Below are 72,089 nucleotides of genomic sequence, written 5' to 3'. Positions count from 1 at the left end.
TCCAGATGACAATTATTTTTGTATTTAATACCATCTACGTTGACTTTAATAATCACAATCAGAAAAAAAAACAGATAGATAGATAGATAGATAGATAGATAGATAGATAGATAGATAGATAGATAGATAGATAGATAGATAGATTTGAAAAGTTGTACTGACATCTAGTGGTGATGACTAGTGAATTTTTTTTGATGATTCTAATGAATGTTCATGTTGAATTTCGCTACAATATCACTGGGAGGAGAAAAAAACATACATGATAAATCTTGCATGCATAAAATATATTAATCGGGAATAGACATTTCGAGATAATGTGTTGTGTTCTTATTTTACGTAAAGATATTTGTAGCTAGCTATTCCCAACCGCTGATTTAACAATGATCAAGCTGACATTAAAAGCCGAAACAATGTAATCGAAATATTACTGAGTGCTCATGTACAGTTCAGCAGTGCAGTGAAAACAGCAGCCAGTGTTTTCTTCCTCAGAGCCATCACCTGTGAGTCTGTGGTGTGTTTAGTGCAGTGATTACAGAGTAATCATGCGTGACACAGAGCATTACTGAAGGCCAGAGAGGTGGCATACAGCACACACTTCGTGCACTATGTGTCAGGGACGGAGAGAGCCAGAGGCACTGGACCGAGACCTCCAGCATTCCACAGCGCTAGGGACAACAGCGCCATCGCCCCTCCCCCATCGCGCAGCTCATTCCTTTTACCCTGAGCTGCAGACCAGTCCTGCTGTTCCGCGGCTAACATGCACCAGGCTGACCAGCTTCTATCACACTCACCAGGCAGTACTGCATTGTCACACATCTTTTATGCATAAGTCCTGCTGTTTAATGGCCTAAATGAAATGCAGGGATTCCTATGCTGTCTGAGAAAACTCAATCTTTATAAGCTTGGGACTTTTTTTTAACTGCTGTTGCTCTGAAATAACATTACAAGCCAGACACACTAAAATAGGTTGTTTCTAAAGATCAACGTGACAAAAGAGCTTGATGGGCCGAATGGCTTCCTCTCGTTTGAAAATTTCTTATGTTCTTATATAGCCAACATTTATTTGAAATATTCTCATCTCTGAATACCATCGTTCTAATATTTAGGTATGCTTTGCTGGACAATCGCTGCATTTTCCTATCAGTAATGAACAATAATGCCCTGTTTTTATGCCTAGTACACTGATAGCATGATGTAAATTATGAATCATAAAATGAATCATGCTATAGTCTCTTTGCAAAAATGTTTATTTATTTGCTTTGTTTGTTTTCCTCAGCGTCTTTTAAGTTGCCTGAACATAAACAATAAGCATTCATTACACTCATTAGCCAATAGAGGGGGCTCACGACTCAACTTTTAGAGACTGAACCCAGAAGCCCTGTCTCTGATACTACCAAAACACAATTGTTCCTTCCATTTATTTGTCCCCTCGCTGTTTACAGTTTTATCTTACATTTTGCAAACCCAAAACAAAAGAGCATCTCAAGTGGATCTGCCTAAGCAGACTTCCTGGAAGTCACCGTCCTTCCATCCATTTTTCACCAGTGCCCGGGAAACGGGAAGCCAATAATCCCACGGTACATGTGTGGGACGTAGGCCGAGGCAGGCACATTAATAATAGAAAAAAGAGAAATGCCACAGCAGATGCTGTGCTCTGATATAGGGCGGTCTTTCCTTCGGTTCGAGGTTTTTCAGCCTACAAGGAGCCATTGTTGTAGCAGAACAAAGAAGGATGTGGCTGCCTGACTGCAGCCTGCCTCCCGCTGTGAGGGGAGATCTCCTGGGCCTCTCTGCATGAGGCAAACAGCATTCTGGAGCCCTGAAGAGAGACAACCAGACCAGAATAATCAAACCAGAACATATAACAGGCGGGGATTTTTAGAAAAAGAAACATATTTATAAGAACTGCTCACTCATCCCTGAATGCTGGGAACCCGTGATTTGGCTCTTACATTTGGCTCAAGAGACATTTGGCTCTTACGATATTGATCATCTTTTTCATTTTAAGAATTTATTTTTATTAAAGTAGGAAAAATGAAAATGAAAAATGAAAGATATATCTCTATCTTAACCAAACAGAATTCACCATTCATCTGTAAACCGCATCTCCAGGGTCTAGCCAATTCTAGTAAACTTAAAATAATGAAAGCTGTTCCATCAATTTAACTTAACACATTTTAATCTGGTGTTCAGTTTTGTATTTTCATCCTGGCATATATTCTTACATCCTTTACCAATATGCTATATTTGTAAATAACCTATAAAACATTTAAATTCCAAAAGGAAATTACGTTTTAAAATTCTAGTACCAAGTACCAAATTTAATAAATGAAGATGCTACAAACCATGTAATATCAGTTACTACAATTATTGTCCAAATACCTTTACCTAACCTGGGAGAGCAGTCAGGTAATTATGTACGATTAGAATCCATAATTTGCTTTATCGTACCTATTACTAATTAAATAGTCCCTAAATAGTTGTGCTGCTATTTTGTGTAGGAGCCAATTGATTTGGACTGAGATCATAACAAAAGACACCGGGCATCCACCATAGCCTGGAGTTCCCACCCCTGAGTGCCTTGTGTTGGCTAACCAATGGGAAAATAAATGAATGAGTGAATGACTCCCGCCTGATATGGTGAATGTAGACACAGCATCCCACCAGCTCACTGGATGCAGCACTGAAATGTGTCTGCATCAAAGGGCATAAATGACTGAGAGGCAGAGTCAGTAGGTCAGAACATGTCCTATATAATCTAAATGCCTTAACTGTGTGATTGAGAATTTGTGATCCTTTATAAAGTAGCACAATTTCAACAGGAAAGCAAAGCTATTAAATAGAACGAGGTGTCCAGTTTGTATGAACTACTCCAGTGATATAGGAAGAGTACTTAAACTCTGAACAAGAACATATATTTTTATATATTTAAATGTATATTTCAGATTACAGTGTTTCAGGCCCTCAGCTCAGAATTCAATGCAATTGATTTAAATAAATTTCATGTCTTAGGTTTCAAATTTCAGGTTGTATTGTCACACGTATTCCGAGAATCGTCACAGATACAGTGAGTGACGGTGCAGGCAGAGACAAAACAAACAACAGTGCTGTACATCTGGTGCTATACAACTGGTATATGACCTGGTAGACAATATACAGGCAATCCACCTCAATTTGAGTTCAGAAATCCTCACAAGTTGTATGAGTATAAAACGAATATACGCATTCAACAATACAAATATTCATCTTCAAAAATGGGTATTAGGTCATGTTTTGGGTGCTGACATTCCGACTATACACAGAATTTTTTTCTAATTGCCGATGAACCCATTTATTTGGCTCAGGCTTTACTAACCACTACTTTAACTGCAATGTATGGAAGAGCCGTCTTCTCTGAGAGTGACAATCTGCCTCTGCTATGGCAACAGGAAGTCCACAGGAAGAGAAGTCATTACCAGTCCCTTGCTACAGCCAGCAGATGTGGTCTGCCAGCCACTTCAAACCACATCTGAAGGATGTAGGCTTTGTACTGCCCGGCCTAACAACACTGCCGTAATTATACTCTACCCTCCCCCAGGATCTGTTTCCCCTTTCCGTAGCCATTGGTGAGCTTTGCACCTCCTGCTGACAAGGTTGCCGTAATGGGGTAGGTCTAAAATACTATGTCTCTTTACTGTTAAAAATGTACCTTTGAATACTGAGGCGATGTCATCTCAACATTCTTCTTTCTGTAAAGTATGCATGACGACATGCATGACATGAAAAGGCTGCGTGGCTCTCAGTATGTACCTCATATTCATATTATTTATTGACAGACACTTTCAAGCCGGTGTAAGATCAGAGCCGTTTTATGGCAGAGTGGATGACATCTGGTTTAGGGAGCTGACATCGAGTGCTAACTTGATTTTTACAGTTGGTCTGCAGTTTTCTTTCAACAGTATTTTCTGGCTGCGATGCTGCCTGTCATGCATTATTCTTCCCCAGGCAAGAAATATATAGACAGTAATAGAAAGAGCTATACAGTGTTACTAATGCTTAGTGTGCTTATCCAGTTTCACTGGGTTCCTGACAGCACTGTAAGAGGCCAAAATTTGGCATATACCCTTTTCAGGTATAAAACGGTTGAATGCTCCTGGGGTTTCTTGCATTATGTGATGTGATATATCATGTGTATATCACAGACTAGGCCTGGGCAATTATTTTTTGTGGAGAAGCAAATCGCTGGTTAACCATATCAGTAGGGGGCATTTTTTAATGATTATCTTCAGATCCCATGAAAGCTACATAACAGACTTGTTAGATTTTACTTTTCCTGCAGAAATCAATAGCACCAGTGAATTTTTTCTATGTTTACTTGTTGATGTAAAGTTCAACAAGGAATTACCATGTTTTATAACATGATCTTTCATTTAGTATTTCCATAAAACTTTTTAAGAAAGAAAAAAAACTAACGCCCTTTAACCTTAGTTTAACAAAGTACTTTTGGGGACATGTGTGCATCCACAAAATCTAAAATGCTGAACTTCATGACAAACACCACAGAATAGCTAAGACTATAGATTGCGATAATTCATCCAATTAACGTCATGGCATTATCTTTGTATTGCTAGGAATTCGTGGGACATACAACTTGCAAAAAAGGGCACAGAGACTCACATAGATTTGTTTCCTTGTTATAACAAGTTTTAAGAGACCAGCACTGTTACCACAGACCTCCAGGACTGGGGGTTTGAACCCCAGCTGTGTGTGTATGTGGAGTTTCCATGATCTCCTTATTCTGAGTGGGTTTCCTCCTACAGCCCATATATATAGAGTAAGACAAATTGATCTCTCTCAAATGTCAAGTAATATGACTGTGAATATGTACCCTTCAATGGAGTAGCATCCTATCCGGGTTACCCTAGTCTTGTGCAGTATTCTCCCTGGGATATGCTCCAGGCAGTTAGAAGATGGATGGTACTGGGTGAAGAGAAAATTGATTTAAGGTCAGTTTTAACTGTTGCTGGACCTATTACTGAAGTAATACGCCTGTGATAGATCAAAAACATCTTCCTTTCCATGAACAATGTTTGTACAATTCATTAAGGCATTTGTAAAAGCTATGTATAGTAATGGAATAAAGGGAATGAGCTATATTAGTTAAATATTTCCCTTAAAGGGAGTGATAAATTGAGAACACAATGAGGAATGTTTGATGGCTCTGTGAAGGGTTAGTGAACCTAATGTCCCTTAAAAGGAGATGGGAGGACATTAAAAAACATAGATATCATTGGTTTTCCTTGGCAAAAGCAAATCCTTACTTCCGTGACATTTACAGTTGTGACCCCTTTGTTCTTCTCTGAAACATTGGCCTAGTTTTATTTCCCTCTCATTAACTCTGAACTTTAACATTCTTCCCTAAGTTATTTCTCTCAATTTTTCATACAAGGCACAACTGATTGCCAAATAGCCAAGGCTTTCAGGAGGAGACCTTGGCTGTCTGTTCTGCAACACTTTTGTTGGACTTATCTTAGACTGTATTCCTTCCATAAATTGCTACCTTTAAAAATGCGGCGGCTGATATAGATGACAACAATGTTTATATAGGGCTGAGAAGTCATAAAAAAATGAAGCGAACTGTTGTAATATGCAGGTATGTCTGAGAAAATGAAAAACAATACAAATGTATTTTATAATCAAACATCTGTTATCAGACAGTTGCTAATTAAAGATGCTTTGTGAACAGCAGTCTCTCAGCAACTTCAAACCAGATCATTTCTTGGCAGCTGGACAGAAAGGAAAATCAAACCTGCTGAGCGGAAATATGTTGAACACAGAAAGTCAAATCTGTGAGTGTTATCCAGGGAGAAGCTGCCTGTGTGTTTACGGGGCTGTATCGTAATGTCTTCCCTAAAGTATCTGATTTGGCTGGAGACCTAATAAATTCAATGTCAACAGAAATTTGTTTGTTTTTCATTGTTTTGGGTGGTAAGGACCTCACCACTTTTTATGTTGGGGGGGCGGGTGGGGGAGGGTCAGTCCACTAACAAGACTATAAGGAGTGTCTCCCTTACATCGTTAGATCTTGTTTCAGACACCATTCTGAGTGACATTTGATGTTGCAGCCAAGAAAAAAGGTTGTGTGGCAAATGTGCCTTGTGGAGTATTTGAATTAAAGTGTGCTCACTGGAAACAAACACTCTTATATGTATATATAAGTATATGACTGTTCTTTTTTATCCAGAGCAGATGGACTGGGAGGCAGCATCTTATGGTGACCCAGGGGGAAAGGAAGGGCAGCAACATGTGTTTCAGCAGAGAACAAAGGCAAAACTGTATCACAGGTGAGCTTCACCCCATGACTATGATCGCCTATTTATTAAACACACCAGGTTATTTTTGGATGCAATCGAATAAATAAACCAGCTGAGTCTAAGACTAATCGCAGCACCAAGCTACACGTGAGAGTATATTGTTTGGAATATTCATAAAGAGATTTAAATTATTATATCATAATCTTAGCTCTAATGCATAACTACAGGTCATGTTGTTTGCCTCCAGGTCCAGGTGGGAGGCATCAATGAAACGTTTCCTCACTGCAGATGGAAAAAAAGGACTTCTGCAAGTTCAACAACAGTGACCTTCATGGCACCTCTACAGTGTGAGAGAGATGTGAAACAGACAATTCCATTTTATTTCCGCCAGGTGTGATATTTATGGAATGAGGAGTCCACATTCATCTACATTTTAAGCATTGTCTCTCTGATGAAATATTGGGACTATGGAAGCATTTGCACAAATCATTTGTCAACAGGGCCAATGTAAAATAAATCTAAATTAAAGCGTATGCACTATGTGGATGGAAACAATATCTAAAAATATAACCATACTGTACATTTGGGCAAAGAGAAAGTCTTTAAGTGGTACAAATGTACCAGATGTGCAAACATGCATAATTAAGGCTTTAGCTAAAGATGGGAATGACTCACCTGCTGATTAATCATATGCTGCCTGAACCGTGTAGCCAGATTTGTAAATGTGTTCACTTGCTGGTGGGTCAGAATGCAACTCTGGAAACATGCGAGGAAGAAAGGCTAAATTAAAGCGCTGATGTTGAAGTGGCCTGTTGTGTTACCTTCACATAGGAAATACTTGACTGACAGAAGGTGCTCTCTGTGCCTAACTAGTAACATGACTATTTCCAGATGGTCTGCAGGCCTGATGTATCTAGTGCCAGAGAACCACAGGCAAAAAACTTACAGCTTGTTAAAATTAATTTGCACAATGAGATAATTAATTTGTTTAGAATGTGCCAATATGGATGTAGAGGCTGTGATTGTATGATTCAAAGGAACCATATATGGAACACAGCTTTTCATTTATGTGCCATTAAACTCACAAATAAATACTGTTCTGCTGATTTTTCCCTTGATTTTGACCCTAATTTTCAGCTTATTGTTTTGCACACTCTCCAGAGCCCCTGAAGGGTAATGTGAAACATGCATTTTTAATGAGATTTTTAATGAGACCTAGGGAAACAATGCACAATTACAAGGTCATCCTTAGTAGGTCACCAATGTATAAAGTAGGTCAACTTTAAACAAAGGGAAACATAAAGAATAAAATGGGGAATCGTATTCTCAATGTTATTGGCATAAGAGCATTATTGATAATCGTATTGCTTTTCAAAAAAAAAAGTTAAATAAATTGCATGCTATAGAATATCAGGTTAAACCTACAAGTACAATGTTCGTGTCTTGTCCAGAATTCACAAATCCCACAAACAAGCATAACATAAATAAATAGATAGACAAATTGAAGTTTACGTTTGTTACAAATTCTTTATTTATTGTTTTACAATGTTCCTTTTGTCATGCTAGAAATTTGAAGATGTGAACCAGTCTGGAATGAATGACTATATGAGAGAAAAAGCTTTCAGAGTGGTATGTCTTGCTTCACTAAAAAACATTGGGTTTTCATGCTTATAGTGCTTTTGACCCATTTCTGCTTTGGCATCATGCATAGCTATTAGCTTTCATTTTTATTGGTCTTTTGCATTAGTAGGGGAATCACTGATAGCCCCCTAAAGCCTCTTATGTAATTATAATATGTGGTAGAACATTTGGTGCTTTAAAACTGCACATGATTAATTACCAAGAGAATAGAGTGGAAGACTGTAATTAGTGAATTGAATCCTCAATAGAAAAGTACAATCACAGAAAGGTCTGTATGGTTTTGTCTTTGCAGGTAGGTGCGTTTTTTAATTATTTCAGTTATGTCTTTCAGTGACGTGTGGCTGGCTATATGGAAACATTTGGATAGCCTTTGTCTCATTATTCTGCTACACAAAAAATATATCGTGTTTATAATATTATTCAAACCACTAAGAGTATCTTAATGTAGTTCTTTCAATATGTTTTTGATTGAGCCACTGGGCAGGGCAGAGAAATTGTATCTTGCTTTGAAGAGAATTAGTTGTCAATTTCCATTCAGTCTCCATTCATTAACATATAAATCAGAATCATGTTTCCAGTCAATAATAAATATTAACAAAAATATTACACAAATAAATGAGTTAAGAGACATTCAGTCTTATATAGCGGTTTTTGACAATCTAGTAAATACTGTGATCATATAGTAAATACTGTGTCCTCATCTAGTAAATACTGTGATTTCACTTTCACTATCATGTTTATTGTATAAGTTGATAGCCAAGACTGGCACATCTAGTTTGGACAGAGTGGTTCCGGTCGCGTTCTCCAAAAGTAAACAGTCCGTGGAGGGTAATAGGATAATCCCAGTGCTGTGTGAAGCACACCTTGCCATCTGGAGAGGCAGTGAAATGGAACGCCCCCCGCATTTCCACATTCCTATCTCTGCAGGAAACATTCACTGCTTTTTTGTTTTGTTTTCAAGCAATGACAGGGAACAAACAGCGGTATCCCATATAAAGACCTGAGTCTAAAACGATTGCAGTGATCTAAAAACAGAAATGGCCAAACAAATAAATATTCATTCATCCATCTTCTATACCCACTTGTCCTGTGCAGCGTCACAAAGAGCTCCGGAACCTATCCAGGAAGCTATGGGCACAAGGTAGGGAATAACTCCGGACAGGGCACCAACCCATCACAAATAAATAAATATATTTTCATTCATTTCATTTCATTGTCTATCTAGAATTTTTTTATTGTCTACTTAACCTACAAAACATACTTAGTAAATATGTATTCGTTGTAAAAATAAACACTTTAACTGAATTTTATAATTTACACATCGCATTAGACAACACATACATGTCCATAGTATTATAAACCTGCAACCTAATTCAATTGTACTGCAAACCCATGATATTGGTGGAACTAATTGGCATCATGCATAGCTGTTGGCTTTTATTTTTACTGGTGTTTTGCATTAGTAGGGGAATCACTGACAGCCCCTAAAGTCTGGCATCCAGGAACTGGAGTCTAGACCCCACCCCAGGAAACACTGGAACACCCAGGACAGCATGCTGAGAAAGCACTCACACTGCAACACAGAGACACTAATCAGCCTAACTGAATGATTCTCAACTGCAGGAAGAATGAGGGGCACCTAGAGGAGACTCACGGAAACACAAAGAAAACATGCAGAGTCCACACAGAGTAAGGGTGGGATTTCAGCCCCCACCCCTGCCAGTGGGAGGTCTAATCATGCTGCATAATACAAACAAATTTTCTCCATTCATTTAAGACCCAAAAGAAAATGAAACATGTCAACAAGTCATTTGAGAAAGTATAATGTCTGTTACCATACTCTTCATATACATGAGTGTATATTAACAGATGCATTTGCCAGGAATCTGGTAAGATGGATAGATGGATGGATGGATGGATGGATGGATGGATGATTTAACAGCTTTCGCCTACTAGTGGCTGAAACACTTCTCAGCATGTTAAAAGTACATTATGTGTACCCTCTATTGTTCCATAAGACAATGCAAGGTGCAATTAACTTAAGAAAGCACAAATGTAAAAGTTCACAGCAGAGCAATGACTTTTTATGATACTGGCCGTAACATTTAAAAAAGTAACAAAATACTTTGCCACCTGCAAACAAATGGACTATTTCTTGAAAAGGTCTTGTTTGAAATCATAATGCTGGGATTCAATAGTGATGATCACATTTATCAAACTTAGATTTTGAATCTACTTTCAGCATCGATATTAGATAATTATATGCATAACATCATGATTATTTAATGTATTTATTCCAATCTTGAAGTCTGCAAGATAAAAAAAAAATGTATATATATTTAGCACCTATTTTTGCATAAACTCCTGACAATCAAACCCAGAAACATCAGCTTGCTCTGTACTGTAAATTCACAGATATCTAAATTCATGCTGAAGTAATTGTGTCAGTCACGAACTAATTATTATTGTATCAGACATAGCAAATGTAGTTTTTCTCTGAGACTGCAGATGTGATCAGGCTTTCACGTATCAATTGACAGATTTGGCGAAAAGGAAAAACTGCACATTAAAAAAAGCACAATACAAAAAAAAAATCACATTTTCCTTCAGATTTGAATGCTTTTAAATAATTTATTTCTGTATTGCAATGCACTCCTCAAAAGAATTAGATTTTTGGTGCGAAAAAAAATCTAACAATTGCAAACTTTCTGTTAGTGATACATAACTGATGAAAAACACAGTACTTCATGCTGCAAATGTTGTGCCTCATGTTTCATACCCGATATTGTATTTAATTCAGTTGAAACCTTATAACAGGAGTGCTTGTCATGGATATACCTGCAGTATAATGCACACTAACAAAGAATGTGTTCTTAGAGCTGCACAATTAGCAATACAGAACAAAGGAAAAGAGCAAAAAAATCCACTTACAGCACCTTTTCAGACATAATTGCAATGAATTCATTTATATTATGTATTTAATTGCAATAATGCAAAGACTGGCATATGTTTGATATTACATGGTTTAAAATATCATATGGTCTATAAAGATGAGGATGTCATTCTCATATTTAAATGGTATGACAATAACATAAGAGCCCCACATGTGTGTAAACTATATAGATCAGCATGCGCTGATCAAAATAAAACACTGGAAAATTTATCCAGACTCATAACTACTTATCACAGTTATCATTTGACTTTTGAGAGTGTATTCTAACAAAAACTGTGATGCCTCACTTTATTCTGTAGGTCAAAACTGTACCTTTGGTCTCATGTTCTGTTGGAAGAATTAAATATTAAATAGAAGAAAAATGTCATAAAAGAGTGACAGACCACTGAGGTCTTCGCAAAACCATGTGAGGAAACCTCAAGCCTAAAGAACTCCATACTCAACTTTCGCATTCACCAATTTCACTCAAAGACCGCTGAGGACAAAGTCTATCCAACATCACATGAGAGGTTCATCGTCCTGCGTCGGTTAATCTAAAGTTAAAGATAAATTAATGCACATTATACTCAAATACAGTATAGGACATCCTGAATCATCATGCACGGATTAAATTGTGTCTTAACAGCAAAAAAAGGCCTGTTGGTAACATGGCATCTCTTTAAATTGCTATGAAAACTCTCAAATAGACTCTTAGAATCAACCAGGAGTGGGTATCTAGGTTGGCGATTCCTAGATGGTAAACATCAAAAGGACATTTACAGCAGATGCTAGACTCAGAAAACATCCTAGAGAATGTCTTTTTGAGGGTTAGACACCAAATTGAGAGATCAACAGACCAATGCATTGGTAAATGAAATACACTTAAACAAAAAGTTCTTTTAATTGTCATCTTTAAAGGGTTACCAATTTCAGGCATGGTTAATTCACATTGAGTAAATAAAATTGTGACAAGGGCTGCAGTTTCTAACTCAGCATATCACGATGTATAGCATTATTCTATCTTACTTCATGCTAAAAAGAGTACTGAATTTTTCTCAAAAAAATCTTTTTATAATGAGTACTAGTCAAACGCATTATGTTAATTAATGGAGGCTCAGATATAAAACGTTCTACACTGAGGAGCTATCAAACATCAGGAACAAAATTTAGCTAGAACAAATGTATTAAAATTAATGAATAACTTCACAAATATCTAAAAAGCAATGAAAAACAAAAAGCAACTCTAATCTACCAATTAGCTAATCGATATGCTGAACAGGTTAAGGCACAAGGACCAATGCATTTTTAGCTGAATGTGATCTGCACCCAGCAGGAAGGGCAAAAATCTGCCTTCCCCCAAAATCAGACGGTGACCTCAGGTCCTGACCTTTCAGATAGTGATTCTTATGAATACTTTTCTCCACCTCTCCCCATTCCAAATGGTAAACACAATGTGAAATTTAAAAATAAATTGATAGCTGGAACATTTTTACAGGCTTTGATGAATACAAAACAAAACTGTTAAAAAACCCTATTTGAAAATCTATTTACTTGAAAAATACATACAGAAAATATATATAACTGCAGCATGAGAATCTGTGTACGATTTAACAGGTGAGAACCTTTTGCACTTGAGAATTAATTTGTGGGGCAATCCCTCAAGGTTGGCATGCAGGAGCCATGATAATGAGGCTCTCTAATACAGTGCACACAATCAAGGTGTTTGCTTAGGGCATTCAACACTTCCCATCGTCTCCATTTGAGATAATTCAATTTGCTCTCAGCGTGCTCACACTTTGACTCTGGTTTCCCATCTATAGATGGCAGCAGTGCATTGGTTCAAGTATCTTTTGAAATAACTACAGCATGTCCATCAGCTGAGGATTTTTTTTTCAGTCTTGTAATAACTCCAGGACATGAAAAACACTCATCTGTGCCAGTCGCTTTCTTTTTAAGCTGTAAGCACCAAAATGTGCATAGATAAAGTCGGCTCTGAAGTTTTAAATGCTTCATGTTACAGAATAGAAATTATAAAATTACTCAAAATAAGAAGAACTGCCCGGCAAAGCATTTATTCTACAAAATCAGAATGGACAATAGCCTTTGACCAATGTAGGTGCTGAAAATTTTTCATCAGTAACTTATTTATAAATGCACTTTCATTTGTTCATCATATAAAAAGTACCAACAAACAGTTTGATGCGACAAAAAGGCATTCAGCTGAAATCTATTGGAGAGATACAAAGTAGTTACCATTGTTTTACTGTAGTCACGTGCAACATATCACTACCACTAATACTACAACTAGATTACTACGCCTACTGATGCAAGAAATGAATTACGATAATGTACCTGTACTGTGAACCTTTGGATTCAAAACCTAAGGTAGATATGATTTTAAGACTGCTGGCGCAAAAAAAAACAACAATGAAACGAAATAAAACAGGCTTATTTATGGAACTCAGAGAAGCATCCTCCCCTGCACAGGTGCACATTGCAGATCTTGCAACCGAAGACGCTCTCATGTCGCAGTCCCTTATTGGTGCAGTTCCGGCACCTGCGAGAGCGCTCAGACATGCGCTCGAGCCGATGGCCATACTCTATGGGCGAATCCGAGTGGCGTTTGCGGGCGGCCCGCTCCATGCCCCGTGCCCCCTGATAGTCCCCGATCAGCTGCTGCGCTAGGCGGATGCGGAAGTGACGCTGTGTGAACTGCTTCCCACTGAAGCCTGCGGGTGGGATGCCGCCCCTGCTCTCCCGCATGATGATGTAGGCATTGACGATGCACAGGTTGATGTAGAACCACAGAAAGTAGCGCCACCACTTTTTGCAGGGGCGTCCCACTTGGTAGCACTCACGAAGCTGGTCGCAGAGGTCCACACCCCGCATGTTCTCCTGGTACAGGAGCAGCGGGAGCGGCCGTGGTATGCCGAACACAGTGCCGTCACACTGCTTGCTCTGACAGATACCAACGATGCCCGGCGCCGAGTTAGATGACAGGCAGCTGATGACCTTGGTGTCGCGCATGACGGTGGCTACGATGTTGCCATGCTGGCACTGGTAGAACTGGCCCTGCGCCAGCTTGCCCACGTTCCGCAGCTTGAGCATGTCGGGGAACCCGCAACGGTTCTGCTGCGTGGTCCCACAAGCGTACAGCCCGTCCTGCAACAGCCTCTGCATCAGGGGCACTGAGGTGAAGAAGCTGTCCATGAAAATGTGGTGATACTTCCCCTCGAGCCCCTGCACCAGTGAGGTGACCACCCTGTACCCGACCGTTCCTGTGTCCTCTTCTGGCTTACCCACGTAGATGTTGGCACGGTGGCAGTATCCAGACTTGGAGTCACACAACATCCACACCTTCAACCCCTTTTTTATAGGTTTGGAAGGCATGTACTGCGTGGTGGAGAAACGGCCCTTCACCGCGACTGCCCCCTCGTCGACCGTCAAGCACCTATTTGGAGCATATGCTTCCCACATAGTGTTTTGCACCACGTTCAACAGAGGCCTGATCTTGTACAGCCCATCATAATCAGGCTGACCCCTGACTGGCTCCAGTTCGCGGTCACACAAGTGGATGTTTTGGTTCAGCTTTTCAAACCGCCTGGCAGTCATTGTCTTTTTGAAGCCAGCATTTCCTATGAAAATATCAGTAGCCCAATACATTCCATAATCCGGAAGCTGGTTAATGCCCATGAGAATATTCAGTCCGATATAAGCTTGCATCTCCCTCAGGTTAGTAGGATGCCAGTGGGAATCGAGTTTCCCGCTTCTCCTTTGCCTATAGAGGGCGTAGTTGTTTGTTTGTTCTACCATGTATTCAAAAAGCGAGTCAGGGAAGAGCAACCGGAAATAGTCACGGGTGTCAGCTTCATCCCCCAATGTGTGCTGGGGGCCAGTGATAGCGGTAAACGGCTCGATTGAAATTACCTGATCAGGTTCGCCCCAGAAGTCAGGAGAGGTGCAGTCCTCGTCCAGTTCATCAAAAGGACTGTTAAAATAGCTCTGCTCCTCCTCTTCCAAGTCAGAGAAATCAATGTCTGAGTCGTTTGACATGGATTCAGAAAAGCTGTTAGTGGTGGCATAATAAGAGTCCTCCGCGTCCTCCTCGTGTTTTATTCCATTGTCCGTGACTAAAATAATATTGCAGCTGCCTCCCGTGATGTAGCTGGCCGTGTCCGCAGTTTCTGCTGCCGCTGTGCTTTTGAATTCATCCTCTTCATCATCCTCTAACAGTTCTTCCTCATCGTCCGAGTCGGGCTTTCTGAAAGGAATCTCAAACCACTTCACGTCCGTACAAAGATTAAGTGGAGATTCCTTACTATCGGAAACCGAGTCCCTTTCTGTGTCAGCGCTTGTTTCTAAAATAGTAAAAAGCTCTCGCCTTTTTCTTGCCGCCATGTCAGGGTTTTGAACTGTTCTTGCATGAGTCTTATTTTTAGGGGAAATATTTTCAAATAACTAAGTTAAATTTCCAAAAAAATGATTACAATGTATCCCATGTGCAAATGATCGGAAAACCCGGCAGTTTAAAGCTATGCGGTTTTTAAAGCTTGAATTGTTTCCGCTCTTGGCTTTTTTGTGTGCTTTGAAGCGCAGTGTGGCCAGAGACGTCAGAAGCTGCATGCATGTCCTGCTTTGTAAGGGCGTTTTGCGACTGCAGCTGGTGGGGTAGCTACTTCGTAAGGCTGGCAGATGGCCGCTGCTGTTGTAATGTCTGTTGGCACAGGGCACCATGAATAGCCATCTATCCGTCTCCGATAGCGTCGAGAACGTGTTAAAATTGATAAAGAATGCGATAATGTATTTTACGACCACTGTAAGTTGTGTTTATCCGCCCCCCCCAACCGAGATGGTAAACACGACAAATACGAAGCTTATACTGCTAACGTTCATGGGAAGGCGATGGAAGCTCACCTTTGACATGAACGCAGACGTTTTTATGGTAACAAAGTGGCTTAATACACAGTTGCTGTTCAGCTACGACTTGTAGTTTTAAAACACTCGCTTGCGCTCTGGTAGCCAGATAGAGAAATTTAAAGTGTTGGTGTTTTTGTTTTTTTTGTAACTAAAAAAAAAAAAAAAACTCATATTTGGCTGACTTATTTGGGAACCCGGTATGGTTGTCGTTTTGCGTTGTTTGTGTGACAGTGATTCATGGTGGACGACGTGTTTTCAACGGGATTCGTGGAATTCGAGCTTTAAAAACAAAATATTCTAGGGGGTTACTTCGTAAATAGCGTTACCTCCCGTGGCAATGTAGATGAGTCTGCACTATATATAAATATATATATTTCATATTTTTGATTGAATTAAATCAGTGCTATTTGAAAATAATTAATCCCTTGCGTTTGTTTTGTGCCCCCCCGCCCCGTTGACTAGCTGGTGGTCAGTGCACTAGTGGTCAGAGCAGCCATGCCCAGCATGCTTATTTTATAAGCTGGTTTACTGGTCTGTTGTAGATAGGACTTGTTTTTGTTGTAAGGCAGGTTGTTCCCTTTCCCACCTGTTGATTCCCAGAGCTACTCTCCTTTTTCTATTTCTACATTTATCATTGCCACTGTCTGGAAGGTTTATCATTGTTATGGTGGAGTAAAGAAGAAGAATGTGTGTTAGGTAATTGCAGAAGAAAAACTCATTCATAACTTTTGTTACCATTAAACAATTTTCAGTGTTTAAGCAAAACATTGGTACAGTGTGGCAGCTGTGAAGTTTTCCCAGTGCTCTGAATTGTTTTTTTCCCTTCCCTTCAAATGAATAAATGTTTGAGGGAATGATCCTAGATTCTTTTTTTAGGGGATTTCTGGGTTCTTTTCTCTTGTGCTGTTTAAAGCTTTTCCCAAATATAGCTGGGAATCAAGAATTTCTTTTGATGTCATAGTTATACATTCATACTATCCATATTCTATTTATAGCGGTCTCAGAAAACTTAGGATTTCCATGAAAATTGGCAAAGCCTTTGTGCGTTTAGGAAACTTAGAATTAATCAGTTTATGATAACACTAGCATATCAAAACAACTAGAGACTGCTGTGATGTTTTCCTGGGATTGTGATTTTCTGAAAAAGCAACAAGATCACAACTTGTTTGTAGGCTCTCGCAGCAGCGCCCTCTAGTGGTCTGTCCAGGTTTCCTTGTTTTTTGGTGACTGGACATTGACCAATAAGAGCTGAGGTATTATGTGTCTGGAAATGTGTGAATATGTTCTAACTGCTCTTGACAGTTGTGTTGACAGGTTACCTTACCAATCCATTTAATCATTGATGTGCTCTGATGTCTTTTTTTGGCCCATACTGCTCAAACTGCTGTGATTTTAGTAAAAATGTAGCTTCTGCCCACCTCTCCAAATAGAACAAAGAGTTTCCTGAACAATATAGGATTACCCAATATTTTTTCTTCTATTATATAGTATGTCACTGAACCTAATGCAATATTGTTTGAAAGATGTTCTCTTTTTTGAGTAATTAGACCCTCCTGTAGACATTAAGTGGTGTTTCTCTTTTTTTTTACATGTATTTAACAAGTAATTTAACAAGTAAATCTCAGGAGCTTGACTGAAGATGGAGTTTAAAACCCCAGTATAGTCTATGGTATTCTGTATGCATTGGACTTTATTCCAGATGTATTGGGTTTATTCAAGGCTATAATTCCACTATGAGTCATAATTATGTGGGTCATAAAGCTGTCAGGAGAGTAAGGCATTTGTGTGAAATGATGGGTATATTAGTTATTGTCTGCCGACACCGACACCGAGCTTAATCGTCTGTTTGTTTCTGTTGTTTTTATTCAGGTATTGTCTGTGCAGCAGCACCCCAGAGTAGAGGTTAACGGAATTTTCAATATAACATTGTAGTTGCAAATTCTGCTATGTGAATTATTCTTGAGGTGATTTGCATAAAAAAAGTTAGCATGTAGAAGGAATTGTAGTTAATGTTCATCTATGTCAAATTCCTTTTTGGTGCCCAAACTTCAGATGCTGGATTACCTAGCAGTTTAAAGTTCTAGATTTATGCATTTACAGTTACATTATTTCTTTCTATGGAATAGAATGTATTTTCTCAATATTAGGGAAAAAAGTCATACTAATAGTTATTTTCACTTTGCGATACTGTTAGTAGTAATTAAGTAAAACATTCATTGAAAAGTGACGAATCATTACCAAACCTGTCCATTTATTGCTGTGTGACATCTCTTCCATATTCACAGATTTTCTTTTTCTACAATGAATGTCACAGAATGTCTGAGAAGTCAGAGTAATTGTACATTCATTAAGAATACACCTAAACTATATTACTAAACACCAAATTGCATCATAAACCATGAAATCTATTAATGGTCATAAAATGCAGAACATCAATTCTATCCTTTCTATCCAATCCAGGAATGAAAACAGAGATTATGTTTTAGTTTTGATTGATACTTCATGTATCTTTAATGAAATAGTTCATGTGGTTACAGCATTAAGTTCTTCTTTTTAAGTTTCCCAACACACCTAGAAAAGCAGTATTCTGCTTTTTGCTGAGATTACATGATGGGTTTCAATACTAATATAAATGTGACCCATAGGCTGAGTGCATTTGCACATACAGAGATGCACGCACATACATTCTAGAACTTACAACACCCTCTTACAAAGACGAAAATTATTCTCATATGCATATCTTTAATAGATATTTACCCCTTGTATATTGGAATAGTTATATAGACTGATACTGAAAGCCGATTTAAATTGTTTGTTGTCAGGACATCGGCGTTTTGGTAATTCGGTCATTTCAGGATGGGTGGTCCATATGCAAGTCATTCTAAGCATTTCAAATATCTTGCTTCCTTAGCTGAACTCATTGAGTTTTTTTTTTTTTACAATTGTTTGTTTCCAGAGAGTGTAGAAAATTTGCATGCTTTGTTTTTTACTAGGACCCACGGAATAATATCTTTTAATCTGGTCTGGCCCTATATATATATTTTCCTGAACAGATAAAGCAACTATTGTCTATGACTGATAAAGTGGCTAATCATTACTGAATATTATATTTCATAAGTTTTATTTTCCATTTTAGAGCATGCAATGACTAACTTGATATAGGGATACATATGAGGGTGTTTATGTTGTGCCTGTCTGAGATATGTTTGTAAATCCTTAATTATCTTAATTTTAATTGAAGACCACTTCAGTAATCATTCATTGTAAAGCTCACAACATAAGCATCAAGAGGCAGCAACTATTTGCATTTTAACCATAAGAAAAATATTGCAGTAGTATGAAAGAAAGGAGAGCACAAGGCTGTAGTAATTGGGATCAATCAATAAAAATGCACTCTTACCAAGTGTGTGGTAGTTCTTCATTGATTGGATGTTTCTCTTTTGCTTGTGACTCCATAGATGTGATGCTGTAGATATTTGACTAGGCTTGTAGCTCGGCTTAACAGTTAGCTCTGCTGCATTTCTGTTCTGTAATGGCGCCTCATCCTAATTTACCTGTAATTTGCTTTATGTTTTTTTTTCACTTTTAAATCTATTATTTTAATACTGTTTTTTGTTTTCTACTCTCTTGTAACTTTTTAATTTAAATTTGAATCTGTATTTTTCGTACGTGTAAAGCACTTTGAATCACTGCCGTGTACGAAAGGTGCTAAATAAGAAAAGTTTCCTAGCCTTGCCTATAAATGTGATATTGTGTCATTGAAGGTATTAAACCACTGATGAGAAGAACTAGATATTTAGATATGCCAGTTAGCCTAACTGCATGTTCCCAAAGGGAACCTGTGTGACAGGGAGAACTTGCAAACTCTTCACAGACACACACATACACTCACGCACACAGACAGATTGACATGCAAACATGCGTATAGTAGGGGTGGGATGCCAACCCCAGGCTCTGGATGTGCATGACAACAGTGCTGTCTTCTGAGCTACCCCAATAAGACCATGCAGTACCATAAATAAATGTTTTATTTGTGATAGAAGCAGAATGCAAACATAAAATGATTTCACATGCTATGACCCAGACACTATGCAGCAAACTGGCCAAAAACCAAGACCTAAAACGTGAAAAGTCAGTATGGAACAGAATGGAGTGAAATCATAACATTCTGTATGTAAGTTTCATTCAGAGAAAGGAAAGGGAAAAAAAAACATTTGAAATGGATTTTTAGAAGTCAGTTTATGTTTTTGTACATTTTATGTTGTTGAACATAAAATGTTATTTTGAGAATAATCCTTTGTATTTTTTATGTCTGGGTAGTAATCAGTTCACATACACAACCCGCACAAACAATGTAGAAAATATGTATACTCTACTCACACTGACCAGTGGACAGATTTAAACGTGCATCACCAGAAATGTGAGGTGGCAAGGCTAAACCTGTAATCCACTTGTGTCAAGATCACTATCACAGGTGTCTCTGAGGTCAAGCTGCCCAGCAACTGACTTCTGCTTTATCTACTACAACCCAAATTCCGGAAAAGTTGGGATGTTCTTTAAATTGTAGCATCTCCTGTTATTTTCAAAAGAGTTTGAAGACATCTGGGCATTGAGGTTATGAGTTTCTGGAGTTTTGGTGTTGGAATTTAGTCCCATTCTTGACTGATATAGGTTTCCGGCTGCTGAAGAGTTCATGGTCGTATTTGACGTATTTTTCCATTTAATGATGCAATAAATGTTCTCTATAGATGAAAGATCTGGACAGCAGACAGGCCAATTCAGCACCCGGACTCTTCTCCGACGAAACCATGCTGTTGTAATAGCTGCAGTATGTGGTTTTGTGTTGCCATGCTGAAGCATGTCATCTCTAGGGGAGCATTTGTTGCTCTAAAACGTTTATATACCTTTCAGCATTCATACTTCCTTCCAAAACAAGCAAGCTGCCCATACTGTATGCACTTATGTACCCCCATACCATCAAACATGATGGCTTTTGAACTGAACGCTGAAAACAAGCTAGAAGGTTTCCCTCCTCTCTAGCCCGGAGGACATGGCGTCCGTGATTACCAACAAGAATAGCAAATTTAGACAGGCCGTAGAACACTTTCCCACTTTGAAACAGTCCGTTTCAAATGAGTCTTGGCCCACAGGACACAGCAGCGCTTCTGGACCGTGTTCAAATATGGCTTCCCTTTTGTATGATAGAGCTTTAGTTGGCATCTGCAGATGGCACGGGGGGTTGTGTTTACTGACAATGGTTTCTGGAAGTATTCAAGGGCTCATTTAGTAATGTCATTGACACAATCATACCAATGAGTGATGCAGTGTCGTCTGAGGGCCCGAAGACCACGGGCATCAAATAAAGGTCTTCGGCCTTGTTCCTTACGTACAGAGATATCTCCAGTTTCTGTATATTCTGATGATATGCACTATAGATGATGAGATTTGCAAAGCCTTTGCAATTTGAGGAACATTGTTTTTAAAGTATTCCACAATTTTTTTACACACTCTTTCACAGATTGGGGAGCCTCTGCCTCTCTAAGACATTGCTTTTATAGCTAATCATGTTACAGACCTGATATCAATTAACTTAATTAGTTGCTAGATGTTCTCCCAGCTGGATCTTTTTAAACCTTCTTGCTTTTTCAGCCATTTGTTGCCCCCATCCAGACGTTTTTTGGGACCTATAGCAGGCATCAAATTTGAAATGAACTCATTTAGTGGATAAAGGTGTATAATATCCCAGTTTGAACATTTGTTATGTTATCTATGTTCTGTTGTGAATAAAATATTGGCTCATGTGATTTGAAAGTATTTCGGGTTGTAAATATAATTGACCCCATCCAATACAAGTGCGGGAAGGATTCAGGTGTACTTAATGTAGCCCATGGTTAATTTAGTGTTTTTCCCCAGTTTCTGTTCTTCCACACTCCCTTCATTCTCACAAGAGTGAATCTATAGGGAAAAAACAGACCAATAAGCGAGAAAAAAATGAGCTAATTATTTGTACATTTTTGACACTTCTGGTTTTTTTCGGCATACTCATTTGAGCGAGAGCATAAAGTATGTACTTTGGCGGAATGGGGGTTTACCAGTGCATTGCCTGTTAGCCTGTTCTCATGGGCCGGCATCCAGGGGCTTCCCCAGAGAATGTTAGGCAGGGCTCGTTCTGCGGATGAATCAGTGGGAGTGGCCCTCTGCCTCAGACAGAGCCTTCATACAAGCCTGCAGATATTTAGTCACCACACTTCATCTGTTTCCAGAGCGCAGAAGTGGATTTCAGCCCATGTTCATACATTTAAGTTAAATGCAGTCCAGGTGCTCTGTGTCTGCTGAATGGTGAACATCAGTTGCAATGTTGTGTTAGTTCAGCTGTCTTAATTGGAGCCTCAGTGGATTTGCAGTATTTCTCTGTCATGGATAAACAACCTTCCTAAAGAAAGAAAAAAATGAATGTCTGCCTGCCTGTTATTTACCTCTTTGATTTCTTGAGAACGTCACGGATCCAAAATGTTTCTGATATTAATAGGGTGGCACAGTGAATAGTGTGTAAAAGGTATATTATACTTAATTTATACCGTAAGCAGGAGCCCAGCAGAACACAACTGCACCAACTCGGTGATTCACTGGTGCCACTTGATCCATTCGCTCAAAGCGAGCTGTGCAGATTGAATTACCAAATACCCAGCCTTCCATGTTTTAATAGCCACTCACCCAGTTAGTACTGCAGTGATCCAGGGCCTATCAAGCAAACCACATGGTATGAGTCTGTGCAAGGAGAGGACCACTGAATAACTGCATTGGGTATACCATGGGCTTTTGTGTTTTGTACAGTCATTGGCTTTGATTAATACTGAAGCCTTCAGTGACAGAGGTTTGGCATATAGTCATGCTTTATGTTAAAAATAAGTGAATGAGTGAATAAATAAAGAAAAATGCCTAATCATTCCACTTGGACAGTCAGACACAATGCATCACTGATGGACTAATAATTTACTTAAACCAGTTAGTGATGGCTTGTTGATGTCTGTCTGTTAACACTTAAAGCAATCTATAAATACAATCTCTATGTCCATCAGCAAAATGTTATTTAACACCACTAATACATACTGAAGTTGTGTTATTATTCCAGATCTGTTCTCTGAGCGGTGAGGAACGTATAAAATTAAATGAGCATTAATTTTGTCGAATGTGAGAATTTTTGGTCTTTAAAACTGTGAAATCACTCTACTCATTGCTGTCAATTGCTGTCCGAACGTAATGCTTTATGCTGACTGCACATACGGGGCGTTTAAACACCGTACCAGTAGATGGCGCCCAAAGATAAATAAGATGATTTAGTTAGCGCACAAGTATAGCTTTGTGGAGTCAAAATCGTGTTTATAATCCCCTATTAAATGGCAGTATAATGTGTAACCTTGTGTATTTGTTTCTGTAGGTTTACGGAAGAGGTATGGAACATTCATTTAATTGCAGAAAAGTTAAAAACAGCGCTGGCCCTTTCAGCCACAGCTCGGTGAAAATTGATTGTGACAGATTTGCATGTTTGACTGGGAGGGAAAAGGGGATGTGTTCCCATCACTACAAGGGTTAAGAATAAATCTCTGTGGACAGGCAAACATGTATATGGTCCTCTTTTTCTTCAGTGCTCATTGTCCAGTCATGTGTTTCTGTTTAAGATTAGTGCTGTGGGCCAAGGTTGATGAGGGCTGACAAGGTTGGTCTGTAATGCTGTTCAGGTCCAGTCTGGAATCTGGCCTTGTACCAAAATGACTATGAGCCAGAGCTGTAAGTGAGCCCACCAGGGATTAAGCGTAATTGCTGGCGTAGTAAAATACAGTGTTTTATGTCTTTTATTCCAAAGTTTCTTATTCTTCTTTTTCCATCGGTTATAGTCAATGGACAGTGAGAACATTTTGGTGTGGATTTCAATGGATGTTATATGTGTGCTGACAGATACTGCAAAGGTCTTTAAAAAGAAAGCTAAATCATTGTTCAGAATGCATTGTTCTTCCATAAAAAGCATTTGAAGAATATTTGGTAACGCTTTACATTAACTGCACCTTCATGATGCTTTTTAAATGCATTTGTAGAGCATTCAGTGACCCTACATAATGCATTCATAAAGCATTCAAAGAACATTCTTTAGCAGCATGTAAGTACATCATAACATTCTAACATACTTAACAGTTGTAATATACATTAATAACAAACATTATAAGATAACAACCAGAAATGGGTAGTTCAGGTCCAGAGAGAAAAAGTTCAGAACAAAATTTTGTTTCAACCAACCAGTTCACTACTCTGTGACTGTGACTCTTTATACTGGTTGTTTGAATCAAAATCTTGGTTTGGATTTTTACATTCTGGGCCTGAATTACCCACCTCTGATAATAACAAACATTATAATAATGTAATGTTTGTTATTATTGTATAGTAAAACTGTTAAGGCTTGTTAGGATGATAAGGTATACGGTACTTACATGCTGGTTTTGAATTTTCTATGAATGCATTATGAAAATACAGTTACTGTAAAACATTACCGAATATTTCTTGTCCCTATGTTGTATTTCAGAATATTTCTGAAGGATCATTGGCATTTGAAATCCTGTGAAGTTTAAGAAGCCCCACTAAGCACCAGCAATTTCGTCATAGGCCACATAAAGATGGATTTAAGATGGTTTACAGTTTGTTCTAGTAAAAAAAATGCAATGAATAGAAAAAAAGATCATAGGCAATTAAACACAATCCATAATTTTAAATTTGTCTATCCAGATGTCATCTCGAATGTGGCCTCATATTTCGTAATGGACTCTATGTTCTTATTCAACTTTGGCATGAAAAAGGATAATAAAAATATACTGAGAAAAAAAAAAAATTAACAGAATTATTATGTACTTTCCTGCATTATAGATTCATGCTTATGTGTGTCTCTGGGTGCTACCTCAAAAACGATTGAAAGCTTTTGATGATAGGATTAGGATGATAATAATAGAGGGTGAGTATCGTATTTATTGCTTGACATTGAGCTGATTGTTTTCCTTGTAATACGGTAAGGCTATAAAGAAGGTTGCAGGTGATTTACATTTTTGGTTTACTTACGCAAACTTCATGCAAACAGGATTATATTAACTGGGGGAGGGGGGGGATGGTAAAATTTGTAGCAATCCCTTAGCTAATTTTGTCACTGGGGACTTCCTCCACAGTTTGTATTATTCAGGACAAGTTCCAAGAACCTGTACTGTTTTCACTGTTGTATAGCTTGTTAAGAAACTATGGGAACAATACTGCTGGCTGTTTAACAGAAACATTGTGAACAACATTTCCCCCCATTTCATTAGAATTCTATCTTTTCCAAAACAAAGAACACTGAAACCAACTATCAAATTAATTAGGCTGCTACTAAGCCATCACTAGGCCTCTTTTCACTGGTGATGTTTTTAAGCTGAACAGCCCAGAGAAACCTGTTCACGCTGTTCTGTATAAAAACACATATAATAATTATTTAGTCTTTTTAGGTATATCAAGGAAAACATGTCAGATAAGAAATTGGCAAACTGCAAATGACCAAACAGTGCTGAACCATAGTAAACAGAAGATTGTGTTACATACTAGCCGGCTCAGTAGGATACTGATGATTTTACTACCCCTTTACTACTACCTGAAATTGTGTTTAATGAGTATGATGAATGAGACTGATCTTTGGGCTAACTGCATTAAATTTATTTATTAATTATAAATTTGTCTTCCTGTATTATGGTTGCTTATGATCCTTTTAATATGCTCTGTCTGAGCCAAGACAACATTTAAATAACCTCTAGATAATAATGAAGAATTATATGTATTTTTGATAACACTGCCTTATGTAGGCTTTGTTTCTTGTCCACAAATAAAGGAAAGTTGTATTGTAGCTAATTGAAATTTCCCTGATCATAACCACATATTTAGTAAACATGTTTATATATTTATTGTCATTCATTTTGTTATACGATTGGGTGTAATTCTGGTATTTTGACAAATACTGAATAACAGTGGAAAAGATTGCACCATGAACCATGATTGCGTAGTTAAAAACTGCACCAAAAGCCACAGCTATCTTTCCATAGTATCTTTGTTTTGTATCAGAATGTAAGCTCTTAGGCTCACCCATTTAGGGGAACTGCAGATGTTTGAGTAGACATATTCATTACAATGCTGATAGTACATTTAACTGCACATTGTGAGGGAAAGTTGAAGGAACAATGTATCGGTTATTATTGATGTGAACTGTCTTACGAATTTACACGAATAGTAAATGCATTTTAGTAACTCTTTGATTAGGGAAAAAATATTCCCAGAAAAACCAGTTTGAAAAATCATGCAAAACATAGGGACAATTATAGAGCATATAAGAAATGAAAGTTAAGACATATTTATGGCACTGAACACGTTACATTGTAAAAAGTTAATTGTGATTCATTGTTCCATCCAATTCAAACTGTATAATGTTCCTGAAGTGAGTAATATTTTACAAAGACATTTCAATTATACTTTGTATAAGTATTATGATTTTTCCCTTAAATATTATGAACAAAGTTAGACTGTATGTAAAATTAATTTAAAATAATGATATTAAGAATAAAGCAATCTTTTTCAAATGGACAGTTACAGTATCCTCAAAATTTTTTACTATTATTTTGTAACAGAATTCTTAAAGAGTTTTGTAATGGAAGATAAGGGTTATAAAGGATGGTGCCATTTTTAATATTAATGCATTACTTTTTGTAGTTTGTACTGTCCTCAGTCTTTGCAGTCAAAGATTTGCCATACAAATTGATACTCTTTGTGTTTAGTGTTTTAATGGCAACCTGCATATGCTGTTATATCTCGATCTGAAATGTTACTACTTTTGCTTGCCAGGAACTCATGCATTTATTCCAACCACAATGTACTGTATTTGATTTATATATTTTAAGAATGAGCAGATGTACTGCCTTTGTTTTACTGGCAAAAAAAAAACATAATGTTTCGTAGGGTCAAGGGTAATCATTCTTCACGCTTCTAGATTATGTCTGTCGTGCTGCCTGCCTACATATATTGCACCATGTTACTCTTTATTATCTGCCCCTGAACAAGTTCATTAGACCCTCAGCGCTCCATCTCACGCTCATTTAATGGGCGGTGTACAATTACTCCAGAGATTTTATTCCAGTTTTCCCAGTGTTTCGTAACACTGATTTACTGCCAGCTGTTGAATCCTTCACGTCAAACTGAGGTTGCTTATTGAGCTGTTTTTTGATTTGTTCGAATGTAAGTTGTTATATTGTGGAAGCAGATCTTGCCATACAAGTATTGTAAAGGATATGCAGTGATGCAGTTCCTGGGGAAAAAGGTAGGTACCAAGTCAGATTTTTGTACCTCTCAGCAGGAGAAGTGCCCAACCATTCTCAAATGTCCAACAGTGAGGAACATTAGTAGAGAAACCATCTGCAAAAGGATTCCCCAAGTAGTTAGAACCTGTAGAAATGGCCAAAGGTTTTCCAGACCACAAAGTGTCATTTGTTATGCTTGTCCTGTATACTGTCTTCTTTTACTGGCATTTGTCTTCTGACAACAACTGAATTTTTACATCAAGGACTTTATGGACATTACTGTATAAAAACTGATGAAAGCGTGCAACAGACTCATGTGACAAGCTACACAGACTCATGCCTTGTCTAATTTATTTGTCGTATTCTTGACCATTTCGGCATCCAAGGAGCCACATATCAGGATAATGAGTTTCCAAAAATGAATAGGGCACGTGAGAAAATATACAGTATATATATATATATTAAAATAATTATTATTATTGTATTATTATGTATTATTATAGTGGTGTGTTTAAATATGTAACATATTTAAATTTCCCATGAACAGAAAAATTGTTGAGTATACTTTGGTTTTTTGAGATTTAACACACTTAAGATTAGAGCGAAATTGATTCTCTTTTGAAAAACCATTTTCAGCCTGTTTTTCTAAAAGATCTTAGACCATACCTGTTTTTAAGATCAGTGTGGTTCTTACAAATGACAGATTCTCAACGAATGCATGCAAGCTGCCAAAGGATTGCGTTTTTAACACAAGAATTGTGACAAATGTCAAATCATCATTATTTGTAGTTTATCATTGTGGCTATTGATGATAATTTATCCCAGCATATGTGATTTTGGTTTTTTAAATATTTGTAAGTAATTATAGTAATTATCGTAAATGACACATTATTGGGACATTTTCACAGCTCCCTTGGAACATGATCTTCATTTGTGGGGAAGTCCTACATTTTTTATATATAAACTTTTCTAGTGAGTAAGCACTCTGGCTGACTGGCTTCAGGAAAGCTGTGCCTAAATGTCCATTCAGTGATAATGAAACTTGATTTTGCCATTTGTACAGGTGCATCGGAAGTCTTTAGTTTCACATCCCATCTTAGCCTCCTATGGGACACACATATCACAGCATTGGAACTGCCGTTTATCCAGCACCCCTAGAGCAGTTTTTGGGTTAAAGGCTTTGACTATGGTCCCAGCGTATTGTAGTGCCGATGGGACAATTTTATCCTAGCATGCTCACGGGTCTTGTATATAGTCCTTGTATGTGTCCTGTTGTGAGTAGCTGTATGTAATTGTGGCGTAAACATTTGTGCTCCCGAGTATCGCATATTTCCTTATTTGAGCCTATTGTGTGACAGTGGTCTATAATGGGAACATTTTCATTCACCCTACCACCACTTATACAGTTCAGGATTGCAGCAGGCCTGTAGCTGATCTAAGGCAGCACAGTGCACAAGGTAGGGAACACCCTGCATTAAATGCCACAGGTAAAGTCAAAAGTTAGGACACGCTAAGCCATCTGCAAAAGGAGAGTGACAGTGTCACATTACATCACCTGGCCTCCAAATGTTTTTATGGGAGTTTGACCAGCGAGTGAAGGAAAAGCGAACAATGAGTGCTCAGCATATGTGGGACCTCCTTCAGGACAGCTGGACAAGCATCCCAGGAGGCCACCTCATGAAACTGGCGTAGAGGATACAGTAAGGTCAGCCAGTCCTGGAGCAATTGGGGTTAAGGGTCATGCTCATGCAGGGCCCAATGGTGGGATCACTCTGATGACTATGGGATTTGAACCAGCAACCTTCTGAATCCCAATCAACAGAGCTGCCCCCCAGTCAAACATGTTCCAAGTCTGTCTTTACGTTGAATTTGTAGGTAAGTTGGAAAAATAACAATACTGAAAGAAATAGCAATAACATTGTACAGTAAAAATAAAAGTTTTTAAAACTACATGTAGTACTGTACTGTATGTCGAGTCAATGAACCACTGATACCATTTTTTTCCATGAGTGTCAAAAAGTATTGTACATGATTCTTATTACAAACCATCGTATTTAAGCTGAATTTCTAATGTAATAGGCTTTATGGCAGGCTGTTCCTAAGTACTGTATAAGCAATTGGAAGATTTAAATCCCTGACAGCATCATGCCAGGCATGAAACCGAGAGTGACTCCTGCCACTGCGACTTCAGAACAGAAGTACTGGGCAGAGGAATGGCGTCTATTACTGATGCAGCTTATACATTGATTATGGCAGGACTTTGCAAACTCCTGTCATTTCATAAAATTAGGCATGTTATGTATGTATGGATGGATGCATGAATTTAGAACCTCAGTTTATCTGTTTGTTTGTACTCACATTCTCACCAAAAAAGCCAGTATACTCCTGTCCTACTAGATCAGTCATAAAAGGTCATTACAGAGACTTAAAATTAATCGTCTTTCATTATAATTATATGGGCATCGACCAGTTCTCTCATCTGGATACCTTATAGTGGAGTTCTCTTGCCAGTGTAGATTTAACAAACATTTCTGGAAGAAACATAGTGCAAACAGATGATGATAATAATGTGGAACTGGGTGGGGTTGGACAGATTTAGGGAAAAGGCCTGTGTGTTGTAGAGGACAGGCTGGGTTTGTGACAAATATGGTTTGGCAAAAGGATAAAAAGAAATATTTAACCACATTTGTATTAGACCATTGAAGATGCAATAGTTTGTTTGTTCCTGTATGCAAGTGATGACGTGAGCATTACTGTAAATTATGACTATCAAGTAACCCCCAAAGTGTCCCTAATGATTAATCATTCTGTATTCACAGAGTATGCTTTTCATTAACTAAGACCATGGAGTGATTTTTTGTAGCTACAGTGAAGAGCCTTGCTAGATACTTTAGAGTTAAAATAAATAAAAGAATAAAGTCACACAAGCACTCAAAAAACAGCTTTTATAAATATTATATACTGTTATAAGTATATATACAGTCTCCATAATTGCAGAATGGTGACTCAGTCGATTGCACTGTAGTGTCTTGTCTCTTGGGATGTGCGTTTGATTCCTACCATTGGATCAGTTCAAAAATTCTCACATGGGTTTCTGTCTGTTGTCCAAAAACTTCTTTCATGGTCTCAGTACAATGTTAGGGACATCCAGTACATGGGGCCAGTCCCTTGAGAGACACGTAATTACACCCTTGTGGCAATTAAGAAATAGCTGTGCGTTTTGCGGTATGAAGCACAGGGAGAGCATGCAAAGTTAGCAAAAACAACACTGGCGTTCCTGAATCCCCAATAAGGTAGGTGTGAGACAGCAATGCCACCCTTACATATGTTATGGATAATCACGTTTCACTTAATATAAGAATTCCGACCCATTTGCCTGTATGGGGCATATTTAGTGCGCAGTTATCTGCTAGCTGTGGCAAGCTATTGTAGATTTAGAGGAAAACGGATGCTGGAGTCATGAAGGCTTGCAGTTCTTTAAATATTTGTTTAAGCATTAAATTGTTGCTTAAGAAGGATAGTGGTACTACTCCTCTGAATTTCCACTACTGACTACAATTAAAGGCATGTTTGGAAATTCCTGACTTGATGTAACGGGTCTAAATAATGTTATTATTGTTGTAGCATCATTTTATAAGACTAGCCAGGTAACATTCTCCTAGGTCATCGAATGGCAGGTGACTTTGCATTGTTTCATTTCATATCAAGTACTAACATAATCATAATCTACCACAATTATATCATAATCATGAACAATGCAAGGAATCATCCTGCAGAGCACTGATAGCGTCTTAGCTCTGAAATAGATGCAATCCAGGGGTATACAGTTCGCTAGAGGAATTAAAAGAAATGTTTAGTTAAGTAAATTGAAATTATTTACTATTTATTTAACTTATTCTACTAAGAAATACTACAACATAAACACTATAACAGCATCCAATGCATAATGATTTAGCACAGATTATTTTAACTAAACATAAACTACTGGGACACATGACAGAAAATAACCATTAACATAAATACAGGGAAATTAACATCCTAGACCTGATTTCTCATGCAATGACATAACAAATGTTCTTGTGTTGGGGAAAACACATTTTTGAACATATTTCAACGTATTTCATAAAGACTTCAAATTTGGACGTTGTATATTAACACAACAAAACAACAACAAAGTTCATAAGGTAAAACATTACATTTGTTGTCTTTTTGATGTTTTCCATTTAATGATCACTGCTTTGAGTTTTTAATTTCATTTTTCGTACTGTCCCAATGTTTTTGGAAGTGAGGTTTGTACTTCACAGTAGGTCCTTGTAATAGCTCATAAAACCACAGTCATATTACATGATGAAAGGCTTTTATGATGCTATAATCAAATATTTGTAACATCATGTCTGGCATTGATTTCTGTTTTATACTGTCTCAGTAATCATACTCTGTGTCTGAGTACACACACACTCTCTCTCTCTCCTACTCTCTCTCTCTCATACAGAAACGTGAGAAAAATTAAAGCCATTCTCCCACCCTAATCCAGTTTGAACTATCTTCTGAGATTAATTACAGACTGGGGAACCAGTAACAAATGCACTGCATTACTTCTGGGAAAACAGATACAGTGACATTGATAGGATTTGGAGAACAGTTTCTGAACCAACACTACACAATATATTCTGCATGTTTGTTGGGTACTTCTGCTGCTATCCCCTGACTTCAAAGACTTCAAAATATTATATGTTCAAAATATTACATGTTCAAATTTTATTGGTGGATATTGAATCCATCCACCCATCCATTTTCCAAACCACTTCTCCTACCGGGTCACCCAGAGCCTATCCCGGAAGCAATGGGCACGAGGCAGGGAACAACCCAGGATGGGGGGCCAGCCCATCACAGGGCACACTCACACACCATTCACTCACACAGGCACACCTATGGGCAATTTAGTAACTCCAATTAGCCTCAGCATGTTTTTGTACTGTGGGGGGAAACCGGAGTACCCGGAGGAAACCCCACGACGACATGGGGAGAACATGCAAACTCCACACACATGTGACCCAGGCGGAGACTCAAACCCAGGTCCCAGAGGTGGGAGGCAACAGTGCTAACCACTGCACTACCATGCCGCCCCGGATATTGAATCAGTAACATCTATTAGATTGATGCAGATTCATGTTCTTCCACAACAAAAGTGAACATCCATCAACTATGGCAAATGATTCTTTCACCTTCCTTTTCATTTTAGTATGAAACTAGACAGTTTCCTTAACAATGAAACTATGTAATATTTGTGTTTAAAAATGTGATTTTAACTTGTCCTCTAAATTATACACAGAATACACTATGAAAAATATTTCATTTTGCTTTTATATCTTAGGCTTAAGATTCTATATTTGTGCTTTCAGGTGTGGATAATGGATTGGTACATATACAGATTCATGTAGTTATGCAAATGCAAGTGGTTTGTTGTGTTTACAAAGTGTTTGGAAAATCCTGTTTTGAATTACATTTTGGTTGCACTTTTGATGTTAATAGTTATGGAAAGTTTATTTTTTGTATTTTTGGTATTGCAGTATTATAGTAGCTCTGAAGCACATACATATGAACAAACACACAATATACAGTGTAGCCTGTTAATCTAAATTCACATTCATTACATGCTCACAATGTTCCAAGACTATCTTGATGCAACACCCTGGTTTGAGGCAACTCTCAATAAAAGGCCTTGATTTTAGTGATGTGCACTGTCAATTAATCCAATACAGTACAGAAGTGTTAAGCGTTTCGTTCCAGCTCAGTCTTGAAGGTCTGTTGCATGCCTCACCCGTTTTCAATGTAGTCATGGTTGGGGAGCTGACAAAATCAATATTGGATGAATGAGTCTCAGATCAAGGCATGGATGTCATGATACTCATGGATGGGGATGGGCATGATGACACTCTGTTTACATGGGTACATCACTTGGTAAAATGTATTCATTCATTACACTGTCTGCACTGAGTAATAACTTTGAAAACAGGAAAGGCTCTCTGTGTCCTAGCATATTAGCCTAAACAACGTCCCCTAAATCCTTCAGAGAGGGGCTCGGTTTTCTGTCTTAGGGGAAAACACTGCATTTGATTAGTGGATAAACTTTTTAAAAAGGTTAACTGACTGCCAACTGAAAGCAAAATGTATCTATACAATAATATGCATTTATTTCAGTATATATAAACACCTGAAACAACATTTTTGATTATAGAAATTAAAAGTGTTTGTCATGCAAATAGTTGGATGTGAAATTGTGCTACAGTTAGAACTGCTATTGTAACTCAGTAATGCAGTTCTATATGCATAATTTAAGTGTTTAAAAAGTCCCTTCAGCAAACTTAAGATGTCAAGACACCAGCGAGAGAGGCAAACGTCAGCTCCAGGATGGGAAGTTTCCTTGCAAAGGTTGAGTAATGTCTGAACCAAAAAAAAATAAATAGCACTGTGTTGCATTTATGCTGTCATAATGTTCTCATGGAAAAAAAATAATAAAGAAAGAGAACGCATAAACAGGTACATCAGTGAATATGACACTGAATGCGTAAAAGGTTGTAACGTCCAGACTCCTCAAATGCCTTTTTGACACAAGATAAGTTAATGAATAAGTAAATATGGTTTCAAAACTATGTCCTGTTCAGAATATATTGTTTTCTAGTTCAAGACATTAAAAAATATTGATGTAAAAATATGTCAGTCTAAATAGAAGCAACACATGGGTAAATTTGAGGAATCAATTCGATTTCAAGTTTAAACAGCAAATTCTACAAAAAAATTACCCATGGCAGATAAAATTGATGATTTTGTTTATTGAGTTGTACATTTTGAACTAGAACATCCATGACGCTGAGGAAGAACCCAGTGCTGAAACTAAAATCCCATTTCACATTAGCATGGCCAGTTTCCAGGAGGTATAACAAGTAACTACAGGAATCAAAGGACATTGTTACTTTCCCATGTTTTCATTGCATGACTGCATACTGTATGGTATTTGTTTCAAAACATTTTCATTTTAACACTAACAATAAAAATAATCATCATCATGTTGAGGATATATACACACAGATCATACTTTCCTGTAATGGTTTAAATCAAACATTCAGTAATTGCATCACATGATATATTATATATATAAAAGAAATTAAAAATGTTTGCATTTAATTATATTCAAAGTGAGGATATGGGTTCAAAGCTGCTCTTTTTACATGCCAAATGGAAGCCTGGTTGAATATGGCAATGTGAAATACTTCACACTTTGGTCTGTCCTGTGTTAAATATTGGTCATGTTTTTAGCCAAATGCAGACTCATCATTAGCCACAACAAATATCAGCCCAACACATTTTGGATTGACTGAAGGAGGTCCATAAACATGTTTGGGTGTGTTCAGAAACTCGTGTAAGGGAAATGTGACATGAAGGATGATGTTGATTTGAGTTACTGTTAATGCAGATGTTATGAAATAAAGTCCACATCTCCCAGCTACCGTTTTATTTTCTCTTCATAGGGGCCTTCAGTGCATGTAGAAAGTCAACCAGAACACAAATTGCTGTGTGAAAAAATATTTTTGAAATACTAACTTATTAACTTAACTTATGAAATAAGTTAGTTTATACTTGGAACTTCTATGAACTTCTATTATGCAGTACTTAATTTAAACAATGAAATATAATAAATCATCATTCTTTGCGTTCTATACAATTTATTTTAGGCAAATGTATCTACAATCATTGCATTGTCATTGAAAATAATTCTTGCATGATACAATACATTATGATGGCACCTATGATGTGGAATATACACTCACCGGCCACTTTATTAGGTACACCTTGTTAGTACCGGGTTGGACCCCCTTTTGACTTCAAAACTGCCTTAATCTTTCGTGGAATAGATTCAACAAGGTGCTGGAAACATTCCTCAGAGATTTTGGTCCATATTGACATGATAGCATCACGCAGTTGCTGCAGATTTGTCGGTTGCATATCCATGATGCAAATCTCCCGTTCCACCACATCCCAAAGGTGCTCTATTGGATTGAGATCTGGTGACTGTGGAGGCCATTTGAGTACAGTGAACTAATTGTCATGTTCAAGAAACCAGTCTGAGATTATTCGAGCTTTATGACATGGTGCATTATCCTGCTGGAAGTAACAACAACAACAAATTTATTTTTGTATAGCGCAGTATCACGACATAACATCGTCTCAAAGCGCTTTACAGCATCCCCACCCAAAGCCCCCAGTGAGTAAGCCAAAGGCAAGAGTGGCAAGGAAAAACTCCCAAAAAGGAAGAAACCTTGGGAGGGACCAGACTCAAAGGGGGAGCCCATCCTCCAGGGGCTGGCAGGGAGAGTCAAATAGGATATGTTTCCAGTACCTTGTTGAAGTAGCCATCAGAAGATGGGTACACTGTGGTTATAAAGGGATGGACATGGTCGGCAACAATACTCAGGTAGGCTGTGGCGTTGTAACGATGATCAATTAATACTAAGGGGCCCAAAGTGTGCCAAGAAATGTCCCCCACACCATTACACCACCAGCCTGAACCGTTGATATAAGGCAGGATGGATCCATACTTTCATGTTGTTGACGCCAAATTCTGACCATACCATTCGAATGTTGCAGCAGAAATCGAGACTCATCAGACCAGGCAACATTTTTCCAATCTTCTATTGTCCAATTTCGGTGAGGTTGTGCAAATTGTAGCCTCAGTTTCCTGTTCTTTGCTGACAGGACTGGTATCCGGTGTGGTCTTCTGCTGCTGTAGCCCATCTGCCTCAAAGTTCGACGTGTTGTGCGTTCGGAGATGCTCTTCTGCATACCTTGGTTGTAACGAGTGGTTATTTGAGTTACTGTTGCCTTTCTATCAGCTCGAACCACTCTGGCCATTCTCCTCTGACCTCTGGCATGCACAAGGCATTTTCGCCCACAGAACTGCCGCTCACTGGATGTTTTCCCTTTTTTGGACCATTCTCTGTAAACCCTAGAGATGGTTGTGCGTGACAATCCCAGAAGATCAGCAATTTCTGCAGTACTCAGACCAGCCCGTCTGGCACCAACAACCCTGCCACGTTCAAAGTCACTTAAATCATCTTTCTACCTCATTCTGAAGCTCGGTTTGAACTGCAGTGGTTCGTCTTGACTATGTCAACATGCATAAATGCATTGAGTTACCACCATGTGATTGGCTGATCAGTAATTTGCGTCAACGAGCAGTTGGACAGGTGTGTCTAATAAAGTGGCCGGTGAGTGTATATCCTTTTAAATAAATGTATTTCATCTTTATAGAATATTTTTTGTTATAGATTAACAATAATATTGAATTTTGTCATGCAATATTGATATAAAGCTTAATTCTTTCCTTAGCGTCTTTCCACTTGATTTTGGGAATTATTTCCAATGGTCATCATGCTCAGTCATGCTTTGAAATTGTTTAAAGTGCCTTTGAAAAAGAAAGCCATAATTTATTTTTCTTAGCTAGTAAAGCCCACCTGTCTTGTTCACTGCATATACATGACTTAATCATTCCATAAGCTCATTCAATTCCAGAACTGCAGTTTATTGCATTTTGTTGACGTCAGAAAAACTGAATCATGGGAACAAGCTGTTAATGCTAAGAATCTGGACTGTGTAGTTTATACATGCACATAGTGTTCAATATTATATATTATTGCTGAAATGAGCAGCTCATTGATCCTAACACAGAACAGACACAGCAATATATCTCAAATTGAGGGAGAAGCAGTTTTCCTGGATACTTTTTGTATCAACCATTCTTGGCTTGCTGTGTATACATGGTTGCCACCTCAGTGAACCATAGGCTTAATGAGTTCCTCCTCTGGGCTTACTTGGAGGTACGTTTAGTACTGCAAAATTTGCATGTACTCTCTCTCGGACAGTTTTGATTGCTTACTTCTGACAAATTGGCTAAGTGCTCAACACAGGTTTTTATAGATTTAAAAAGCTTGTTCCAAGCATGATTCATAACTAGAGCATTTTTGAAACACAAAGAAATCTTTTACTAAAAGTACTTTAAGAGCGCCTCTTTTAATAATTAAAGTTCATAGTAGTATCACACCCACCGTATAACCAAAACAGTCAGCAAAGGTGGTAAAAGAGATGGTGGCAGAAAATGTAATGAATATCATTTCCAAGGTGCATTGATGTAATAGAAACCATTCATTGTGTCCTGATCAAATTTTTGGGTAATGCACAGCAGAGTTAATTGTACAATTCTGTAGACCCTGGAGATAACTCATCTTGTATTTCTTTACATGAACATACAATGACCAGCTCCAGAAGCTGATGTGACAGACAAATAACTTTAGCAAGTATTCAACAATTTCGTAGTGTATGTGTTGTGCAGTTTGGTACAATTATGTGTGGTAAAAAGTAGGTGGAAAGGCAATCTGTCACTCTGGCACTCTCTCAGGTCAGTCTGCCAGCTTTGTTGTGCAGGAATGACAAGGACATCATGTAGGTGCGTTTAGGACAGAGGCATAGAAACTATGTTTAGCAGGTCGTTAGGACTGAAAGCACCATTCATTAAAACAAATTTTTATTTTTATTTTCAAGGGGAGTGTTCTGGGTCAGTGTTTCCCAACACGGTCCTCGGGGACCTCCAGATAGTCTACATTTTTGCTCCTGATAGGGAGCTGGGAGGGAGCAAAAACGTACTGTCTGGGGGGGTCTCCAAAGACCGGGTGGGGAAACACTGCTTTGGGGAGTTTGCATGCTCTCCCAGTGTTTCCCTGGGTTGACTTTCACAATCCCAAGCATATGAGTATGTGAACTGGTGTCTCAAATTGCCAGCTAAATTGTCCTGTGATGAGCTGGCTTCATAGGATAGGCTCACTGGTAGCCTGTGTGGTATAAATCACTATAGAAAGTGATTTTTAAAAGATTAAGAATTCGGAATGAGTTTGAAAAACCTTCTACTTATTCATAGTATCTTTAAAAATGTGACAGATTTTTTGATAGTGGTTTTTGGCAACCATATGATAATGCTAAAGGGAATTATTATGATTAATCTCTTTGCTTATCATTCACAGTCTCAGTTAATGATACCTAAATGTTTTCATCTAATAAAAATGCCATTTTTGCCAAACACTAAATGCCAAACACTAATGCAATCCATTTACATCTAACCAAGCATATCCAAACAGTGCTTGGACTCCTATTAAGATACAGATGACATTAAGCTCCTATGTTGGTAGGGTGCAATAACTGTTGACTATAATATTCAGTAGAGATTACCCACCACATATGGTTTACATAAAAAACTATGCACACATCCTATGTCCTGCTTGTTATGATACATTCCTCCCATGATAATCTTTTGTAATCACTTGCCATTTGTACCACAGTATCCCTCCTAGTGGTCCATACCAGTTGGAATAGCCCTCATCTGCATCCCACATTGATGAGTCCTGGTCACTCAATATCCCATTGAGATTCATGGTTGATCCTTCCTAAGACTGTACTCAGTAGGTACTCATCATAGTTGACCATGAGCACCCCACAAACCTTGCCATTGCAGAGATGATCTGACCCAGTCAGTCCCATAATCATTTGTCCCTTGTCAAAGTCACTCATATCTTTATCCCTGCCAGTTTCCTCAATTGTACTAACACAAGCCTTAGTGTCAGTTCAGCAGCTGATGGATTCTGTTTGCTTCCAGCTGGTAAGTGATGCATTAATGCCTGGTGTTCATCCATCCATTTTCCAAACCGATTATCCTACTGGGTCGCGGGGGGTCCAGAGCCTATCCCGGAAACAATGGGCATGAGGCAGGGAACAACCCAGGATGGGGGGCCAGCCCATCGCAGGGCACATTCACACACCAGTCACTCACGCATGCACACCTATGGGCAATTTAGCAAGTCCAATTAGCCTCAGCATGTTTTTGCACTGTGGGGCGAAACCGGAGTACCTGGAGGAAACCCCACGACGACATGGGGAGAACATGCAAAGACATGTGACCCAGGCAGAGACTCGAACCTGGGACCCAGAGGTGTGAGGCAACACTGCTAACCACTGCACCACCATGCCGCCCCTTTTCTGGTGTTCAGTGATGGGTTAATCTCACAGCAATGTGAGAGTTTCTACATGTTTAGACACAGGAGATGACTTCTAGATGCATGCACGTCGGCATAAATAAAATCTGTATATTTAAGTCTATTTAATATCTAAAATTCTGGTCTACAGTAAGTCACTAATAATAAGGGACTGAATATTTTGATAACATTGGTAACATTTTTAACCTCAAGACTTTTATATTGCTGTCATTATTATTCATGTTAAAAATTCCCACTATAAAAATACAGTGTTTACAAGTTTTGTTTCTAGATGAGTAGATGATTTAGAAGGACAGAGTAACCAAACCAGCATCATCAAATAATTAAGGAGTGCTCTTGCAACCAACACAGGCTACACTGAATGCTTTACTGTATACTATCACCCTAAGACCTCACAGAGTTTTTCGATTTTGGTCCAAAAAAAATCAAGCACACATGTTGACAAATGAAGAACCTGGAGATGAATTATTTTGTATTTCTTTACATAAACATACAATGACCCACTCCAGAAGCCCAAGTTGAGCAGCAAATGTCATACATACTGTGGAATACAAAACTGTGGGAATCTCCTAGCAGAATTTCTATTTATGTTTACTTGGGTAGAATCAACATAAATTATTTTGGAAAGTTCTCCTTCACATGCTATATGGACAGTTGATGTTTACTCATTGCCTGTGTATTGTTTATGTCCTGCACCTATAGTCCCAAAGTCAATAATTCTAAAAGTATTATAAAGCAATTTACATGTTAAAGAATGTATAGTATATCTGCGCATTTAATTACATGTTTTTCTACATTCTACAAAAGCACCACAGACAGCGTTCCATCCCACTGTATCATTGTTTCAATGGGAACTACAATGTCTTGGACCAAAAGACCCTGCAGCAGACAGTAGATTCAGCTGAAATAAATAGTTGGGGCCTCCCTGCCAACTTTTCAGGACATCTTCCTCAAACACCGAAAAGTCAAAATCATTATGAAGGATACACTTCTACCACCTTCCCATGTGGCAGAACGTACCAGAGCAAAATCATTCCTGTAACAGCTCATACCCTGAACCTTTTAGGACCCTCAACTCCTTGCCACCCCCCACCGAACCCAAAAGCCCCTATAGCCCTCTCCCTGGGCACTGGTCACGTCATTAAGTGTACTCAGTTTTTACTCTGTCACTATGTGCTTTACAGTTTATTTAATGACACAATCAGCATTCATTAGTTTTTGTATTTCCTTTCCTTCTAGTTTGTATTTAAAATGCCCTCATTGTGTGTGTTGCTACACTTACCTTTTTTGCTTGTACTATGCTGTGAGGGACCGAGATGGCAGGCATGAGACACACAGCTAAATTAGAAAAAAAATCCTTTTTAATTTACAAAAAGAAAACGATTCAACAAAAGAAACAAACCTGGGCCCACAAAAAAAAATCAACTTATCACACCACAGCTAACAATACAACTAAACCAACAAGCTGACTTTTCCCAAACAAGACGCCATAAGGACTATATATACTGGTTGGCCAAACCACAAGATACAAAAGAAAAAAGTAACAATGACAAATACCACAAATAAATCAAAACAGAACAATCAACTAATGCTTCAATCAAAATAAACAAAATCAAATTAACTCCAAAAACATACCTAAACAATAAAATAAAACTAAATACCAAACTATTCCACCCCCAACAAACAACCACTTGGAGTTGTCCAATTTCCTGTATTTAGCCCAGCTTCTATATTGGCCACCTCTTTGCCTGGAACAGCCGGGAATCCCTTCAGTACTCCACACGGTAAATCAAAAGAAACACACAATTAAACTCAAAACACATTATTCCACAGTTAACTAAATGTGCGCGCTTCATCCAGCAAACTGGGTAAATGTGTTAAATAAGGAAACAAAAGAATTAAATATTTAATTAAATTAATTAATTAATCAATTAATTAAATATTAATTATCAATAAGCTACAACTTGAACTAAACAAACATAAAAACCATGAAATGATACCTCCCTTCAACTTAACTGTGTGGCTGTAGAGCCAGCCATCACATATGCATAGCCTATAGTCTTAAGTTCAACCCCCTTGCTCGCATTGTCTTGTGGTTTGCAGCACGTGTAACCCATGTACATCTATTTACTTTTTTTGTCAACAGGTTGCAATGTGGATCTGAGGAAATGTTCTGTTGTGCTACTGTACACCTCTGTATGGGTGGTATGACAATAAAGACCCACTTGGTTTTCTTTAAAACAGTGTTGCAGTAGTCAGGAACATTCCCCAGAAAGAGAAACATCTCCCCACCACCGACAAAACTTAAACATAAAAATCCTGGTGTGCTGTCATGACTTCTGCCTCTCTACATGTTTCCTCTACTGTCAAAGGGACCATTGATGTTGCACACATCCTATCTGGGCAGAGGAAAGCACTTTCCAGTGGGTGAGAGCCCCACACGTCTTTCACTCGGGATGTACTTGGCCTTTGCCTCACAATGGAGGGCACTATCAGGAGAATGTCCATTAGCCAATTGTTGAATGCTTTGCACAAGAACACCTCTTATATAGTGCCTTGAACTCGTTTCAACCCTGGCCCACAACTCCTTTCGTTTTCCATAACATCTGCATGAACGCAGGATTATGAGTGGGAAGACAACATTGCAGCATAAGCCTAGGGCTTCTCATTTTGCTTTCCTGTTCAACAAAATGTGCATTCACTTTTACCCTAAAAAAAACCTATAAATATGTTTGTTTACATTGCAAGCAACAAAGAATAACAGTTTGTTGTAAAACTGCAATACGCATTATCTTAGTGACAATAGAATCAGCTTCAATTTAAAAATAAACCACATGAAACGGACATTAATATATTCAATAAACCAAGATGACAGTAAAATTCATCTTCAGATATTCAAGACGGCATTCACGATGCTGAGATAAACAATTCAAAATATAGTTAATTTCATTTTCAAGTTGCAAGCACGAAGCTTACGAACTTATTTTGTTTAAACTCTCCTTGAAGGATAACCATAACCTTCTATGATTCTGTTGAGGTACAGTCAACCTTTATGTTGATACATATGTAGTTAACTATCTAAGTTAGATATCAACACTTTATTTTTTTTTTACAATAGCATGGAAAGTAATTAAATACCCTCATGGGTGCCATAAATTCTCACAGACATTCATATTCGCACTAAACCCATTTGAGCAAAGGCCAAACACTTTATTTTTTTTTTAATTGTTGTTAAATGATCACCAGGTCACATATAATCAATGACGCACACACAATGTTTAAAAAGGAAGTCTCTTTTGAAAATTTTATTTGAAAAACTGACTAGGGTCAGGAAACTTAAAAATAATGATAAAATGCCAAAGGACACATTGGTCTAAACTGTGCAGAGCTGATGCTCTGACCTTGGTCATCGAAAACATTCTGTGAGTGCATATATATAGTGTTACATTATAAAAGACTACGATTTCATTTGTTAATTATGGTCTCACTAATCTCCCATGAATCTCGGTGTTCTTACTACCCAAACAAGATACTAACAGCCATGATGACACAGCAGCAGGCAACATAGGGGCTTTTCCGTTCACCTGCAAAGGAGAAGAAAGTCAGCACTTAATTATCTGCATTCATTCAAATTAAAAAAAAAAATCGATTTCAATGTAGTAGTTGATATAGCGCGGAAGACATTTTGCAATTTTTTTTCTTAGTTAAAAAATAACTATATTATTTTTTATAATTATTTTTATAACTATAAAATAGATATATTCTATCATGGGTCACATGTGTGCGGAGTTTGCATGTTCTCCCCATGTCGTCGTGGGGTTTCCTCCGGGTACTCCGGTTTCCCTCCCACAATCCAAAAACATACTGAGGCTAATTGGACTTGCTAAATTGCCCATAGGTGTGCGTGTGTGTGAATGGTGTGTGAGTGACTGGTGTGTGAGTGTGCCCTGCGATGGGCTGGCCCCCTGGGTTGTTCCCTGCCTCGTGCCCATCGCTTCCGGGATAGGTTCCGGACCCCCCGTGACCCAATAGGATAAGCGGTTTGGAAAATAGATGGGATGGATATTCTATCATGCTTTACTGAGCACCAAATTCACATGATTAGAATTGTTAATATGCTCCATCCCATGTAATAAGCATTTTAGAGCAAAATATATTTTGAGTACAGTATGTTTCCTATGACAAATCAGCAAGAAAAAATTAGGTTTGGAGACAGATTTTTTTCCCTTTCCTTATTTGTAGTACGGCGACTAACGGGGGGGGGGGGGGAGTTACCTATTCTTGCACACTTCCAGAATATTCCCAAAACCCTGAAAAAAAGAAGGGGGTTAGGAAATCTGCACAAATTAAAGAGAATGTTGCTTAAGCCATAATGCTTAACTCTCACATTACCATGCTTTTCAATCACAAAGCAAAAGGGCAGGTCATCTTCTCAATAGGTTATATTCCATAGTATTCAGCAAAACAATGTGACAAGAATAATCCCTCATTTTCATTGAACTGCATCTACAGAAAACATTACCAACATACAAAATATATCATTAAAAAGGCAAATATATATTATCTGAGTCTTACAATAATAGAAATCTTGCATTTGACATGTAACGTGAATTATCCAGGACTAATATGTAAAACTATAGAATTCCAAGGAATCTATGACAATGTAAGAATTTCATGGGCTGTATTTCCAAATCATTTCACACTGCAATCCAAAAATAAGAAGGACATGGCAGGAGACAGTCAGAGTGCAGCTGTGTGATAAAGTTCTTGAGGTAGACAGGAAAAACACTAAAAGGCCATGAGGGGGCACTGAGTTAGTGTGGAGCTTGTGTTTGTGTCAGTGGTGGTAGATGCGGTAGTAATAGAAGGAACCTGGGATCAAGTTATCAAAGTCTCCATTAAACACTATTAGCAGAACTATCTTGGCAGATAGCACTAAAGGGCTTTGCCATAAAAATATGTGAGTGATTAGCAACACTCAGTTTGCTTGATCTGAAAGACACCAGACCTCTGTCCTCAGAACAAACAGATAATATTCTTCAGAGAAAATATGAGCCAGGGATGTCCACTTTTATTCTAAGATTTTAAGTCACATACCCCATTAAAATGGTAAATGTAATTAGTCAGATATGGAATTTCTGTCAGGAATATCTGCAGAACCACATATGAGCAAACATCTACATTTACGCTATGGATATCAATTTGAATTGATTGAACTGAATTGAAACCAAAGAGAGGGTCATATTAATAACCTCATGTCTGCCAATCTGTGTTTTTACCATTTATCTAGTACAGATCCAAGGTATAAGATGCCATTTCATAATCCTATTTATTTTTGATAAAATTACTAGTTTCCTTTTAAAACGGCTATCCGTTCCTAGAGGTCATTACCTGGACTACTTAACTGTCATGCTGTACTTGATATAGTGAACGTTGCGGTATTTTCATGTAATTCCTCAGTGCACAGAGAAAAGAGGAGGAAAAAAAAACTCTAATGCAATTCTATCTAGCTGTACCTACCCAGTCTTATTCTTATCAAGGAGGTTTGGAGCCAGGGCTCGAATGTAAGCACAGGTACAGATGAGCAGCAGAATAACCGTGAGGAGGCTCTGGAAATTGAAAATGGCAGACTGGGGGAAAAAGAAAACATTAAAAAATGAGTGTCTTATTAGGGGACACAGCTTAAACTGCAAGTCTGTATTTAACTGTTTCTCTTGCAATATGCATAAATATAAAAACCATTCATTGACCAAAGAAACACAAATTAATCTGGTAAACTGCGTCAGCTAATGATGACCAGATTAAACATCAGAATGGGGGAAAAAATGTGATCTGAGTGATCCAGACTGAGGCATGGTTATTTATCCCTGAAGGCAAGGGCATAAATTATGGGGGGATGGGGGGGTGTAACCCACCCAGTAATCAAATCCAGTCAGTACAACCCCCTGGACCCCATTAAATGGGTGGAGACCTCAACCGCCCAATGCTCAACCCAAAGTTATGCCCTTGCCAGAAAGGGTTGTTTGAGTATTTCAGAAACTGTTGATCTGCACAACTGACTGAAATTTCAACAGAATGGCATAAAAAAACATCCAGCAAGCGGTACTTCTGAGGATAGTAACGTCTTGTTGAAGAAAGAAGTTGGAGGAGACTGGCCAGACTGTTTATAGGTGAAAGAAATGCTACAGCAACTAAAATAGGCAAGCATCTCTGAATGCACCTTGCAGTGGGTGAGCTACAACAGCAGACGACCACACTAGGTTCCACTGAACTGGAAAATGAGTCTTCCTGAAATTAGACAGCTGAAGACTGGAGAAATGTCAACTGGTCCCATTAATATCAATTTCTGCTGTGACATACAGGTGCTAAGTAAAAAAATGGGTCCAGAATACATAGATCCAATCTGCCTTGTGTTAACAGTTCAGGCTGCTGGAGGTGGAATGATGTGGTGGATATTTTCTTGGTATTAGGGTGTCAAGTGTGAGCCACCTAAACATCATTTAAATCCCACCGCCTATCAGAATATAATTGCTGGCCATGTAAATCTGTTCATCTCCATAATTTGCCCATTTTCTGATGACTAGATCCATAAGGATTATGCACCATATCACAAAATACAAAAAAATGTTCTCTCAAACTGGTTTGATTAATACAACTATGAGTTCAATGCACTTCAATGACCTCTGCAGTCACAAGATCTGAGAGAAACTGAGCACTTCTGGAAAGTGTTGGAATGGAAGATTTGCTGCATGAACCTGCAAGGACTGTGTGTTGCAACCATGACACTATGAACTAGAATCTCTAAAGAATGATGCCACAAAAAATTAAGGCTATTCTGAAAGCAGGGGGGGCAGTCCATTATTAGAATGGCATTTCTAATAAAGGGTCAGTAAGTGAGTATCCTATAATGAGGCAATCTACAAAATAGAGAAAATACACAATTCTTCAATACATTTTTGGTATACTGAAAATATAGGTCACAACCTTCTATGAATAAATCCATAATTGAAATTCAATACACCATCTTCAGTGGTTAAGTATAGTTTTAGAGGTTAAATTATTAAATCACTCCTGGTCTCATTATTCATTAATCTGCCAAGACTGACGTAAAACAAAGTGAATACAGGAGGAAATGTTTTTGTTGAATTTAATCTTAAAACTTTTATTTCCACAGTTACATAAAGGAAAACCAGCATGGGCAGAACATTAAATAATATCAGTGTTATGCGTTACAACAACTGATCAGGCATTGTTATACTGTAGGATAGATATTGGTAAGATGGGACATTTCTTTTTTAAATTTACTTCCTCGTAAAATGTAAAAGTATTATTGAAAGCTCCAGAACTGAGCTTAAGTTAACAGACTACAGAGACGTAAAGATATTGAGCATCAAACATTCAAGTGTTTCAATTAAACCCTTTGTCACACTTAACCAATATCCACCCTGCCATGCTGCAACCAGCACGTCTGGGGACACTTATCAAATTACTAAGATCTGGAGTCACGACTATTCTATTACTTGGGCTAACAGTCAGTAGAACTTATTTTCCCTGTCTATATTCTGTATTACGTCGCAGCCACGATACAGTGACCACAGAGTGTCTGTAAGACTGCAACACTACAAAGTTACTTCGACCCTCGTACAGATGTAAGTAATAACACTAGCCTGAACTAAACAGTCCTAATCAAATCAGTTTCTGTTAAACCAAAAACTGTTACATCAGATTTCATTATAACATGAAAGAAAAAGCAATTTTCATTTTTGTTTCTCTGCATAAAGCTAGTTTCATTAATACGCTGTACAAACACATCTCACAAGAACTCACAATATGAGATTGTTTAGTTAATCATAAAAACGCTATAGTTTGTGGAAACATAACTTAGTTACTTAATGACATGGAAACATTGGTTTTATACGTTACAGCTCAACAACCATTCCTCTTACCATTGCGCAACAATTCCTCTCACAGCCACATCTAACTTCCGGTAATCCTCCGGAAATTACGTTTAATCAAGGGCGTCTTCTACATCCAATCAAAACCCTTAATCAGTAGTATAGGCGTGTTCGTTGCGTGGCGGGGCGGAACATAAATTCCGGGCTCGAGATTTTTGTTACATCCATGGCACCAACCTGTTTGAAACTGAGAGCTACTTCATGGGTATTGAGCCATACGAAGGGCTTATAGTTTGAAATGTTCTCCTAAACTTATCTAAACTTCATATATAATAAACATGTCATTTTCAAATCTATATAAATGCAAATGTGATTAAACAAGAATAGCAACAGGATAAATTAAAATTTAGTCACTGCACTAAGATATACAGACTTTTACCTGCAATGAAACGAAAGGCGGCCAGGTGCTGCTGGAAATGTGAATTGTTGCAAGTTCTTTTTGGGGGAATATTATTCATTTAAAATAATAATGAACATAAACCAAATAATGAATAATAATGAACATAAAGAAGAAACGAAAAAGGATCAAATATCCATATAATGCGTAAAGTGTTGCTTCTCCCAGTAGTTCTGGTGTTGGTTTAAAATGAATCTTCCCTTTACAGAGAAGCACAGTGTTAATTATTTATATTACTGGTCTCATGTACTACTGTCTAGTAAGATGTTACGTGTAACTAAACAGAGACAATAAAAAAATGTCTGGGGTTATAAGTCCTTTATTGCAGTATGTATGGTCTAGCATCATACATGAAATGTTAGTAAAATATAGTAAAAAAGTATTGCCAGTTGGGGATTATTATTGGGGTATGTCTCTTGATATGAAATGCTTTAAAATGCATGCTAGTCAAGACAGAAAATGTAAATAATGATACACAAACCATCCATTTTCCAACTGTTTTTTTGAAAACATATTTGTCCTACTGAGCTTAACAAACTATTCACTTTGTAGTTGAAACTGTTTGCCAGAATATTTCATTGAAAGAGTCCTGCCAGATGTCATATGAGGTTATTCAGGTGCTTCAGGACTACTGTCAGATGTACACACTGTTGAGCAACGTGAAGTGAAATTAATGGTATAGAGTGAAATACACATGGCATTGTGCATCTACAGTATAAATCAAAAATGAAACAGCTTAAATAAATTTATTCTCCAATTTTTTTTAAATCCTTTTTCTTATAACATTTTTTGAAACATTACAGATGTAAAAATGGTTTGAGTAGGATAAGCAATTGTGTTGCATAAGCAGTTGTGTTGGATCAGCAGCTGGAAGGTGGATGAAGGACGGAATAGTTTGGGTTGCTTTGAATTTGATTTGGAAATAAATCATTTATTTGTAAAATGGTGTTGATGGTTTACTAAAAAGGATTTAGTTGTCTTAAACACTTGAGGAAAACTTCCTGGCTTTGTACTATAGGTGGAAACTTTGCAAAACACAGAACGGACATGTGAACTCCATACACAGAATGCATGAATTCATTCTTTTAATGTATATAATGTGTGGGGTGTAAAATCTGTGTAGTCTGTGTAGCCTTCTCATAAAGTCCCTTATCAATTGTCTGCCATGTGTGAATACCCTGGCTGCTATAACAAAAAATATAAAGCTCTGTAAAACGCACAACATTGTTAAAAAAAACACTAGAGATAGTGCTGTAAAGGCAATTATTCTTGTTCATTGTCACTGAATCTCCTAAGTAATATCTTATTGGTGATCTGGCTGCTATGGGTATCAAGTGTTTCTTGTAGATTCAAATTTGTGTCTAGATACTGTTTTGTTTTAGATATTTTTTTTAGATGTTGAAGTATTTATTTGCATTGCTTTATGGTTTATTTTCCCAGTTGTATTTACAACTAAACATTCACAGTATGCCACACTGTAGCATTTAAACTTGAAAGCTAAAAACTAACAAAGAGAACTTTGTCGTAGGTCCTTCTGGCTCTAGAAGGAAAGAGACCAAAGCAAGAGACCCTCCTATTCTTCCTGTCTCTGAATCACATCAGTGGGGACACAAGTTATTAGAAGGTGCAGAAAGACATATCAGTGAATGGAAATGGTCAACAATGTACTGTCTTTGAAGTGCTGTGATTTGGAAATATACTGAAGTCAGCTCTCCTGATTTATGCAAAGGAGGTGGGTTATGATTTGGTGGAGTTTTGAGAGTCTGCTATTGCATAATTCCAAGACCTCCAGAAAGTGACATTCTGGTTATCCTTTTTTGAGCATAAAGTGGTGCCACCATTTAGGATGTTTTTTCTGTTTCAGAAATTGCTTCAATGTCTTCTGAAGACCACAGTTTCATTCTTCTGAATTTTGCAATATGAAGGTAATTATATTTGTGTAGACTTCATGTATTCTGTAAATGGAGTTAGTCAAGGTAGTTTAAAATTTTTTGGAATACATGTTCTGCCAGCAAACGATTGCACATTGCTAAGTCATTGCCCCCTATTGCTAACTACCCCCCCCCGCCTAGTCAGTGTCCTCTACTACTAGCTTGGCACTCCCTGCTGCTAACCTGGTGCCCCCCTTTTCGAGCTGCCCAGCTTCTCCAGTGACCCCTGCTAACTTGTTACCCCCCCCCCCCCCCCCCCATTATTAAATTACCGCCCCCCTTTGCTAACTTACTGCCCCACCATTGCTAACTAGGCATCCCCCTTGCCTAGCTGCCCCCCCATTGCTAGGTTGGTCACCCCCCCCCCTTGCCTAATCAGCATCCCACATTGCTAACTTGGCACTCTTCATTGCTGGTCTGACAGCCCCCATCCCTTCCATAATCGGTTACCCTATCGCTAACTTGGCACTTCCCACTGCTAACTTGGCACCCCCCTTTGCCTAGTCACCACGCCTTTTGGTAAGTTGGCACCTCCTCCTTACCTAGTATTGCCCCCGTGGCATGGAACACTTCCATTTTGAAAACCACAACACATTTAACAATTACATTTATTTATTGTTTTTATTGTTGTAGTTTATTGTTTATTTAATGTTTTCGCATTGTCAGTGGTTTTGCTTTGTGTTAATGTTGACGTGTTCTATGCTTTTAGGGTCACTGTACCATAACCCCTTTTTATATCTCTTCAAGACATGTATCTTATTCCATTTTTTATATTTTCCACATAAATTATTCATTGTAATCTGTAAACAGTGACACATTACGTGACATAACTGTCAGATGGAATATTAACTGAAACATTTGCGTAACATTAGAACAGGAAGTTCTCTTGTGGTTACAAGGACACATCTGGGACGTAGTATTACATGCCACCTTTTTGAATATTGCCAATATACCAATCCAAACCACGGATGGAAGAAAATAAGACCACTATAGTGTTGGCTAGAGAATAAATGAATCCCTAGGTTTCTTGATATTCCTGAATAAATTCAATTTTCTCTTTTTTTTTTTTTTTTTTTAACAGTCCAAGAGGGAGTGTTAGCCACAACCCAAACACAGCTCTTTCTGACGCTGAAGCAGTCCCTAGGGGTGCTGTAAAATGTCGGTTTTGTCTCCCTAAATACAAATCAAACACTGCCATTATTTCTTCTTTTTATTTGTCTGTTTGTCTGTTCACATGTATTTGTGACTGGAAGAGACATTCATCCTATATGTTTTTATTTGGGGCATCTTAAATTCACATGATCAGGATATACAGTCTCTTGAAAGTATTGAACCCCCCTTAAATGATCAGATTTGCCTGAATTATAAATGATGCATAGACATATTCTTTGTCAGTATTTCTTTTTTTGCAATCTCAGTCTCTGTAAATTTTCAAAGTCATAGCGAATTATTTTTTAGCAAATCTTTCAAGGAAAATTTTTCAGAAAAACTGAAAAGTGCCACTTGCATAAGTTTTCTACCCCAACACTTTTGTATGAGGTATAGCCACTTTTTGTTAAAATAACAGCCTTAAATATTTTGGGGTACATAGCTACCAGGGTTTTATACTGTTCAGAAGTGACTTTTGCCATTCTTCATGGCAGACTTGCTCTAGGTTCTTTATGTTGGTTCGATGTCACTTGTTGACTACAATTTCCAAAGAATGCAACAGGTTCGAAATGGGATTTAGACCTTGATGACTTTGACTTGGCCTCTTTAGAACAATCACCTTTTTGTTTTTTAATCACTCCCGTATTGCTTTGGCCTTATGTTTAATACTGCTGAAACACTCTTTTTTTCATAAGCTTCAGTTTTTTTGCAGATTGAAGCATTTTTTCTTGAAATATATACCATATTTCATATTTTCTCCTTCCATTTGGCCTTTCATTTTGACAAAATGTCAGAATTACCAGAAGAAGAAAACGGTCCCACAGCATGAAGCTGCCACCACCGTACTTCACTCTGGAGATGGTCTGAATTGAGGCACGGGCCGCAATGCATTTGAAACACACACGGTGTTTTGTATTTTAGCCAAAAATCTCTATTTGTTCTCAGACCGCAAAACCTTGACCAATATGTTATCTGGGTCATTGCTATACTTTCTAACAAACTCTAAACATGCTGTCATATAGCTGTTCTATTTGAGGTCTTCATTCTAACCACCCTCCCACACAGGCTGGCAGTATGCACTGCTACAATATGCGCTTGATAAGACTGAACTGCTGGCAGGTACCGTGTGAAGTACAGAGCAGTTGTCCGACGTGCTGTACTGTGTCTGGACTGGTCATGGGACCTGGTCTGTTATCGTGTACTGGGACAGCCTGGCCCCATACCACCCAAAGGCCAAAGTGCTCACCAGCAGCCCAGGGTCCCCAGTGCCCACTGGCCACTCTGTTTCTTCAGCTTCCCTTAGCAGCCCAGCACCGGTGTGCAGGCCAGCAGCCACTAGCAGTGCAATGCAGTAATGAAAAAAGAAAATGACAGCATCGGGCTCAACTTAGCGAAGACACTTGCGTTGCACCTGGTGCTGCCTTGTGCCGGCTGTAAGACAGTGCCCTATGAGTTGCAAGGTGTAAACTCGACACAGATACTCCCTGGGTTACGATGGGGTTACAGTATGTTCTGATAATCCTATTGTAAGGTGAAAATGCATTTTAATAGAGTACACCTACCCTAAGAAACATCATGATCTAGCCTAACTTACCTTAATCATGCTTAGAACAGTTACATTAGTCAACAATTGAGCAAAGTCATTAACACAAAGCCAAGTTTACAATAAAGTGTTGAATATCTCATGATTTACTGAATAATCATACCCATGATATGAAATACGCATCATAACATGGACCACGTAACCCAGAGAATATTTGTATAAGTAGCAGATAAACCTGCTGTGTGTGTGTGTGTGTTTTTTTTTTTTAAAGCTTTAGAATGCATAAATATAAAATAAGGAACAATAGTTAACTCTGTGGGGGAAACTGCTATATATATATATATATATATATATATATATATATATATATATATATATATATATATATATATATATATCAGACTGTCTTGATAACAACTGCCACTGCAATTTACTAGAATGAAAACTTTCCTGTTTAGTGGGAAAGCTATTGTGACTTTTTGTAAACACATTCCCAATTTTGACTGATGTTTATGTATCTGGGCTTTGCTAAATATGCTTCATCTGTAGCTGCTTGCAGTCACTTTTAGAGACCTTATTAGGAGACTTTCAAATATAAACTATGAAAATTCTGTTGAAGCTTCATGGGTTTCAGGTATTAAAATGGCATAACTATGAAACATTTCAATTAAACGTAACATTTTCATAAAATTATTTGATTGCAGGTAATACTAAGATTGCTTCCTTTTTGGTTACTTTAAGACTGTGACAGTGATTGTGACAGAGAGAAAAACGCTATTTGAGTCTTGAATTCCATTTTGTGCAGTTATTTGCCATTGCTTCCAAAATAATTTCTTTCAAACTTTTAATAATTCACGGTAATATTATCTGAAAAATTAACAAGGGATATACAGAATTCTAAAAACAAGACAAAAATCACACCAACAATACCATCAAACAATGACCCTTCAGTGTATTTTGATGAATCAGTTGTGTCCACATTTTGAAATACATAAATAATATTTATGAATGAATGATTAGGTTTAATAAATATATTAATAACTTAGTTGACTAATCATAGACCTATGATTTATGTTATTATAATCATAACAATAAAACGCCCTATAAAATTAGCCAAGAGGCTGGAGTATGCGTCGGTATATGCACATTTTTCTTTACTTTGTCGTCATTGCAAACGTCTGTGTCTGTTTCTTCCATAGACCACACTCTAATGGGTGCGGATTGTCTTTTGGCAGAATTATTGCTTGAAATTATAAGGAAAACATGCTTGCGGTTTCTAGCTGGAGAAATCAATTTAATTTAGAGGAAGTTTTCTTCTCAGAGTGCCATACTCATCTTGCTTCCTCAGTAAGAAAGTAAAATTGCCTTCAATATGGGATTCTCCACCCAGCACATTTACTTATACATTTTACAATTGCTGTAGACCTTTGATATAATCTTTTCCTTTGCTCATAATATTATATCAGTTCACAGTCTGATTCTTGATCTCAACTATCCAATGAAGAGTTCTCAGACTATAAAAGTCAATCACTCTCCAGTTTAGCTGTACTGTGTGGCAGAAAAATATAAACCTTCTGATAAAAAGAAACATTTATCAAGCATTTTATCTCTCCCGGTATCGGTTGGTGCAAGATCTTTGGTCCAAGTGACTGGAAAACAGACCAATATATAATAACTAGAAAGACGTAACAAGAGTAAGAAATCAATGCAGATAATCTTGGTCACTGACTTCTCCTCCTGAATCATCTGGAGCTGCCCTGTGCCCACGCCCATTCAAACTTCTCACAAGCATTTATCTTTTGCACTTAAAATATGCTGCCTGGGATATTGCATGTTATTGATAGAATCTGCATTCATATGAATTATTAATGATAGTCCACAAAAACTCTGCAAAAGGGATAATGATTTCTGAATATATAAACCTTATCAAAAATACCTCATTCTCTGCAGTTTCTACAAAAATCTAAAATCAGGGAAGTTGCAGAGAAGTTAAAGGAGTGCTGAAAATACCCAATGGCATTATAGAATCTCTGCTTGCGGACATAGTGTAATTACGCTAATGGGATGGGCAAAGCGCTTGTTTATTTAAAAATGGATATGTGGATTGATAAAGGCATATAAACCATTCACAAGATGGAAGGGTCGGTCTAAAGGGCTGCCCTGGTTTTAGCGGATTGTGAAAAGGTTTGTTCAGTTAATACTTTTAGATTTCTTTAGTACTCACATGACATTTATCAATGCATTCGGCATCAGTAACCATTTATCCAGTACAGGTAAAGAAGAGCCTGCGATCTATACCTAGAAACATAGTGCATGAGGCAGGGGAAAATCTGGATGGCATGAAGTCATTTTACATCCTATTATATGTTTATATCAGCAAATAAGCAGCAAAGCAAGGGGAAATAGCAACTGTTGTTTTTCTATGTCTTTTAACTGTTGCAAAGGTGGTAGATCAAATATTCAAAATTTTAGATCTACAATAAGACTTTTCCCAGCTCATATAGCTTCTAAAAAGTAGGGGAATTACGATCTAATTTTGAACAAAGACCCTGCTGTAGTTCTTAAAATTTCAAACTCCAAGATTGTTTTAGACTGTTACTATAAGAGTTTTCCTGGATTAAATTGTATTGATAGAAAGAAGATTGTCTTTATTGATACTATCATGTCAGTCTCTGCTCCATCTACGTGTTCTGCTTTTAAACCTGACAACAACCTGACCTTAGAACTGTTAAATTACAAAAAGTCACTACTTGTCTTGCTTATCTGCCTTTGGTTGGTAATAAAATAAAACTATAGGGAATTAAAGGTAAGACACAAAGCATAGTTGGCAATTTTTGTCTATAGAAAACTACAGAGAATATCATTTGCAGCTGTACAGTCCAGAGTGACATTAACAGCCATCCATCCATTTTTCTATACTAACTTGTCCTCTGCAGGGTCGAGGGGATCCGGAGTCTATCCCAGAAGATACAGGCGCAATGCAGGGAATAATCCAGGATGGGGCACCAACCCATCACAGGATACACATATCATTCATACATACATTCATACATACTGTTACGTGCCGTAAGGTTTAGGGGAGGGATTGCCCTGCAGATCCCGATCGTCGCCCAGCTCCCTTCGACTCCGCCTCCTGGACCTGGCCACGCCCCCAACCTTCGACGCTGCTTCCGCATCTAGTATTGAAAAAGCCGTGGCGGGAAATTAGCAGCAGCTCTGCTCTTGGTTGGTTTGTTGTTGGTTTGCTTGCGTGTTGATTATTGGTGTATGACAGTTTTGGTTTCCTGGTTTTCGACTTTTGCTTTGCCTTTCTGTACCTTTGCCTTCGGTTTTGTCTGCTTTCTGGTTTTGATCTCTTGCCTTCTTACTGACTCCTCTCTTGTCTTGCCCCTCGGATACTGTGTTTCGGCTTTGGTGTTTCCTGTATGTTCGCGTCTGTTAAATATGTAAGGAGTGACTGCCCATTTGTTTATGCGTGTGGTTTACTGTATTGTTTGGTGAGGGAGTCAAAGTTAGTTTTGTCATTTTGTTTTCCCGTTTTCTTTTCGTTTAGAATTAGCTTAGTTTGGGACGTGTTCGTTAGTGCTGTTTGTTTATTGTTTTAGCCGTGTCAGTCCCGAAGTCTGTTACCCTACTGTTTGTGAAAGTCCATCCATCCATCCATCCATTTTCCAAACCGCTTATCCTATTGGGTCGCGGGGGGTCCGGAGCCTATCCGGGAAGCAATGGGCACGAGGCAGGGAATAACCCAGGATGGGGTTAGGCACGCCACACTCACACACCATTCACTCACAGATGCATTCCTACGGGCAATTCAGCAAGTCCAATTAGCCTCAGCATGTTTTTGGACTGTGGGGGGAAACCAGAGTACCTGGAGGAAACCCCACGATGACATGGGGAGAACATGCAAACTCCACACACATGTGACCCAGGCGGAGACTCGAACACGGGTCCCAGAGGTGTGAGGCAACAGTGCTAACCACTGCACCACCATGCAGTATTCTTCTTCTTATTATTATTTTATTATTATTTTATTATTTAACGTTGTTGATTAAAGTCTTAGAAGAGACCTGGCTGAAAGATTCTTAACCTCAGTTGCTCTGTTGACTTATCCAGCTGCTCAAATTGCAAGATATTTTGAGTGTTTTTAGATAAAAACATCAAATCAGCAATTAAAATTTCTCCTACTGATGTGACACTCCAGCCTGTGCATTTCAGCTGTTTTTGGCTGGTAGGTAACAAACTCAAACTACAGAACCAGACTTCAGTTTCCTGTCCTTTCAATCCTATCCTATTGATACACTTCCAAGGTTTGCTGATCAGTACTCCCTATCCTCAGGACAATAATATCTGCCTACAATGGGAATGTCAATCCTCAGTTCACCTACCCTGCAAGTATGACACAAATTGAAAGACTGAATTTTGCTGGGGCATGGTTAAGGGGTGTTTATTTTATTTTATGCCTTCACCACTCATAAACTTTTAGAGATAGTTCAGATAACCATTAAAGTATAATAAATAAAATTCCAAATTTATACTCGTTTTGCTGTTCAACATATTTTGGAGAAAGCGTGGATGGAAGCCATTCAGGCCTGAATGAAAAAGAGCTTTCAGCCACAAAGGCCGGTAATGTCCATCAAGAAGCGTGACGTAGGCGATAGAGATTGATTCGCTGAAAGGTCCCCTTCTTCTGTAGCCCACTTATGGCAACATTTCCATTGTACACCCTTTCAATTTCCACACCTACACTTCCCCAGATCCAAGACGCTGACCTTAAAGCTCAAGCCTGCCTTGTGTGCAGACAGGCCTGTCAGCTGTGCAGATAATGCACTGTTTTACATCATTATGGCAGAGGATTTGGTAACAATGTACATATACGTTCACAATTTCATTATTCCACTATATATTTCCCAAATTAATGTTACCTCCCTTACATTACCTATCAGATATTTATTGAATAAATACTGCATGGCCCCTATACTTTGTTCACTTCACTTTATCATAAAGTTGTATAACTGTAATGGTAAATGGGGTATATGAATGATATATTTGTCACATAACGTGGGAGTTTAAGAAGTAGGAAACACATGACAGCATGGAAGTCCTGTGCATGCCCATTGTTTGCAAGTTTGAGAGTACATTTACTTTGTATTTAGTTATATGTGCAATATATAGTTGATACATGATTATTGCTCGGGGCGGCATGGTGGTGCAGTGGTTAGCACTGTTGCCTCACACCTCTGGGACCCGGGCTGGAGTCTCCGCCTGGGTCACATGTGTGTGGAGTTTGCATGTTGTCCCCAAGTTGTCGTGGGGTTTCCTCCGGGTACTCTGGTTTCCCCCCCACAGTCCAAAAACATGCTGAGGCTAATTGGAGTTAATAAATTGCCCATAGGTGTGCGTGTGAGAGTGAATGGCATGTGAGTGTGCCTTGCGATGGGCTGGCCCCCCATCCTGGGTTGTTCCCTGCCTCGTGTCCATTGCTTCTAGGATAGGCTCCAGACCCCCCGCGACCCAGTAGGATAAGCAGTTTGGAAAATGGATAACAACATGCAAACTCCACACACATGTGACCCAGGCGGAGACTCCAGCCCGGGTCCCAGAGGTGTGAGGCAACAGTGCTAACCACTGCACCACCATGCCGCCTCCATCTACATCCTCTGCTCTTAAACCTGACAGCAACCTTACCTTAGAATTGTAAAATTATGAACAGTAACTGTTTGCCTTACTTTTCAGCCTTTGGTTGGTAAGTAAATAAAACTAAAGGGAATTAAGGCAAGACACTTACAGGTAAGACACATAGTTAGCTATTAGTTTTGTCGGTAGAAAACCTCAGAAATTATCATTTGCAGCCACCAAGTGCAGAATTTTCATCAGTGTGCTGTTTTATTTTACTTTGTACTTTATTTTATTTAACTTTATTTTGCTGCTGTTTATAAGCCAGATTAATTAGGGAAAGCAAAGAAATGAAGTGCGTTAGGTAATTTTAGGGAACTGGCTTGCATCTTTGTGCTGAGAGATATCGCACATATAGACTAACAATGTTACTATTAGAGAATGGAAAAAACTCATCATAAGCATTTGTTTAGGAATCTTTGTCAAAAAAAAAATCATTGAATGTTCGCTTTCAAAATGTGTCAGAAGTTAAAACAACATTTCTGGGTTGATTAAATCAGCAAATGGCTGGAAAAATATTATTTCATATACAAAACAGCACCACATGCATTTTTACCATAAAATGCATTCTGTGGCAAAATATGAAATGCATCATATAAACTATAGGATTTGGCTTCTTAGAGTTGTGGTTCTATGGTGTCACTGAGTAATACTTCTGTCGTCACAACTGGATGTAAGGTTTGCTCTTAGTGTTGGATATAAACACTTAAATCCCAATTTGTCACCTTTGAGGCAAAATAATACACAGTAGTACTGTCCAATCCTTGTATTTTTGAAACATATCTGTAAGTCCTTACAGCTGCAGTTTGACAGTTTTTCAACCCAGGAGATTAACAAAATGTACAACAACATTAATACCCATTGCTGTTGCATTTTTATTTGGCTGTAATAATTCTCAAGAGTATGCTCTTGAGTGTGTGCCCTGAAACAATAGATCTCTGTAAGGGCTGGGATGAAGTAAACAAACTGACTTTGTTTAAATGATTGTACCACAAATCCGTCTTTAACAGATGTTTCTATTGGTTTACCCTAGTCACTATGGAGTATGCTGGTTTTTCTTCTATTATTTAGCTATTATTTATTTCACTCATTATTTAACCTCTTTGATAGATTCCGCTAGAAGCCTAACCTTATTCAATGGAAATTTATGGCCATATTATAAATTAGATGTTCCATATGTATCTTAGTAGAAGTAAATGATTTATAAAAAGTGTTTTCAAAGTTGGTACTTGGTAATAAATTTGAACTTTACTGTTAGATAAAAAACCACAAGCACTGAAGCCTGTTGCATACACATTTTTAGTTATATTCTAAGTCCTTAGTTGCCTTGAGCATTACATCTACACCAATAAGCTTTATAATGACTGCCCCTAGAAGCTCGTGGTCACTTATAGTGCTTGTAGCTAGTGAAAGTGGTCTGAGAAGAGAAAAACCACCACCTGCCGACTGGATGCTTATCAGCCAAGACTCGTCACCGCGAGATGTGAGCGACACTGTCCTGTATGATGCAAGCTAAAAGAAGGCTACTATGGCAGAATTGTAGATTATGGTCACGGAAGTGATGTGTCATGGCACACAGCCTTGCTTGGTTGACCGTGAGCACTTCAGAATCCTTGCCATGTCAGAAATGCTGTGACCCAGTCATCTGGCTATAATGGTTTTGCCGTTGTCACCACGTCGACTACAAGTATCAGATCTTGCCTTAACATGTAACATATCCCAGACCTTGACATGCTCCGTTTTTACGAGATTATTCACTTCACATGGGGGTGGTCATGTTTTGGCTTGTCAGTGAATAATTATAATGATGACCAGTGACTGGCAATTGTTTAGTTTAAAAAAAATTTCAATGAAACTTTTTTTCTGTATCCAAACCTATTTACAGGTACATTGTTATCTTTAGTTATGAATTATTATCGAATGCTAATTCCACTAGAGATTGATACTTGTATAACACAGCAATTCCCACAGACATGCTAGCGGAAATTAACACACAGTAAAAAAATATAATAATAATAATAATTGTACATAGTAAATCTTGATGTACACTGGGTGAAAAGTAAGCGTCTCTGCAGTTTTACTTCAGTGTCGCTCTCCAAACCCGGAAACACCTTTGTCGAGCCAACCCTCCTGCAGTGGAAAACCAAAGCGAGCTGGAACTGTGCTGTAACTAGTCTCTCTTTGTGGTACGGCTTGGGTACGGGTCAGTTCCCATATGCCAATGGAAGAGTGAGCTGGACAGAATGTTTCTTTTGAGAGGTCATTAATTAAGATGTTATCAACTTTTGTGATTATAGTTGCCTAGCTGATTTTTCCCCTGTTTGCATCCATTACTACTCGCTTGTTATGGCTCAGCTTGTATGACGTTAGCTTTTCTCCTAATGTTTGTGTGGATTTCCTCTGGGATCTTTGGTTTCTTCCCACAGTCCAAAGACATGCGGTTTTGGTGAATTGGTATCGCTGAAATTCCCTTTGTTCATATGTCTGCCTTGTGATGGCCTAGCATCTTATTATGAGTGTACCCTGCTGTCAGTAAGTAGTTATGTATGATAGATTTATTTCATCTTTTGTTATTGTTACATTATTGTTATTGTTTTATTATAAAAATGATCCTTCTCCAATGTAGCAATTTTTATGCACAACATTCTGGTGAACTGTCACATTGATGATGTGTTTAGTGACATTATATTAATGAAAGGTAAGTACTTGTTCATTTTAGGATTGGACAAACAGACTTTAAAAACAGGTGTCATTCATAATGGTAAAATCTACAGACACATTAGATAACAGGTGTTCAGTCTGCTTTGGCATTTCAAGGTCTTCTAAAAATTGATTTGACACTAACAAGCCTATAGTGGTGGGACTGCACTTTAACCCTTTGAAGTGTTAAAAGCTTCCTGCCTTGGTTTTTCAAAACCTTTATTGCCCATCATTTTACTATTGGAATGGTGGTCATTTCAGAGAGAAGCAGTGCATAGATGGAAAAATAGACACATGCATATACAACACCAACCATTACAAAGCATACAGAGAATCTAAATATTTACTCATTGGATTAACAAAAAAGTTTGGCTATACCACTCCTGAGAGAACAGCAACTCAAATGGATAATTTAAAAAAATCATTATATCCCCACACACGATCTGCTGCCTGTCTCCACCTCTCTGTCACAAACTTAGGTGAACAATTAGTCTGCAGTACAGTACTGAAACCAACAAGCATTTTTAATAGTCATCACATTAAACTGCACAATATCTCTTGCGCCTTGCCTCCACTGTCAGCTGTCTAACATTTATTTACAATTAGTTGAAACCCTTTATTATTCCTAGTAAACATTTACAAAATGAAGACACGTCATTTGGGTCTGGCATTACAGCTAGTGAATTGAGTCAGGAATGGTCACTCAGTATTTGAGTGCCAATGTTCAGTAAACAACAGCAAATGCTCTGTAAATGTGGACCGACACCCAAGTCAACATGTAATAAATAAAAACTATGAGGTATTATGTACAGAGTTTTATTTCATTGAACGGAGAGGCTTTTATCAAAAAGAGTATGATCATTGCGAGTTTAAAATTCATTGCACTACATTCTGGACACACAAAGAGACAAGCATATATTATATTATTAAAAGAGACAATTTGCAGAATGATCAGATTTAACCTAAAAGTCGTAACGTTTTTCATGAACATCAGACTGACGCATTAACATATCTAATAGGTAAAGGCCCATTGTCAGAGTACCAGGAACCGCATTTGACATTCAGTTGTGCATCTGTGCATTTGACATTCACATTGGCATATTTTATATATTCATATTTTATACATAAATATATATGCATATATATATATATATATATATATATATGTGTGTGTGTCGTATATCGTATATCATACACAGAAAAGTATATTAAAGTCACGTGTGTGAAATTTAAATAGGTTTGCCCATGTAACTGAGAAATTCCATTGGACAGGATGCATAAAGCCAGCTCTTTTAATGTCTTTAATATTGTCTGGTGGTTTCTGTGATTTACTGAAGGCAAGTCCCATTCTAGGTCTGTTTTTAAAACTATAGTCAATAATTATTGATGGAATTTATTGCATTTTAAGCTACATGAAGAGAAAACATAATGTTTAGCTGTACAGAGTTGGACCCATAGCTTCTAGACCCCTGTCACCCTACACAGGACAAACAGGTACAGAAAATGAATGGATGGATGGATGGATGGATGGATGGATGGATAATGAATCCCGTAACCTTGGAGTGTTCACCTGCAGGAAAACAAGTGCTATAGTCACTTTTATACCTATGTATTCTGGAGGTTGACACAATAGGTTTTTCTGATAATAATAGCCACTTATAGTGCTACAGTCTGAACACTGTAGGTTCATATTTCAGTACCAAGAGAATCAGTACTACACTCAACAGCTGACAGTGCATTTACGGGAAAGTGTAAACATTCAGGACACAACTGAGACTGTTGTGCAATATAGCTTTCAGTACTTACTTAGAGTAAAATAGATTCTGTAAGACACATTGTGTGCTTATATGAGGCAATAAAGAAACATGTTGAAAAGTGACTGTGAAAAACATGACCTCATTTCCTTTTCGGAGAAGTAAAAAGCCCATAAATGCATTGGACCGCTATGATTTGTATGTGTATGTATTAAGGAAACCGAATATACTTGGTAAAACTACCAAGTGTACCATGGTGGCTCAAAAAGAACCAAAATGGGGAAAACAACAATTAACCATAACAAACCACAAGGAAACAAAGTCCAAGAACAAGGCAGCACTGGGAGCGGGCACTGGTAGCGGGCACTGGGGGCGGGCACTGGGAGTGGGCACTGGAAGCGGGCACAGGGCAAACACAGCTAAAACTCAATGACTCACTAAGGAACTGAACGCAGGCAGGTATTTAAATACGGAGGAACACCAGGGCAAACAAGGAACAGGTGCAACGCATAATCAGATTAACAAATCAAAAAGGGCTACTCAGACTAGGAACCCCCCTCAGAGTTGGCAGGTTCTCAGTCTCTGAGCTGCTCACTCAGCCCACTGAGCCATGCAGCAGGCCAGGGAACAGAGGTGGCACACTTAGGTTAAAGGACAAGAGGCAGGATGGAGAATAGGATGGCCAGCAACACCTGCTGGCCAAACAGAAAGGAGATACGAAGGGCTGGGTAGGACGGGCGCTGACCCTGACATAAAGCAAGTTTTATGCACATATCTGTTGTCGTTGTCTAAGACTGAGAACCACCCTGAGAGAAAATGTGAGTATAGTAGTAGAGACACAGAACAGTCTCTCTCAGTTTCTGTTTTCCACTCCATCTTGGCCTGACTCTGTCTCTCCTTCACACTATAATAATCTTCAAAACATCATAGCTTAGAGACTAACTAACAAGACTATGGAAAACCAATATAGTATAACAGATTAACAATCAGAATTGACCAGGGACCTGTATCAGGAAGCTGGATTTCTTGGATTGCATAGCCACATAACTTGTACCCCAGTTTAAATGGACTTTATCTTCATTCAATTACATTTAGCCCAGACTACCTTAAATCTGACAAGTTATCTGGCTAAATAACAAATCTGGTTTCGTAATCCAGCCCCCTGGTGTGTGTAATAGATGGAAAAGCAGGTTTTTTCCATAACAAGTGCCATTCTAAAACAATTCTCTAGAGTGACACAGACCGATGCAATGTGAAAGGACTTAGTAAAAGAAATTTAAATTTAATGGATACCATAGTACAACAAAATACACACACACACACACACGCACACACACACACACACACACACACACACATATATATATATATATATATAAATTGTTTTTTTTTATTAATGACTTGATTCCCATTTACAAAAGATGAGGGGTGGCACTGTAATGCAGTGATTAGCACTGTGGCCTCATCCCTCTGGGAATGGCTTCAAGTCTCTGCCATGACTCCATGTGAGTGGAGTTTACATGTTCACCCCATGTTGTTGTGGGATAATGGCCCATAGGTGTGAGTGTGCCTGTGATGGGTTGATGCCCCATTCTGGGTCATTTCCTACCTTGCACCAAAAAGCCCTGGACCCCCCAACCCTGAATAGGACAAGCAGTTTCAGAAAATGGAAGGGAGAGCATTATCATAAAAAGTGGTACCATTTAATATATTCACCCAGAATACTGTTTAATAAAATTTCCCACTAATTGGTTAGCTGATACTTTTTTTCCTCAGCAGCAGAAACATTACATATACAGTGCTTTCATGTTTACAGGCCCCATGACCAGTTAACATAGCAGACTGAAACTGTATCTGGAGGACACATGACCAGCTGGAGAGGAGAACTAATACTTGACCATTCCAGGCCATAACTATCAGCCCCCATGTGTGCAGAAATACATAGGCAGATAAATCACTGTACTGGTATAATAAGGATGTATCAGAATGTTCTCTTTTCTGAGATTTATTTTACTGGAAGAACTGCAAAGTATAGAGAAACTCTGATCTTAAATGAATAATTGTGGCCTTTCCTGTATACTCTCTTCTTTAAATTTGGATTGGTGTCAAAACAAACTGAAGTCATTTTAGAACTTGGGTGCTGGAGTGTATTAAAGATTTGGGTGCAGAACTCCTGGGTGTATAAGGTGCAGTAACATCAGCATGGGCAAGTGGCTAATTTGTGCTTTGGCTCACACAGACATAACATTCATCATTTGTTGCCTGGCAATGTTTGATTTTTATGCCCAAGTCATGGTCTGTTGGGTTGAAATTATCCCAAAGTATTTTTCCATGTATTAGTCACATGTATGGTCGAATGCCATAACACAGTCGCACGTCATCAATGAGCAATCGATTCGCACAATTCAGTGGAGCACCATTATCAAACTGGACACTTTGCTCTATTGAGCATGCAGCTTTTTAAGTGCTCCAAATTCTATCCCATGGAGGGATAAAGCAGAGAAAGAAAAAATCTGTTGTAGTCATTGATAGCATGCAGACTTATGTTTCATTTCTCATATAATTTCATGTCTCACGCTTGTAACTTGACATTGACCCAAGTTTCCCAGTCTGTGGGGTTTTACTTCTGGTGGAATGTCACAGAGTGATCTCAGTCTGATTCCAAAGTCCAGTGTCCCCTGCCCCACACCCAATAGCCTGTTTTTTTTCAGTGTCTCCACAGCAGCATTTCTCCCTAGCCGTTCCTCCAGCTGAAAGCTGTCCTGAAGATAAACAATGACATCATCATTTGAGCTGATGCAAAACCCTCATCTGCCACTCCCAAGACCAGTCAAGAGTGAACATTTTCAGAGTAGTACTCTACTTGTACGTGTTTCTTTTTAAAATGTACTTTGCTCAGAGCAAAATGTGGAACCACACCCCATAAATCAGACAGTGGCATACCTCATGTCTACTCAGACCTAGCTTTACATATATAAGGTCTTCATGTTTATCCTCTTTCAATGAATCCCTATACATTTAATTTTTGCACATCTGTTTCTAGATAATGTGGTGGCTTGGTGGGCAGCGCTATTGCTTCCAGGGTTCCAGGGTTCAAATCCCACCCATGCTCAGCGTGAGTGGAGTTCACACATTTCCCCTGTGTGGGTTTCCTGTGGGTTTTCTGGTGTCCTCCTGCAGTCCAAAAACTTGCAGTAATATGAATTGATGTCTCTAAATTGCCTGTTGTGGGAGTGCTCTGCAATAGTCTGGCCTCCTGTCTAGGGTGATCCTCTGGTTTCTGGGATGGTCTCCAGGTCCTTCTCTTTGACATTGTATTGTCTAACTCATTGAAGGACGGGTGGGAGTTTAATATATTCCTTACAGTATATGTTGCCTGTTGTAGATATATTAGTTGTGCACTGGGTGAGCTTATGCCAAGAAGCACAAGAAATAGGGCAGGCGATGTTGGGATGCCACCCAGATCCCAGAGGGAAAACACACATGCACAACTGGACTGCAACATCTGTTGACAGTTTGAAAATGACCCAAAAAAGAATATACATCAGATGGATAAGACTGCTACTCAGGGCAAGCCACAGACCTTTTCTCACGTCCTACAAATAAAAGAATTTTTTGTTTTGTCGCGAAAGAAAAATGTAACATGTACGTTTATGTTAATAAAGCCTGAGATTTTATCTAAGAAAAAAATAAGCAGCCCAGATTTGATCATTATGATTTCTTGTTCTTTTTGCCATGTCATTGTGCTTTTATGGGTGTGTGTTGTTTAGCAGTGCCCTTTCCTCCATAATAAATTAAATCTGTTCTCAGTTGTGCAATAATCATTCAAGCGAAACCTCCAAGCTTCAAGCCTTGTTTATAACGTCGGATTGGGCTACTTTATTGTGACATTTGTTTAGAGTAATCACATGTGTTATGGCTTTAAATCAAATAGTTTCACCCGAAAGCAGTCAACTGTAATTATATACTTTAATAGTATGCATTTAAAGACAATAACATATATAACCACACCTCCCTATGATACCCTACAGCTATGGTAATAATCTATTACTTTTGACATATGGATATAATTTATATTGTCTTTAATTTAGGTTGTTCTTTCATGCATTAGATGCATGTCTTTCAGTAATATCAAAAATAGCATTCTTTGCATAATATCCTCATATCATTGGGTAGATTATGCATCTAATGTTTTGTTTTGAATGTGATGCTTGTACTTGATGGCCAGTTGAGGAAGGGCAAACATCTCTTTAGGCCTCTGGAACTGATCCCCAAAATGCAGCTGAGTGCTCTGTGGGAGGAGGTCCCCTGGAATTATGGACTGCACTCTATTCCAGATTCCACCTAGGTGGGGTTTTGGCACGATGTATATTATTGCAGCAGCTGTGGCACATATGAATCACAGTATGGTGTAGTCAGAGAAACACTGCATCAGTTTCCTGCTGGACTGGTGATAGTGCTCACTTTCTCTCATTGCAAATGGTGAGTGATGACAGTCTTTAAAAGCAACTTCTGCATGATAGACTATACCCAATATCTGGCCCCATGATTCCTTTGAATCCCAGATTCTTGCACACTTATATATTGCACCTTATATCTTTCATATGATATGTGAAGTACATAAATAACTTGTTTTGGTTTAGAAATTACTTTTGTCCAGGCGACCTTGCAAGGTATTATAATTTTTCACTTTACCCATTCATACTGTTTTATTTATTTATCTGTTTTCTGTTTAATGCCTTGTTTGAATTTATTGGGCGTCAAAATAATTGACAGCTTTATATATTAGCAAGGAGCTTGGACTACACTATTCAACAGTTACTCACTGTGATTTGCATTTTGCATGGTGAGCCATGGATAGATTAAAATATGAGTTTCCCCCATTTTCGGTTATCATTATTTGCATTAGTCTGTGAATAGAATATTGAGTAATAGTGTCACCAAACATTAATTTTATTCAAATAACAATGAACATCTTCTAAAATATGCTGAAGGTGCTCACAATACTGATTCAGGCTTACGGAACTCAGTCACTAATGGTGTGTTTTTGCATTGTAAATGTTTTCCTTTAATTATGTCAGTTATGCACCGAATAGCTGTCTAATCAGTACTACAGTAAACCAGGGTATACAAGAGCTTAGTTGTTGTTGCTTTCACGAGGTTGCATTCTTGGCAATTGAAGTTCAGAAATATGGCCCTCTCACCATACGTCGATTTTTTGGAATAATAAGCACAAAATTGTTTTGTACTGAATATGCAGTGCTAATAACCATAGCCATAGTTATTGAGACTGAAAACTAAATAAACAGCTAGAAAGAACTAGGTGTTTTTATATTGTAATGCAAAACATTTTTGTTTTATTTAAAATAAAATGGTTCTCTAAATAGTAGATGACAAACAGGCTTGTCCTCACTGGCCATCATTACATTTCCATTGAATATCAAACAAATAAATATTGAAACTAATACCAGAATTTTGTTGTTAGTATAGTCATATGATTGTAAAATTTAATAAACAGTAGAATAATGTGTTTTTTTCTGAAAAAATACATGAATTTTCCATTAAACTGCAATATTACCACGTTCCCCATTTTCAACCCCACCACACCATAACTATTACTCCTATAAATATGATGGATCAGTCCTTGTGACATCAGAATTGAGGAAGTGACATCACACAAGTATTTTGAAGAAAATGCTGCAAAGAAAGGTAAGTGTCAGTATCTTTTCTTATCTATTTTTCATTGTGTTTATTGTCACCTTGTGATTGTCAGGCTCAACACTTCAACTCTGTTGTATGAATACATGACTGTAAACAAGAAATTAATCAATACTGATGCAAAATATTTTAGGATTTTCTAAATGCCATGTGCTGCAATGGAGTTATGGCTATTATTAGACAAACTTCAACCCCATTAAATTCAACCCTGTCACATTTTTTATTGCAACAGGGCTGAATCATTGACACTTGTAGATGACTGTAATGTAGGCTTTGATGTGAATTGTGCAAAATAATTCTTAATTTTATTTTATGTTCAATATTGTCAGACATCACAATGGCAAAAACAGCAGCAGAAAAACAAAGTGAGGACATGCAAAGAAGGGATGCAGACCCAGAGAGAAAGAAAAGATATAACAGGAGTGAGCATGAGAGGTGGAAAAGGGACACTGGTGCAGAGAAAAGGAGATCTGAGCGACAGAGCTAAACAACATAAGCACTAGGAAAGCTTAAAGAAAGACAGAAGAAGAGGGTGCCCTTTAAATGTTCTCACATTATGATAAAATCCTGTCATGTTGACGTTGCAGGGACCCCACAAGAGGAAATTCAATTTAATAAAAATCTGTGATAGCAATCGAAAAACTAAAAGTACCAAAATGCTTGCCAGCTATTTAAATCCCTAACCATGGAGGTATGAGGCAACAGTATGACCTACTGCACCACCATGCCAGTCTGTTGCAATATCCATTCGATACAACAGTATTACAAGTTTGTATGTAATAAAGTCATGGAAAAACATAGGCATGCTAATACTTAATTGACTATGTTTAATATCATTTTTAAACAGTTTCTTTGTTTAGCTGATGATTTTATCCAAAATGACATACAATAGAAAGCAGGGTAGATGGTCCTTGGAGCAATTGAAGGTCAAGGCCCTTGTTCAGGTGCCCAATAGTGACATCACTCTGCCAGCTCTAGGGTTTGAGATGCTGACCAGATGAGCACAGGACCAGCAGCCTAACCTATGGAACCACACATCATGCCATGTGGTTTTCTTTAAGCAGCAACATGTTTGGATAGGGTTCTGAAAATAGTCGTTTAATTTAATTAAAATTCATCTAAATGCACACATTTGCTTTGTTTTCTGAAGTTAACATGAAGAGATTGTAGAGTACTGTATAATAATTAGGAGATTGTGCAGTATCATCACAAACAACAAAAGCAGGCTGAATTACTCCAGACATAAACTGCCTCAAAATCCCTACAGCAGCGCTTCGTGATTAAGACTGTTGTGTTTGATAAGACGCTAAAACATCCTCTTAGCATCCCATCAAGGTATTTATTTCACTTCTTAAATGTGTGTTGCTGATTCACTGAACTACAGAGAAAAAAAAACAAATTTTGCACATGTTGGGTAATTTTGGATCTCTCTTACATTTAATAATTTTCTTTGGGATGCTGGTATCCAAAAATCTAGGAAGATTGGCTGTTTTAAACTTCCATATAAATAAGAAAGAAATAAGTTAATATAAAATACAATAATAATATTAAATTCCACTATATGAGTTTTACTTAAATGAATCAGGAAAAATGCAAAGACAAAACATCAATTCTGCCACAGCCTGACCATAAAAACACTCTCCCTTTCCCTCCAGCATATTTCCTGTAATAAACATATCACTTTGTAAGAATTTATGTGACAAGCAATATTTCTTAAAAAAAAAAAAAAACTTTTTCTCAAAAAATTGAGTGCAGTATTTAAATATTCACTTCAGCTTTTCTCAAAAACAAAGTTCTATAGTTACTAAATTCAACTTTGAAATACATATGAATATATTTATAAATTTACATGTAAATATAAAGTGAACGCCTCAACTTCAAGATTAAATAAAACTACACGATAGAACACTGTTAAATAACAATTAATAAGCACTTCAGCTTTCAACAAGCTTATAAAACGGGTTCTCACAGGCCATAGCACAACATATAGTACCTTATTCAAATAAGTGTTAAATTACCACATTATTGGTCTTCTAGCTTTTGAAGAAATATGTTGGCAGTTATAAACATATGACAGAAGGTATAAACAAAACATTGATACAGAATATTTTGTACTGCAGGAAAATACCTTATCTATGCAGAAGGAACACAAAATTAAATAAACACACACACAGACACACACAAAGCAGCTATGGGGTTTGAACCCAAATGGTAAAGGCAGGAGGTGAGATGGCAGCCCACTGTCCACAGGCACATACAGACTCTATATACACAAAGAAAGGGTGGGATTTGCACTTCTAGACCCTTGAGTCATGAGGCAATCATGCTGCCCACAGAACCACTGTAATAGGTTTCGTAGCTCATAAATATTTCCTGTGTTTAAAATCCTTAATGCAGCCATTAACCATTTTGCTATGAGTATTAGGTGTGATTTCTTCTGCATAATCCAAGTATATTTCTTTTGTCACATGAAATCCAAAATGCAAACTAAGACAATAAATGGGCACATGTAGAGAGGGAGGGGGGCTGGGCACTCGGTTATTTTGCCTGAAATATTTAAAGTGCTTCTCTTTAAAGATATTGAGTGCCGCTTTAAAAGGATTTTACCATCCCACCCCCAAGTCCATTCCATTCCGGTTGTTTGACATGCATGCAGCACAGGATTTGACTACCTGCTCTTCTGAATGGTACTGAAAATAGCACAGTTTTTAGAAGCATTAACAAATTCCTTCAATCAATTTCATCGACTGTGTTTCTGTTTGTACTGATTTAAATAACATTCATAAAGTAGACTAGTGGGGGGTCAAATTTGAGCACATTGTAAACTTCACAGTAAAGTACATGGACATACTTTAAAGCAGTATAATGCAGAATCTTTGGCTAATAACCTAAAAATGTGTGTCTGTGTGTGTGTGTGTGTGTGTGTGTGGGGGGGGGGGGGGGGGGATTGAAGAATGGCCTCCACTTGTAATTCCAGTTTGGGGGGGGGGGGGTAGTATGGTCTCCACTTCTAATTTCAATTGAAATTTCCTTCTGTGATGCAAGTCACAGCACCTAACATGGTTCATTGGAGAAGCTGGGTGGAGATGAGTAAATGAACTGATACACACTAGCTAATCTTCTGAATCAAAATATTCGGCTCTTTTTTTCCCATTATTATTTTTGCTGATGTAAGCAACAAGGGAAAACTCAAAGCTCCCGTATAATCAAATCTGGGTTCATTACATCATCGTCATGACAAAGCACACATTTCCTAACAATTCATGGAAGACTGTTTTTTAGACACACTCCCTGGTCATTTATTATTCATTTCACTTTTTGGTGGGAAATCAAACCAAGAAACAAAGGCATTGTTCTGTCATCATTACTTCATCAGTGAAGTTTAAAGGTCGTTTTAGACTTTTGATGTACTGTCCTGCAAAATTATTATAAGTAGAATTGCCTGGAAGAACTTGAAAACTATTGGAAAAAATACAAAAAAAAATATGGTAATCCTCATATGTAATGATGTATTTGTAGAGCCCTGCTACAAAGGCCTGGGATTTTCTATTAGTTACATTTTTATTTCCATTGAATTGATAAACAATAATAATAATAAATCCTATGTTTCTCTGATTATACAACAACAGCAAACAAAATATGTTCACAATTGCTGATAATCTGGGGCTGGCAAGCAATTCAGTTTGTTAAAATGCAAAATGAGGTAAAGTGAAAATTTACTGTTTCTTTATATTTTTTTTCGATTTACCTACAAATTTGACTTTAAGTCGGAGTTGAGGAACAGATCTTGTTTGTAACCTGGGGACTGCCTGTACTTCAAATTTTAGGAAATTATCAAGCTGATCAGGGAAGTGTGCATTTGTGTGTGTGTGTGTGTGTGTGTGTATGTGCGAGCAGGTATACCTATCCTTATGGGGACACAATGTCCCCATAATGTGTTAAATATCCATTTTATTTTCCCTTATTTTCCCTTATTCCTTGGTGATCAGCATAAACGCATTGCATCAACCATGCTTGTTTGACATAACTGAATA

General features: G+C 38.0%; 2 protein-coding genes and 1 long non-coding RNA gene across 3 annotated transcripts; 1 reads left to right on the top strand and 2 right to left on the bottom strand.

The window, feature by feature from the left end:
- The first annotated feature begins 3,507 nt into the window (after positions 1-3,507).
- On the top strand, positions 3,508-7,400 carry LOC125722269 (uncharacterized). Its single transcript, XR_007386254.1, has 3 exons — positions 3,508-3,646; positions 6,224-6,323; positions 6,541-7,400. It is a non-coding gene; the product is annotated as an uncharacterized LOC125722269 (long non-coding RNA).
- A 5,914-nt stretch (positions 7,401-13,314) lies between these two features.
- Positions 13,315-15,264, bottom strand: LOC125718799 (piggyBac transposable element-derived protein 4-like). Its single transcript, XM_048992893.1, has one exon. The coding sequence runs from the start codon at positions 15,262-15,264 to the stop codon at positions 13,315-13,317; it is 1,950 nt and encodes a 649-aa protein (XP_048848850.1).
- Positions 15,265-42,509: 27,245 nt separating this feature from the next.
- Positions 42,510-47,274, bottom strand: LOC125726864 (protein kish-A-like). The gene is made up of 4 exons (XM_049003312.1): positions 47,179-47,274; positions 44,753-44,862; positions 43,508-43,542; positions 42,510-42,816 (listed from the first exon to the last, which is right to left on the bottom strand). Exons 1-4 carry the CDS (start codon positions 47,179-47,181, stop codon positions 42,749-42,751), a joined length of 216 nt encoding a protein of 71 aa, XP_048859269.1. The 5' UTR covers positions 47,182-47,274; the 3' UTR covers positions 42,510-42,748.
- Between the last annotated feature and the right edge of the window lie 24,815 nt (positions 47,275-72,089).

Source organism: Brienomyrus brachyistius, chromosome 2 (genome assembly GCF_023856365.1).
Source record: "Brienomyrus brachyistius isolate T26 chromosome 2, BBRACH_0.4, whole genome shotgun sequence".
Lineage (NCBI taxonomy): Eukaryota > Metazoa > Chordata > Actinopteri > Osteoglossiformes > Mormyridae > Brienomyrus > Brienomyrus brachyistius.
This window is presented reverse-complemented; position numbering and strand designations above follow the sequence as displayed.

Coding starts and splice junctions, on each gene's coding strand:
- LOC125726864 (XM_049003312.1), bottom strand. Junction 43,543..44,752: donor CTTGATAAGAATAAGACTGG/GTAGGTACAGCT, acceptor TCTTTTTTTCAG/GGTTTTGGGAATATTCTGGA. Junction 42,817..43,507: donor CTGGAAGTGTGCAAGAATAG/GTAACTCCCCCC, acceptor TCTCCTTTGCAG/GTGAACGGAAAAGCCCCTAT.
- LOC125718799 (XM_048992893.1), bottom strand. CDS start 15,264: ATGGCGGCAAGAAAAAGGCGAGAGCTTTTTACTATTTTAGAAACAAGC.